At 43.3% G+C, this 72,089-nt stretch overlaps 1 protein-coding gene across 1 annotated transcript; it reads right to left on the reverse strand.

Annotated features, from left to right (window-relative positions):
• Window positions 1–35,206: 35,206 nt before the first annotated feature.
• On the reverse strand, window positions 35,207–38,600 carry CYP26A1 (cytochrome P450 family 26 subfamily A member 1). Its single transcript, XM_069755892.1, has 7 exons — window positions 38,385–38,600; window positions 38,014–38,238; window positions 37,243–37,527; window positions 36,936–37,082; window positions 36,706–36,840; window positions 36,431–36,586; window positions 35,207–35,812 (listed from the first exon to the last, which is right to left on the reverse strand). The coding sequence occupies exons 1-7, from the start codon at window positions 38,571–38,573 to the stop codon at window positions 35,468–35,470; spliced, it is 1,482 nt and encodes a 493-aa protein (XP_069611993.1). The 5' UTR covers window positions 38,574–38,600; the 3' UTR covers window positions 35,207–35,467.
• Between the last annotated feature and the right edge of the window lie 33,489 nt (window positions 38,601–72,089).

Here is a 72,089-nt window from a genome sequence, read left to right on the forward strand (position 1 = left end):
GGGGGGTACTGTTGTGAATTCTGTTGTCAAGCTCCCTCCTGTGGTCATGAATGGTACTTCGGCTGGTTCTGTCCATGGGCTTCCTCTGGTGGTTGTGAGTGGGGCTGCGGCTTCTGAGTTTCCTTCCACAGGTGACGAGGTTAATTCGTTAGCTCGCTGCTCTATTTAACTCCACTTAGATCTTTGCTTCATGCCACCTGTCAATGTTCCAGTATTGGTCTAGTTCGCTCCTGGATCGTTCTTGTGACCTGTCTTTCCAGCAGAAGCTAAGTTCCTGCTTGTTTTTCTCTTGTTTGCTATTTTTCTGTCCAGCTTGCTATTTTGATTTTTGTCTTGCTTGCTGGAAGCTCTGGGACGCAGAGGGAGCGCCTCCGCACCGTGAGTCGGTGCGGAGGGTCTTTTTGCGCCCTCTGCGTGGTCTTTTTGTAGGTTTTTGTGCTGACCGCAAAGTTACCTTTCCTATCCTCAGTCTGTTCAGTAAGTCGGGCCTCACTTTGCTAAATCTATTTCATCTCTGTGTTTGTAATTTTCATCTTTACTCACAGTCATTATATGTGGGGGGCTGCCTTTTCCTTTGGGGAATTTCTCTGAGGCAAGGTAGGCTTTATTTTTCTATCTTTAGGGCTAGCTAGTTCCTTAGGCTGTGACGAGTTGCATAGGGAGCGTTAGGAGCAATCCACGGCTATTTCTAGTGTGTGTGATAGGATTAGGGATTGCGGTCAGCAGAGTTCCCACGTCTCAGAGCTCGTCCTATATTATTAGTAACTATCAGGTCATTCCGTGTGCTCTTAACCACCAGGTCCATTATTGACCTAACCACCAGGTCATAACAGGGACCCCATGGCTTTTTTTGGCGGGGTCCCCCTATCTTTATAGCCAGTAAAGGCTACGCAGACAGATGCGGGCTGATATTCATAGACTAGAGAGGGGCCATGGGTATAACTCCTTCCCAGGATACAAATATTGGCCCCCGGCCATCGGCTTTCCCCCTCTGGCGCAGAAAATTGCGCGTAAGCCCACGCCGTTTTTCCCCCATTTTTTTTTAAATTAAACGCTCATTCATAAACATCGGCCTTGCTATTGCATATCTACTAGATGGTGGTCCAATTCTAACGCATCGGGTATTCTAGAATATGTATGTAGTTTATTTACGAAGTGGTGTTTAAATCCCACTGCAATATGGCTGATTGGTCGCAGCCGGCCAGGCGCGAGCAATCAGCGAAGCGTGGTTTAAATCCGGCGCCAATTCACAGCTGGACTGCACCTGTCGCTGATTGGTCGCGCCAGCCGCCTGCGACCAATCAGTGACGCGGGATTTCCGTTACAGACAAACAAACCCTTAGGCTATGTGCACACGTATTCTGGTCCACTGTGGATTTTTCCGCAGTGGATTTGCTAAATCCGCAGTGCAAAACCGCTGCGGATTTATCACGGATTTACCGGGGATTTATCGCGGTTTTTCTGTGGATGTCACTGCGGTTTTACAACTGCAGATTTCTATTGGAGCAGATGTAAAACCGCTGCGGAATCCGCAGAAAGAAGTGATATGCTGCGGTATGTAAACCGCTGCGTTTCCGCGCATTTTTTTCCACAGCATGTGCACAGCGTTTTTTGTTTCCCATAGGTCTACATTATACTGTAAACTCATGGGAAACTGCTGCGGACCCGCAGCTGCGGAAACGCTGTGGAGCCGCAGCAAAATCCGCATCGTGTGCCAATATCGCTGATTGGTCGCGGCCGGCCGCGTAGTATATAGCACAGCCACGGAGTATATAGCACAGCCACGTAGTATATAGCACAGCCCACATAGTATATAACACAGCCACGTAGTATATAGCACAGCCATGTAGTATATAGCACAGCCCACACAGTAGATAGCACAGCCACGTAGTATATAGCAGCTACGTAGTATATAGCACAGCCACGTAGTATATAGCCCAGCCCACGTAGTATATAGCCCAGCCCACGTAGTATATAGCACAACCACGTAGTATATAGCACAGCCACGTAGTATATAGCACAGCCACGTAGTATATAGCACAGCCCACGTAGTATATAGCACAGCCATGTAGTATATAGCACAGCCACATAGTATATAGCACAGCCACGTAGTATATAGCACAGCCCACGCAGTAGATAGCACAGCCACGTAGTACAGTCATGGCCAAAAGTATTGACACCCCTGCAATTCTGTCAGATAATACTCATTTTCTTCCTGAAAATGATTGCAAACGCAAATTATTTGGTATTATTATGGCACCATTGAAGCTCTAAAAAACTATAGGGAGAAAAATACTTTATCTAAAAAACTAATTAAAGCTGCCAAAAAGGAAACAGAGAAGCACATTGCTAAGGAGAGTAAAACTAATCCCAAACTGTTCTTCAACTATATCAATAGTAAAAGAATAAAAACTGAAAATGTAGGCCCCTTAAAAAATAGTGAGGAAAGAATGGTTGTAGATGACGAGGAAAAAGCTAACATATTAAACACCTTCTTCTCCACGTTATTCACGGTGGAAAATGAAATGCTAGGTGAAATCCCAAGAAACAATGAAAACCCTATATTAAGGGTCACCAATCTAACCCAAGAAGAGGTGCGAAACCGGCTAAATAAGATTAAAATAGATAAATCTCCGGGTCCGGATGGCATACACCCACGAGTACTAAGAGAACTAAGTAATGTAATAGATAAACCATTATTTCTTATTTTTAGTGACTCTATAGCGACAGGGTCTGTTCCGCAGGACTGGCGCATAGCAAATGTGGTGCCAATATTCAAAAAGGGCTCTAAAAGTGAACCTGGAAATTATAGGCCAGTAAGTCTAACCTCTATTGTTGGTAAAATATTTGAAGGGTTTCTGAGGGATGTTATTCTGGATTATCTCAATGAGAATAACTGTTTAACTCCATATCAGCATGGGTTTATGAGAAATCGCTCCTGTCAAACCAATCTAATCAGTTTTTATGAAGAGGTAAGCTATAGACTGGACCACGGTGAGTCATTGGACGTGGTATATCTCGATTTTTCCAAAGCGTTTGATACCGTGCCGCACAAGAGGTTGGTACACAAAATGAGAATGCTTGGTCTGGGGGAAAATGTGTGTAAATGGGTTAGTAACTGGCTTAGTGATAGAAAGCAGAGGGTGGTTATAAATGGTATAGTCTCTAACTGGGTCGCTGTGACCAGTGGGGTACCGCAAGGGTCAGTATTGGGACCTGTTCTCTTCAACATATTCATTAATGATCTGGTAGAAGGTTTACACAGTAAAATATCGATATTTGCAGATGATACAAAACTATGTAAAGCAGTTAATACAAGAGAAGATAGTATTCTGCTACAGATGGATCTGGATAAGTTGGAAACTTGGGCTGAAAGGTGGCAGATGAGGTTTAACAATGATAAATGTAAGGTTATACACATGGGAAGAGGGAATCAATATCACCATTACACACTGAACGGGAAACCACTGGGTAAATCTGACAGGGAGAAGGACTTGGGGATCCTAGTTAATGATAAACTTACCTGGAGCAGCCAGTGCCAGGCAGCAGCTGCCAAGGCAAACAGGATCATGGGGTGCATTAAAAGAGGTCTGGATACACATGATGAGAGCATTATACTGCCTCTGTACAAATCCCTAGTTAGACCGCACATGGAGTACTGTGTCCAGTTTTGGGCACCGGTGCTCAGGAAGGATATAATGGAACCAGAGAGAGTACAAAGGAGGGCAACAAAATTAATAAAGGGGATGGGAGAACTACAATACCCAGATAGATTAGCGAAATTAGGATTATTTAGTCTAGAAAAAAGACGACTGAGGGGCGATCTAATAACCATGTATAAGTATATAAGGGGACAATACAAATATCTCGCTGAGGATCTGTTTATACCAAGGAAGGTGACGGGCACAAGGGGGCATTCTTTGCGTCTGGAGGAGAGAAGGTTTTTCCACCAACATAGAAGAGGATTCTTTACTGTTAGGGCAGTGAGAATCTGGAATTGCTTGCCTGAGGAGGTGGTGATGGCGAACTCAGTCGAGGGGTTCAAGAGAGGCCTGGATGTCTTCCTGGAGCAGAACAATATTGTATCATACAATTATTAGGTTCTGTAGAAGGACGTAGATCTGGGTATTTATTATGATGGAATATAGGCTGAACTGGATGGACAAATGTCTTTTTTCGGCCTTACTAACTATGTTACTATGTTACTATGTATTATCTTCATTTAATTTGTCTTAAATGAAAAAAACACAAAATGAATTGTCCTAAAGCCAAATTGGATATAATTGCACACCAAACATAAAAAATGGGGTGGACAAAAGTATTGGCACTGTTAAAAAAATCATGTGATGGTTCTCTAATTTGTGTAATTAACAGCACCTGTAACTTACCTGTGGCACCTAACAGGTGTTGGCAATAACTAAATCACACTTGCAGCCAGTTGACATGGATTAAAGTTGACTCAACCTCTGTCCTGTGTGTACCACATTGAGCATGGAGAAAAGAAAGAAGACCAAAGAACTGTCTGAAGACTTGAGAAACCAAATTGTGAGGAAGCATGAGCAATCTCAAGGCTACAAGCCCATCTCCAAAGACCTGAATGTTCCTGTGTCTACCGTGCGCAGTGTCATCAAGAAGTTTAAAGCCCATGGCACTGTGGCTAACTTCCCTAGATGTGGACGGAAAAGAAAAATTGACAAGAGATTTCAACGCAAGATTGTGCGGATGTTGGATAAAGAAACTCGACTAAAGGTACCTTCACACATAACAATATTGTTAACGATATCGTTGCTTTTTGTGACGTAGCAATGATATCGTTAATAAAATCGCTATGTGTGACAGCGACCAACGATCAGGCCCCTGCTGGGAGATCGTTGGTCGCTGAAGAAAGTCCAGAACTTTATTTCGTCGCTGGACTCCCTGCTGACATCGCTGGATCGGCGTGTGTGACACCGATCCAGCGATGTCTTCACTGGTAACCAGGGTAAACATTGGGTAACTAAGCGCAGGGCCGCGCTTAGTAACCCGATGTTTACCCTGGTTACCATCCTAAAAGTAAAAAAAACAAACAGTACATACTTACCTACCGCTGTCTGTCCTCCAGCACTGTGCTCTGCACTCCTCCTGTACTGGCTGTGAGCGTCGGTCAGCCGGAAAGCAGAGCGGTGACGTCACCGCTCTGCTTTCCGGCCGCTGTGCTCACAGCCAGTACAGGAGGAGTGCAGATCACAGCGCTGGAGGACAGACAGCGGTAGGTAAGTATGTACTGTTTGTTATTTTTACTTTTAGGATGGTAACCAGGGTAAACATCGGGTTACTAAGCGCGGCCCTGTGCTTAGTTACCCGATGTTTACCCTGGTTACCGGCATCGTTGGTCGCTGGAGAGCGGTCTGTGTGACAGCTCTCCAGCGACCAAACAGCGACGCTGCAGCGATCCGGATCGTTGTCGGTATTGCTGCAGCGTCGCTTAATGTGAAGGGGCCTTTACATCCAAACAAATTCAAGCTGCCCTGCAGTCTGAGGGTACAACAGTGTCAACCGGTACTATCCGTCGGCATTTGAATGAAAAGGGACTGTATGGTAGGAGACCCAGGAAGACCCCACTTCTTACCCGGCCGAGACATAAAAAAGCCAGGCTGGATTTTTCCAAAACTTACCTGAAAAAGCCTAAAACGTTTTGAAAGAATGTTCTCTGGTCAGATGAGACAAAACTAGAGCTTTTTGGGCAAAGGCATCAACATAGAGTTTACAGGAGAAAAAAAGAGGCATTCAAAGAAAAGAACACGGTCCCTACAGTCAAACATGGCGGAGGTTCCCTGATCTTTTGGGGTTGCTTTGCTGCCTCTGGCACTGGACTGCTTGACCGTGTGCATGGCATTATGAAGTCTGAAGACTACCAACAAATTTTGCAGCATAATGTTGGGCCCAGTGTGAGAAAGCTGGGTCTCCCTCAGAGGTCATGGATCTTCCAGCAGGACAATGACCCAAAACAGACTTCAAAAAGCACTAGAAAATGGTTTGAGAGAAAGCACTGGAGACTTCTAAGGTGGCCAGCAATGAGTCCAGACCTGAATCCCATAGAACACCTGTGGAGAGATCTAAAAATGGCAGTTTGGAGAAGGCACCCTTCAAATATCAGGGACCTGGAGCAGTTTGCCAAAGAAGAATGGTCTAAAATTCCAGCAGAGCATTGTAAGAAACTCACTGATGGTTACCGGAAGCGGTTGGTCGCAGTTATTTTGGCAACTTCACAGAAAAAAATCCCCAGTGTAAACTAGATAAAAAATACCTTTATTAATTAATTAAAACCTATAATAATAAGTGCACTTCACATAAACCATCACCATGACAACAACATAAAATAGAAAAGACCAGGATGATGCCTAGCCCTGTACTGCACTACCTGCACCCTACCTACCAGCGGAGGTTGGCACCCTAAAGACCTGCGCAATTGGCGCCCCCGCTCACCGTCGACTATCCCTTCTACCCCTATTGGGCCCTAATAGGACGGGATGAAAATACATACACAGTCATACAGAAGTACTATAATATGATGGAGAAACAGGGGGAGTCTATATTGCTACCTGCTCTTCCCCTACCTATCAGCGGAGGTTGGCACCCTATGATAGTACGTGGCGCCCCCGCTCAACGACGACTGTACACTAAACTGTCCCTTTTTAGATGTTTCGGGAGATAAACTACTGTATGTATAATAAAGTGCTGTAGTGCTTATAAACCATGTCTAAACACACTCCACAGGTTTAATAATAAAGTGCTGTAGTGCTTATAAACCATGTCTAAACACACTCCACAGGTTTAAATATACTTGTATGGATTCTCTTTATATATAACGTTCATTCATAAACCAGGTACTCCAGACAAAGTGAAGTTTGATATACACAAGATGTAAATAATCAGTGTTCATAAAAATAGATCTGATGCACCGATTGGACACCCAAATACCTAGTCCAACCCCACTAGGCTGAGTCCCCAGTCAGGCCACAAACGAAAAAACCACAGTCAGTCGGTACCTTTGTTATAGAGAATCCCTACACAACAACCATTTGGGTCACCCTAATACCCTACTGATGTATATATAAACACAATTAGTATATTCTCAAACAAAGCCTCCCTTGTAGACTCGACGCGTTTCCCCTCACTGTTACATGAGGTTCATCAGGAGTAAAACACGATAATAAGGGGTTACTTAGCTTGTATTAAATGTCAAAACCGAAACCGATACATGGTATAGCATCCCAGGGCTCCAGGGCAGATCCCCTCTTGATATGGTGCCTCGGAAGAAGTGCTAAAGTGTATGCGCTTTATACCTTGCTTTTAGATTGTGCCACCCACCTTGTAGCTCTGCGTACATGCCGGTATAGACTTCCGGTAAACTCTCGGCGTTCCGGATGTGATCACATCACACAAGGGAATCCAGTGTGATGTGCGCATGCGCAGAAATCTCGCGCACGCGCTGACGCTCAAGCGTTCCACAGATGCGTTCCAGTTGCTGCGCTTGCGTAGTAACACGTACCCGCAACTGTGCCAGCGTTACACAAAGGCACTATGGAGACTGCGCATGCGTCCCCCTCAATATGGGCAACGCTTCAAGACCCAGCGATCTGTAGACATATCAAAAGCACTGCGCCGGCTCAACCCACATATGTATGGGAAGCGCTAGCACCGCACTACAAACCAAGAGCTGAGGTACCACAACTGACACAGATGTAGAAGGTACCGTGTTACCAATGCTGCAGACATAGATAATGGTCAAAATATGATTAAACCATTACCCATAGAAATAGCCGATATACCTATTGCAACCATACCTTAATATCACAATTTAGGCTTTTACTACCCATATTTACACTATATATCTCTAAGCGCATATCACTACTAAATCTCATTATGATTCATGTGTCCGGGAATATATTTCCACAACACACACTTAGATGCAGTATCTCAAAATTGAGATCAGTGAATATATATTTATACAAGTTTGTCCCATTAGGAACAATACTGCAGGAGAAAAATCAGGTGACCAATATTTTATCAACAGGGAATAATTTACAGATAACACCCAAAGTTCATCTGCTCATTGAGTCCCCTAGGGAAAACCGTGTCCAACCTATGGATCCATTTCAAATCCTTCTGTAGAATGGTCCTATCCCAATTTCCACCCCGAACTGATGGGGCCACAACCTCCACTGCACAGAAAGAAAAGGAACTGAGGTCACCCTGGTGAACATCACGAATATGTCTAGATACGGGAGTGTCCCTAGCATGCCTGATGTCACCCAGGTGTTCACCTATCCTTCTTCTCAGTTCTCTTTTAGTTTTTCCAACATAGTTCTTTGGGCAGGCACACTTAAAAAGATATATCAAACCACTCGTTTTGCAATTAGCAAAATGTCTGGTCTCAAAAACTCGACCTGTACTAGCACTGGAGAAATGATTACCCGTAGAAATATACCCACAGAAGGAACATCCTCCACATCTAAAGGTACCCATCTGTCTTTTGTCAAGCCAAGTACCACTCTTTCTTGGGGGGGTAAAAGTGCTATGCACCAATTGATCCCTCAATGACCTCCCCCTTTTATAGGTAATGGTCGGTGTTCCTGGTAAAAATTCATGAATGTCAGTGTCTGCCAGCAAGATATCCCAGTGCCTGCCGATAATATCTCTCACCTCCCGGGAACAGTCATCAAAATTACCTATGAGTCTTACAATGGAGTCAGATTCTACCTTGTTCTTAGATTGTAACAGGCTGCTTCTTGGGATTTTTTCTACATACTTAAATGTATCCCGAAGGATATTATTGGGGTAACCCCTTTCACGGAATCTATTTCTCAGGTCTCTCGTTTCAACGTAAAAGGATGAGTCTGTGGAGCAATTTCTCCTTGCCCTCATATATTGACCTTTGGGTATCCCCCTTCTGAGCCCATAGGGATGATGACTGCTCCATCTGAGCAGATTGTTAGTAGAGGTCGGCTTCCTGTATATTGCGGTTTCCAGGCGACCCTCCTTATCCTTACTGATAGTAACATCCAGGAAGTTGATTTTTTCTTTATCAATCTCAGCTGTAAACCTTAGGCCAATATCATTCTTATTCAAACCCTCTATGAAGGTGTTGAAAGAAATGGTGTCGCCTGTCCACAAAATCAGAACATCATCTATATATCGCCCCCAGAATAGTATCTGGGGGCACCACCAAGATGACCTCCCTTCATCAAAAACCACGGTATCCTCCCACCAGCCCAGGAGCAAATTGGCATAGGTAGGGGCACATGAACTACCCATAGCCGTGCCCTCATGTAACAGTGAGGGGAAACGCGTCGAGTCTACAAGGGAGGCTTTGTTTGAGAATATACTAATTGTGTTTATATATACATCAGTAGGGTATTAGGGTGACCCAAATGGTTGTTGTGTAGGGATTCTCTATAACAAAGGTACCGACTGACTGTGGTTTTTTCGTTTGTGGCCTGACTGGGGACTCAGCCTAGTGGGGTTGGACTAGGTATTTGGGTGTCCAATCGGTGCATCAGATCTATTTTTATGAACACTGATTATTTACATCTTGTGTATATCAAACTTCACTTTGTCTGGAGTACCTGGTTTATGAATGAACGTTATATATAAAGAGAATCCATACAAGTATATTTAAACCTGTGGAGTGTGTTTAGACATGGTTTATAAGCACTACAGCACTTTATTATTAAACCTGTGGAGTGTGTTTAGACATGGTTTATAAGCACTACAGCACTTTATTATACATACAGTAGTTTATCTCCCGAAACATCTAAAAAGGGACAGTTTAGTGTACAGTCGTCGTTGAGCGGGGGCGCCACGTACTATCATAGGGTGCCAACCTCCGCTGATAGGTAGGGGAAGAGCAGGTAGCAATATAGACTCCCCCTGTTTCTCCATCATATTATAGTACTTCTGTATGACTGTGTATGTATTTTCATCCCGTCCTATTAGGGCCCAATAGGGGTAGAAGGGATAGTCGACGGTGAGCGGGGGCGCCAATTGCGCAGGTCTTTAGGGTGCCAACCTCCGCTGGTAGGTAGGGTGCAGGTAGTGCAGTACAGGGCTAGGCATCATCCTGGTCTTTTCTATTTTATGTTGTTGTCATGGTGATGGTTTATGTGAAGTGCACTTATTATTATAGGTTTTAATTAATTAATAAAGGTATTTTTTATCTAGTTTACACTGGGGATTTTTTTCTGTGAAGTTGTTAAAAGTAGAGGTCCCCATAGTTCAACTTTTTCTCTGTGAAAGTGTTACAATTAGTCTTATGGCAGGGTTTCTTGCAGGACCAATCAACAGGGAATCATGGGCATGTGACGCCAGGGATGTATATAGTGACCCTAGGGATACCAATGATCCAACCTACTCACCTGATCTAAGGGATCTTTTTCATGAATTAACTGGCTGCTACAGAGATAACATCAGGTCTTGGTGGGAGGTACAGTCACTGGAGAATTATATTAAGACTAAAATTATACCTAAAGGACTGAGACTGAACATTATTCCAGCACGTAGGGCTAGAACACCTGAATTATTGCATAAGTGGCGGAATGAGTTGATTGAGAGCTCGGTGAGACTTATGCAGATTCTTTTACAAGAAGAAAAAAATACTTTTGACAAAACAAGTAAGAGATTGACTGAATTAATAGAGAACATTATTAAACATAAGAGTGATCCAGATTTCAATCGGAGGGAGTCAACCCTTCAAACTAACATAGAAAAATTCCAAACTGATATCAAGGAAAGGAAACACAAACAGTTCAATCGTGATAGTCGTGATTTTAAGGATAATAGGGTGTTTTGTTTTCTGGAAGAAGACCCTCCCCAGAGAAGGGAAGGGGCAAGTGTATCATCATCAGACATTGAGACATCAGATAGTGAAAAAAGTGGGTCCTCTAGGTATCTGGGAAGTAATAATACCAGTCCAGTTTTCAGACCCCGTAGAGAGAGATGGGGAAGGAATACAAAAAAGAGATATGGTGCACCAAGAGGTGGAATGGGCTATCAACCACCTTATCCGGGTCATTCTGGTACATCTGGGTCCTCAACTGTGCCCTCTGCTTCCACTTTTTTAGAGAGACGAGGGCTCCCCTACCAATTAAGGGAGCGACTGGGAACTCCCCGGTACTAAGAAAAGGAAATAATGATAACAGCATTATTAATTTATCATCTTATACCTTGTCGGATGTAGAAAAGAGAGTCCTTGATAAAGGTTTAGGTTTTGTCCCGACTAACAGGTTCGATGAGTTTGAGTGGGTGAAGGATATTAATCTGTTTGCTCGCAAACTAAAGTGGAAAAAATTCTTCAAGAGTCATGATCAAGCTGAGTGCCTAAGTTTGGGTATTGACATAACTGAACTATCTGATGTAAGAATTCTGACAGATATGTTGGAGGAAGGTATGAGACCAATGGGCATGGGTCCTTTTACTAAACTCAAACCTGGAAGCACGAGGATGCCCCCCTTGTCTATGAACACCAGTATAGATATATTTACACAGTTGGTATTAACTGACTTCAAGAGACTAGGTGCCAAAAAGAAGAGCAATATGTCAAACTTAACATCATGTGAAAGGAGAGCCCTTGATGCTCTATCAAAAAAGAAGGAGCTGGTGTTTAAACCTTCGGATAAGGGGGGTAACCTCGTGATCCTGGACTGTGACAACTATAGAGATATGTGTCTTAAAATATTAAAGGACGAGTCAACATATGGACTCTTGAGGAAGGATCCTACTGATAGGTTTAACTCTGAACTTGTCTATTTATTAGATGAGGCTCTGACACAGGGGCTAATATCAAAGAACGAAAGGGACTTTATGGTACAAAAAACACCAACAATACCTGTATTCTATGCCTTGCCAAAGGTACATAAGGGGCTGGTACCTTTGAGGGGACGACCGATAGTTTCGGGTAATGACTCAATCTCACAGAATTGTGGCATCTACATTGATAAAGTCTTACGTGAATTTGTTATTGCTCTGCCTTCATATATACGAGACACTGCTGATCTCTTATTAAAAATAGAGGATATCACTGTTGGGGAGGATACATGGCTAGCATCTATTGATGTGGAAGCCTTATACAGCAGTATCCCTCATGATGCAGGCTTGCAAGCTGTTGATTATTTTCTAAAAACTAAGGGGATTCAGTTTGTGGAGCATAACCGGTTCATAGGTCGCCTATTAAATTTTATGTTGACCCACAATTATTTTCTTTTTGACGGCAAATTTTACCACCAGCTCAGGGGCACGGCTATGGGTAGTTCATGTGCCCCTACCTATGCCAATTTGCTCCTGGGCTGGTGGGAGGATACCGTGGTTTTTGATGAAGGGAGGTCATCTTGGTGGTGCCCCCAGATACTATTCTGGGGGCGATATATAGATGATGTTCTGATTTTGTGGACAGGCGACACCATTTCTTTCAACACCTTCATAGAGGGTTTGAATAAGAATGATATTGGCCTAAGGTTTACAGCTGAGATTGATAAAGAAAAAATCAACTTCCTGGATGTTACTATCAGTAAGGATAAGGAGGGTCGCCTGGAAACCGCAATATACAGGAAGCCGACCTCTACTAACAATCTGCTCAGATGGAGCAGTCATCATCCCTATGGGCTCAGAAGGGGGATACCCAAAGGTCAATATATGAGGGCAAGGAGAAATTGCTCCACGGACTCATCCTTTTACGTTGAAACGAGAGACCTGAGAAATAGATTCCGTGAAAGGGGTTACCCCAATAATATCCTTCGGGATACATTTAAGTATGTAGAAAAAATCCCAAGAAGCAGCCTGTTACAATCTAAGAACAAGGTAGAATCTGACTCCATTGTAAGACTCATAGGTAATTTTGATGACTGTTCCCGGGAGGTGAGAGATATTATCGGCAGGCACTGGGATATCTTGCTGGCAGACACTGACATTCATGAATTTTTACCAGGAACACCGACCATTACCTATAAAAGGGGGAGGTCATTGAGGGATCAATTGGTGCATAGCACTTTTACCCCCCCAAGAAAGAGTGGTACTTGGCTTGACAAAAGACAGATGGGTACCTTTAGATGTGGAGGATGTTCCTTCTGTGGGTATATTTCTACGGGTAATCATTTCTCCAGTGCTAGTACAGGTCGAGTTTTTGAGACCAGACATTTTGCTAATTGCAAAACGAGTGGTTTGATATATCTTTTTAAGTGTGCCTGCCCAAAGAACTATGTTGGAAAAACTAAAAGAGAACTGAGAAGAAGGATAGGTGAACACCTGGGTGACATCAGGCATGCTAGGGACACTCCCGTATCTAGACATATTCGTGATGTTCACCAGGGTGACCTCAGTTCCTTTTCTTTCTGTGCAGTGGAGGTTGTGGCCCCATCAGTTCGGGGTGGAAATTGGGATAGGACCATTCTACAGAAGGAGTTGAAATGGATCCATAGGTTGGACACGGTTTTCCCTAGGGGACTCAATGAGCAGATGAACTTTGGGTGTTATCTGTAAATTATTCCCTGTTGATAAAATATTGGTCACCTGATTTTTCTCCTGCAGTATTGTTCCTAATGGGACAAACTTGTATAAATATATATTCACTGATCTCAATTTTGAGATACTGCATCTAAGTGTGTGTTGTGGAAATATATTCCCGGACACATGAATCATAATGAGATTTAGTAGTGATATGCGCTTAGAGATATATAGTGTAAATATGGGTAGTAAAAGCCTAAATTGTGATATTAAGGTATGGTTGCAATAGGTATATCGGCTATTTCTATGGGTAATGGTTTAATCATATTTTGACCATTATCTATGTCTGCAGCATTGGTAACACGGTACCTTCTACATCTGTGTCAGTTGTGGTACCTCAGCTCTTGGTTTGTAGTGCGGTGCTAGCGCTTCCCATACATATGTGGGTTGAGCCGGCGCAGTGCTTTTGATATGTCTACAGATCGCTGGGTCTTGAAGCGTTGCCCATATTGAGGGGGACGCATGCGCAGTCTCCATAGTGCCTTTGTGTAACGCTGGCACAGTTGCGGGTACGTGTTACTACGCAAGCGCAGCAACTGGAACGCATCTGTGGAACGCTTGAGCGTCAGCGCGTGCGCGAGATTTCTGCGCATGCGCACATCACACTGGATTCCCTTGTGTGATGTGATCACATCCGGAACGCCGAGAGTTTACCGGAAGTCTATACCGGCATGTACGCAGAGCTACAAGGTGGGTGGCACAATCTAAAAGCAAGGTATAAAGCGCATACACTTTAGCACTTCTTCCGAGGCACCATATCAAGAGGGGATCTGCCCTGGAGCCCTGGGATGCTATACCATGTATCGGTTTCGGTTTTGACATTTAATACAAGCTAAGTAACCCCTTATTATCGTGTTTTACTCCTGATGAACCTCATGTAACAGTGAGGGGAAACGCGTCGAGTCTACAAGGGAGGCTTTGTTTGAGAATATACTAATTGTGTTTATATATACATCAGTAGGGTATTAGGGTGACCCAAATGGTTGTTGTGTAGGGATTCTCTATAACAAAGGTACCGACTGACTGTGGTTTTTTCGTTTGTGGCCTGACTGGGGACTCAGCCTAGTGGGGTTGGACTAGGTATTTGGGTGTCCAATCGGTGCATCAGATCTATTTTTATGAACACTGATTATTTACATCTTGTGTATATCAAACTTCACTTTGTCTGGAGTACCTGGTTTATGAATGAACGTTATATATAAAGAGAATCCATACAAGTATATTTAAACCTGTGGAGTGTGTTTAGACATGGTTTATAAGCACTACAGCACTTTATTATTAAACCTGTGGAGTGTGTTTAGACATGGTTTATAAGCACTACAGCACTTTATTATACATACAGTAGTTTATCTCCCGAAACATCTAAAAAGGGACAGTTTAGTGTACAGTCGTCGTTGAGCGGGGGCGCCACGTACTATCATAGGGTGCCAACCTCCGCTGATAGGTAGGGGAAGAGCAGGTAGCAATATAGACTCCCCCTGTTTCTCCATCATATTATAGTACTTCTGTATGACTGTGTATGTATTTTCATCCCGTCCTATTAGGGCCCAATAGGGGTAGAAGGGATAGTCGACGGTGAGCGGGGGCGCCAATTGCGCAGGTCTTTAGGGTGCCAACCTCCGCTGGTAGGTAGGGTGCAGGTAGTGCAGTACAGGGCTAGGCATCATCCTGGTCTTTTCTATTTTATGTTGTTGTCATGGTGATGGTTTATGTGAAGTGCACTTATTATTATAGGTTTTAATTAATTAATAAAGGTATTTTTTATCTAGTTTACACTGGGGATTTTTTTCTGTGAAGTTGTTAAAAGTAGAGGTCCCCATAGTTCAACTTTTTCTCTGTGAAAGTGTCGCAGTTATTTTGGCTAAAGGTTGTGCAACCCAGTATTAGGCTGAGGGTGCCAATACTTTTGTCTAGCCCATTTTTGGAGTTTTGTGTGAAATGATCAATGTTTTGCTTTTTGCTTCATTCTCTTTTGTGTTTTTTTCATTTAAGACAAATTAAATGAAGATAATAATACCAAATAATTTGTGTTTGCAATCATTTTCAGGAAGAAAATGAGTATTATCTGACAGAATTGCAGGGGTGTCAATACTTTTGGCTATGACTGTATATAGCAGCTACGTAGTATATAGCACAGCCCACGTGGTAGATAGCACAGACACGTAGTATATAGCACAGCCACGTAGTATATAGCACAGCCATGTAGTATATAACACAGCCACGTAGTATATAGCACAGCCAACGCAGTAGATAGCGCAGCCACGTAGTATATAGCAGCCACATAGTATATAGCAGCCACGTAGTAAATAACACAGCCCACAAAAAGAATTAAAATAAAAATAGTTATATACTCATCTTCCGTCGTCCACCGAAGCTGTCCCGCTCCTCGCGATGCTCTCGGCAGCTTCCGTTCCCAGATTGCGAAATTACCCAGATGACTTAGCGGTCTTTGCCAGAGACCGCTAAGTCATCTGGGTAATTTTGCAATGCATCTCTGAGAACGGAAACTGCCGAGGGCATCGGGAGTAGCGGGAAAGCTGCGGAGGCAACGGAAGGTCAGAATAGTATGATTTTTTTTTTTATTACTTTTACCATTATATCTTTTTACTATTGATGCTGCATAGCCAGCATCAATAGTAAAAAAGTTGGTCCGGGATGGGGAGTAGGGAGGGACCACATATACACACACAGCTAGATAGATAGATACTATAGATAGATAGATAGATAGATAGATAGATAGATAGATAGATAGATACGGCAATAGATAGATACGATACATATGTATCATATCTGTCTATCTATCGTATCTATCTATCTATCATATCTAGCTATGGATCCGTCTATCGTACTTATCTATGGTATCTTTCTATCGATATATCTATTATCTACCGATATATCTATCTATCGATATATCGATAGCTATATCGATAGATATATTGATAGATAGATTATAATAGATAGATAAATAAAAAAATAGAAAAAACGCAATAGCACTCACCAATCAGTGGCAATTCAAACGTCCTTTATTAGAACATGCAGCAAATCATCTTCACGGTTCAAGGGAGGGAGTGAAAGTAGGAGTGCGACAGGCAAGACGACGACGATCGTTTCGCGCTAATACCTCCCCTGAACCGTGAAAATGATTTGCTGCATGTTCTAATAAAGGACGTTTGAATTGCCACTGATTGGTGAGTGCTATTGCGTTTTTTCTATTTTTTTATTTACATGGACACTTTGTTTCACGCAAGCACCGCCTTTCACCTGATCGGACTACCTTTTGTTGGGAAACTCTCCACATTGAGTTTATAATCTCTGCAAAGTCGAGCTGTGTCGCTCACTTTTTTTCTGTTTCTGGTCTGGATAATAGATAAAGATAAATAGATAATAGATAGATACGATAGATGGATCACACTCGCGAGAAACTCACACAAGTCTCTCGCTTCAATACCCGGCACTGCCGTGGGCACTCGGGACCGGAGTGTGCGGCTGCATGTATTTCTATATAGCTGAACGCTCCGGTCCCGAGTGCCCGCGGCAGTGCCGGGTATTTACCCCGACCTTAAATGCAATATGTTTAATTAAAACATTTTTTTTTTAAATGGTGTGGGCTCCCGCGCAATTTTCTGCGCCAGAGAGGGAAAGCCAGTGACTGAGGGACTGATATTTGAAGCCAGGGAAGGGGTTAATACCCATGGAGCTTCCCAGGCTATGAATATCAGCCCACAGCTGTCTGCGTAGCCTTTACTGGCTATAAAATTAGGGGGACCCCCCAAAAAAATGATGTAGGGTCCCCCTATAATTTATAGCCAGAAAGGCTACGCAGACAGCTGCAGTCTAATATTCATAGCCTAGAGAGGGACCATGGATATTGCCCCCCCCCGCTACAAATACCAGCCCCCAGCCGCCCCAGAATTGGCGCATCTATGAGATGCGCCAATTCCGGCACTTAGCCTCTCTATTCCCACTCCCGTGTAGCCGTAGGATATTGGGTCATAAGGGGTTAATGACACCTTAGGTGACATTAAGCCCGGTTAATAATGGCGAGGTGTCAATAAGACGCCTATCCATTATTAATCCTAGTAAAGTGTAAATCAAACACAGACACTAGAAAAAAGTATTTTAATGAAATGAGTACACACACTTTTTGACCATATCTTTATTGTACGCTCAATCCTCTTGAAGACCCTCGTCCTGCAAAAAAGCAAAAAAAAAACAAACCAAATTCATACTCCCTGTCCGCAGATATCCCATAATGAGTGTCCCACGACGAGTCCAGTTCTGCTACATCTGGATGCCTGACATTCAGACATAGCAAAGCTTGTAGATGATTGCTGGAGATAACTCTCCAGCGATCACCTACATTCTAGCACTCACGGTCAGCTGACCGTGAGAACCAGCCTACTGTGACCGGAGATAGCCCCCGGTCACGTGCACGGCAGTTCTCGCGGTAAGCTAAGTTATCGCGAGAACTTATTATTATTATTTATTGTCATAGCGCCATTTATTCCATGGCGCTTTACATGTAAGGAAGGGTATACATAAAAACAAGTACAATAATCTTAAACAATACAAGTCATAACTGGTACAGGAGGAGAGAGGACCCTGCCCGCGAAGGCTCACAATCTACAAGGGATGGGTGAGAATACAGTAGGCGAGGGTAGAGCTGTTCATGCAGCAGTTTGGTCGATCGGTGGTTACTGCAGGTTGTAGGCTTGTCGGAAGAGGTGGGTCTTCAGGTTCTTTTTGAAGGTTTCGATGGTAGGCGAGAGTCTGATGTGTTGTAGTAGAGAGTTCCAGAGTAGGGATGATACGCGAGAGAAATCTTGTATGCGATTGTGGGAAGAGGAGATAAGAGGGGAGTAGAGAAGGAGATCTTGTGAGGATCGGAGGTTGCGTGCAGGAAAGTACCGGGAGGCGAGGTCACAGATGTATGGAGGAGACAGGTTGTGGATGGCTTTGTACGTCATGGTTAGGGTTTTGTACTGGAGTCTCTGGGCAATGGGGAGCCAGTGAAGGGATTGATAGAGGGGAGAAGCTGGGGAATAGCAGGGGGACAGGTGGATTAGTCGGGCAGCAGAGTTTAGAATAGATTGGAGGGGTGAGAGAGTGTTCGAGGGGAGGCCACAGAGCAGGAGGTTGTAGTAGTCAAGGCGAGAGATGATGTGGGCATGGACTAGGGTTTTTGCAGATTCTTGATTGAGGAATGAACGGATTCATGAAATATTTTTGAGTAGAAGTCGGCAGGAAGTGGAAAGGGCTTGGGTATGTGGTTTGAAGGAGAGATCAGCGTCAAGGATTACCCTGAGGCAGCGAGCTTGTGGGACTGGGGAGAGGGGGCAGCCATTTACTGTAATGTATAGGTTCATTGGGGGGTCACGTGAGATGGGTGAAAGATGATGAATTCTGTTTTGTCCATGTTAAGTTTCAGAAATCTAGCGGAGAAGAAGGATGAAATAGTGGACAGACATTGAGGGATTCTGGTTAGTAGGGAGGTGATATCTGGTCCAGAGATGTAGATCTGTGTGTAATCAGCATAGAGATGATACTGAAAGCCATGAGATTCTATGAGCTGTCCCAGGCCAAAGGTGTAAATGGAGAAGAGCAGGGGCCCTAGTACTGAACCTTGTGGGACTCCGACAGATAGGGGGCGAGGTGAGGAGGTGGTGTGTGAGTTGGAGACGCTGAATGTCTGGTCTGTTAGGTATGATGAGATCCAGGATAGGGCCAAATAAAGAAAAAAAGAGCAGCATCCATACCAGGTGAATCGTGTCCAAATGGCCTTTGTCAAGCATGTCATGCTTGACAAAGGCCATTGTGGCCGAAACGTTGCATCTTTTATATGGCTGAATAAAGACCGTTTTTTGGACACGATTCACCTGGTATGGATGCTGCTCTTTTTTTCTTTATTTGTGACTTTGGGCCCGACTGGATCCTGGGACTCTTGAGCGTGCATCCTGCATCCGAGTGCTGGTGGTTGACTTTTTCTATGTGGCCAGGATAGGGCCAAGTCTGTGATGCCAAAGGATGAAAGGGTCTGTAATAATAGGGAATGGTCCACTGTGTCAAAGGCAGCCGACAGGTCCAGGAGGAGGAGGACAGAGTAGTGTTGCTTGCTCTTGGCGGTTAAGAGGTCATTGGTGACCTTAGTTAGGGCAGTTTCAGTGAAGTGGTGTGACCGGAAGCCAGATTGTAAGCGGTCGAAGAGGGAGGAAGAAGAGAGATGTGAGGACAGTTCAAGGTAGACGTGTTGTTCCAGTAGCTTGGAGGCATAGGGGAGAAGTGATATAGGGCGATAGCTAGATACAGAGGATGGGTCAAGAGAGGGCTTTTTGAGGATAGGTGTGATGGAGACATGTTTAAAGCTTGAGGGGAAAACACCAGTTGTTAGTGATAGGTTGAAGAGATGGGTTAGGGTTGGGATGAAGACTGTGGTGAGGTTTGGGATGAAGTGGGATGGGATCGGGTCAAGTGAACAGGTGGTGAGATGTGATCTTGAGAGTAGAGTGGAGAGTCGATCTTCTGTAATCTTGGAGAAGTTGGTTTTGGAGGTGGAGGGCTGAGAAGTCGGGAGGAAGGGCTCTGGGGGTTGTTGACCAAAACTGTCTCTGATGTTCTCAATCTTCTGCTTGAAAAATGAGGCAAATTCTTCAGCTGAGATGAGTGGGGAGGGAGGAGGTGCTGGGGGACAGAGGAGAGAATTGAAGATGTTGAATAACTGTTTAGGGTTATGAGACAGGGAGGATATGAGAGATGAGAAGTAGGTTTGTTTAGCTGTGGCGAGTGTGGTCTTGAAAGTAGTGAGGGACTGTTTGAATGCGATGAAGTGCTCGTTGGAGTGGGATCTTTTCCATCTGCGCCCAGCAGCCCTAGAAGCTCGCCTCAGTTCTTTGGTCAGGCTGGTGTGCCAGGGCTGTCTGTTGATTTTGCGAGCTTTGGTATGTGTAAGTGGGGCAGCAGATTCCAAAGCTACAGCTATTGTGGTGTTATATAGAGCGGCAGCGTCATCCGCATTGTGTAAGGAACTTATATATGTGAGAGGGAGGAGGGATTCAGAGAATGAGTGTAGGTCAAGGTGTTTAAGATTTCTGCGAGGGTGTGAAAGATTGTGGGGTGGGGATTGTAGACATGGAGTGGAGAGGGAAGAGAATGTGAGAAGGTTGTGGACAGAGAGAGGAAGAGGTGAGTTAGACAGGTTAGATAGGGAGCAGAGGCGGGTGAAGATGAAGTCCAGTGTGTGGCCATCTTTGTGGGTGGCTGTAGAAGACCATTGAGCGAGGCCGAAGGAGGAAGTGAGAGATAGAAGTTTAGTGGCAGCTGAGAGGGAAGTGTCTATGGGGATGTTGAAGTCGCCCATGATGATAGTAGGGATGTCCGCGGAAAGGAATTGAAGTAGCCAGGTGGTGAAGTGGTCAAAGAAAGTGGTGGCTGGCCCTGGGGGCGGTAGATGACAGCCAGTTGGAGGTTGGAGGGGGAGTAGATGCACACAGAGTGCACCTTAAAGGAAGGGAGGGTAACAGAGGTTGGCAGTGGGATTGGGGTGAAGGAGCAGGTATCTGACAGGACAAAACCAACTCCTCCGCCATGTTTGCTGCTGGGGTGGGGGGGAGGGGGGGTGAGAGGGGTGGAAGCCATCATACAAAAGTGCAGCAAGACAGGCTGTGTCAGAAGGGGTGAGCCAGGTTTCGGTGATGGCGAGGAAGGAAAGTTTGGTAGTAACAAAAAGATCATGGATGTAGGAAAGCTTGTTGCAGACAGAGCGAGCGTTCCACAGAGCTCCTGTTAGTGGGACTGGGGAAGCGGGGGCTGGGCGAATAAGGTTAGAGCCGTTATGGAAGGTTGTGGTAGAGCATGGATGGGAGGCAGAAATGACTGTGGGAATGTGCTGAGGAGGACCAGGATTTGGAGAGATATCACCAGCAGTGAGAAAGAGCAGAGAAAGTGTTAGCAGGTGGGAGCAGGAGATGGTATGAGGGGGCTGTCTGTGTTTGGAGACAGAGGATTGTATGTTGAGGAACAGTTCTGAGGAGGAGGTGAGATGGATGGTGAGGATTGAAGAAGAGATGAACAGTTCCTTACTTGGTGTAGGGATCAGGGGTTAGCAGAAAGTGAAGGATTATAGGGGTGAAAGTGAAAACAAACAGAAACATTGTTTTTATTGACTTGCCAGTTCCCTTCAGTTCCCTTCTGGTTGAATTCTGGTTTTAATTCTACATAATCTTCACACTTCTAGGACACACTTATAGGAATTACACTGCAGACTGAAGTCTATGCAGACTTGAGCTATGCAATATATGCACAACTAAGTGCATTCAGGTGTGAAGCAGAGAGGAGTGGTCTCTGTTCATCTTGGTCAGAGAATTAAGAGTGGACCAGATGCATACAATCAAGCCAGAGTAAACAACATCATAAATAACACTGGGGTAGGCTGGGGTTAGTTAAGAGACATACCATGTGAATGCTAGGTGCAGAGGCAAGTCTATGTGCAAAGCTGGGTGATGTACTATGTGCGCTTCATAGACAGACAGCAGGAGAGCTGGGTGGATGAACATACCTGTCGGAAGAATAGAGATGCTTGTTAGAGTGCGATGGTGGCAGGTACAGGGCACAGTCTGTATACATCTATCTGGTTTTAACTCTACATAATCTTCACACTTCTAGGACACACTTATAAGAATCACACTGCACTTAACTTATCTTACCGTGAGAACTGCAGTGGATGCGGGGCTTCCGGCGGCGGGACAGGTATGCCGGCATGTGACATGCGTAGTAAGCTGCTTTAACGCAGTTTTTACGCATTTCACTAATCATTAGATGCGATTTTATCGCATCTAATGATTATCTATGGGAAATTTACAGCGAGGCGACGGAGCGTCGCCGTACTGTAAACAGACATGCTGCCTTCTGAAAAGACGTGCCGCATGTCCGTTTACGCGGGTCTGCCGCCTGGCTTTTTTAACGCATAGTGGAGACGGGATTTCATGAAATCCCCTCCACTATGCTGTAACATCTGGACGCTGCGTGTTTGACGCTGCGGCTCTACGCAGCATCAAACATGCAGCGTTTCCTGAACGTGGACACATACCCTTACCTGGAAACCCCGATGCAAGTGCTCAGTGCATAGCGCAGGATAAATGTGCGCCGAGCCTTACTGCGATCTTTGTGAGGCAGAATGAAAAACAGCAGCTGAAGAATTGGTTTTATGTATTTTTTACGCCGTTCCTCATGCGGTATAAGTGATTAGGCGACTTTATTGTTCGGGTCGGTGCGATTACAGTGATACCAGATTTATATCGGGTTTTTATGTTTGGCAGCTGTCACACACTAAAAGACGCTTTTTACTGCAAAAAATAGTTTTTGCATCACCATATTTTGAGAGCTATAATTTTTAAAAATTTTGGCCGACAGTCATATGAGGAGTTGTCATTTTTATTGGTATCATTTTCAGACACATGATATTTTTTGATCGCTTTCTATTCCGATTTGTGTGAGGCAGAATGAACAAAAACCAGCAATTCAGGATTTTTTTTGAGGGGGGGGGGTAGTTATGCCATTCCGTGTGTGGTAAAATTGATAAGGCAGTTTTATTCTTCGTGTCAGTACAATTACAGTATTACACTTATATTTTTTTTTTATCTTTTGGCTCTTTTACACAATAAAAACTTTTTTTATAGAAAAAAATAATTATTTTTGCATTGCTTTGTTCTGAGAGCTATAACTTTTTTATTTTCTGCTGAAGGAGCTATATGGTGGCTTTATTTTTTTGCGGGACAAGATGGAGTTTTCATTGGTACCATATTTATTTATATCCATCTTCTTTATTGTGTTTTATTCCACTTTTTGTTCAGCAGTTTGATGACAAAGCATTTTTTTGCCTTGTTTTTTATTAATGTTTTTATGGTGTTCACTAAAGGGGTTAACTAATTGGACAGTCTTATAGGTTGGGTCATTCCTGACGTGGCAATACCAAGTATGTGTACTTTTATTGTTTATATTCTTTTTTTCATACAAATATTTATTTATGAATACAATATCTTGTTTTTTCTTTTTAAAAAAATATTTTTACAATTATTTAGAAAAATATTTTTACTTTTTTTAAAACTTTTATAGCTTGTCCCATTATAGGACTATAATTTTTTGCAGGCTTATCGCTTGTATAGCATGGGGATGCAGCAGCTCTGCACTGGCAGAGAAAGTTGCTGATCATGCACTGTGCATGACATGATCAAGCAACTCTCCTAGCTCTCGTGACCCGGATGTCGTCATGATGACATCGGGTCACCATGGCACTAATCGTGACCCTGCGTGACGACACAGAGTCTCTGATCCAAGGACAGATGGGCTGTCATCCCTCTGCCGGCTCCCAGAATGCTGTGATCGAGCTAGAGCACAGTATTTAGGGGAGCGGTGCGGGACTGCTCCTAGCACTTAGTGCTTGTCCGTAATAACTCTTCCAGCGTTAAAAAGTCCACTAAGTTGGAAAGGAGTTAAAGGCTACCAGAGTTCATAGATATGGGGTTTCCTGTTAGCTGCGAGGCCCAGAAACCTTAAGGTAGCCTTTAAGGGAGATTTTAAGGTTACTGGAGTTTCCAGCTGCTGGAACACCTGGAGGCTGTGAACTCTGGTAATTTTAGTTCACAGTCTTCAGGTGTTCAAGCAGCTGTTAACTGCAGTAACCTTAAATTCTCCCTAAAGGCTCCCTTAAGTTTTCCAGGACTCACAGTCACCGGGAGACCTAGTGGCTGTGAACTCTGGTAACATTACCTGTGTTCACAGCCACCGGGTCTCACAGCAGCTCGAATGCCAAACTGATGAGTGCCGGAGTTGCCCAGAATTAGCACATCTAATGGATACACCATTTCAGGGGTGGCTAAGGGCTGGTCATATTAGGCTGGGAAGGGGCCAATATCCATGGCCCCTTCGTGATTTTTTTAGGGTTCCCCCATTTAAAAAAACCAGCAAAGGCAAAGCAGACAGTTGTGAGATGATATATTAATAAGCTGAAAATGTCCAAGGTTATTGGCTGCTTCTTAGCATAATAAGACCAGCTCACAGCTGTCTGCTTTCCTTGGCTGGCTATAAAAATAGCCACATAATTTTATTTATTTATTAATTAACAAGTACAGTAACAAGTACGCAGGACATTGCTCCATTTGGACTTCTGCCTCCTGGTTCAAGATTTTTTTTTTAATTCTGTTATTTTAAGTAATTTTCCTATCCACATTTGTTTGCAGGGCAGTTGTCCTGCTCTTACCATCATTTTGCTGCCTTTTTCTGCCCTCTTCTCTTACTTTGACCATTTTACAGCACCAAAGTTCGGGTCCCCATTGACATATATGGGCTCGGGTCCAGGGTCAAGTTCAAATTTTTCTCAAGTTCGACCTAACTCGTTATACCCGAACTTCCATGGTTCCGCTCATCCCTAATGCTAATGACACCCAATTATACACCTCTTTTCCTGACATCACCCAACCTTAATCCAAAATACCAGGGATTGTCTATGTAATGTCTCTAACACCATGTCCTCCCTCTATTATTATTATACATTTTTATAGCGCCATTTATTCCATGGCGCTTTACATGTGAATACGGGGCAAATATAGACAAATACATTAAACATGAGCAGATAACAAGGCACACGAGTACATAAGGAGGGAGCTATCTCGTGCTTCCTCCCTCTACTTACTCACCTAGCTATTCACAATATTGCAGTTGCCTTGGATGGATCAACAAAAACTCCCAAGTGGCACACTCACTGTCTTGGGGTCATGTTAGACAAAGAACTTTCATTTATTCCTTACATTCAGTCACTCGTTCGCTCATGTTACTTACATCTTAATAACAGCATCTTCAAAATCCAACCTTTTCTTACTTTTGAAACTGCAAAAACTCTTACTGACGCTTTTATTCATTCTCATCTGGACTATCTCAACTCTTTACTGATCGGTCTCCCTCTAACCAAACTTTTTCCTCTGCAATCCATACTGAATGCGGCAGCCAGGGTTGTATTTCTGTCCAGACTTTTGTGTTCTGCAGCGGATGGGTAACCAGTGTAATGACTGGCACAAGGTAGAGACCTTGTGCCAGTCATTACACTGGTTACCCATCCGCTGCAGAAAACAAAACAAACTTATCTCTGTCACCCACAAAGTCCTCCACTGTTCAGCACCACCTTACATCTCCTCTCTCATCTCCGTCTAGCACCTCACCTGTGCTCTCCATTCTGTAACTGATCTAAGACTAACGTTCTCAATAATCCGAAACTCGCATCTCCGTCTCCAAGACTTTTCTCGTACGGCGCCAGTGTTCTGGAATGCATTACCCTAAACGACCCGACTAATATCTAGCTCCCATCTAGCCTCCATGTTTTTAAGTGTGCTTTAAAAACACATATCACACAGACCTGTTCCCTCCATACAAATTTTAATTATAATCTGGCCCCTCCTATTCATCTGTCTCCATATGCTCCATGCACCCTATAGCACACGGATACTGACTGATGACCGGATCATGCAGCTTTATATGAAAACCCTTATTTATTATAATGATGGCTGGACCGCATATAACAAGCACGTTCTACCTATTATGTCCCCTTTATTTCCTTATAGATTGTAACCTCACTCCTGTAACTGTTGAACTATGTGTTACTTTCCATTATTATTGTCTGTACATGTCCACACTTAATTTGTAAAGTGCTGCAGAATATGTTGGTGTTACATACAGTGGCTTGCAAAAGTATTCACCTCTTTTGGATTTTTAACTATTTTGTTATATTTCCACCCGTGGTTAAATATTTTTTTGTAATCCAATTTATGTGTAATACATCAGCACTAAATAGACTAAATTTGTGAAGTGAAAAAAATATAGGCATAACTTAAATTTATGAGATCAAATTTCTAAAAATTGGCATGTGCATACGTATTATCCCCTTTTGCTATTAAAGGGACACTGTCACCTGAATTTGGAGGGAACAATCTTCAGCCATGGAGGCGGGGTTCTGGGGTTTTTGATTCACCCTTTCCTTACCCGCTGGCTGCATGCTGGCTGCAATATTGGATTGAAGTTCATTCTCTGTCCTCCATAGTACACGCCTGCACAACCCAAGATTGCCTTGCGCAGGCGTGTACTACGGAGGACAGAGAATGAACTTCAATCCAATATTGCAGCCAGCATGCAGCCAGCGTGTATTGAAAGGGTGAATCAAAAACCCCAAAACCCCGCCTCCATGGCTGAAGATTGTTCCCTCCAAATTCAGGTGACAGTATCCCTTTAAGCCCCTAAAAAAATTTCTGGTGCAGGCAATTGCCTTCATAAGTCACATGTTTAGTGAAAGCAAGTCCACCTGTGTGCAATCTTAGGCTAAGTACACATTAGGGGGCTTTGTGGAGGGCAGCGTATTTCCTCTGTTAAGCTCCGCCTACTTCTGCATGTGTCCTGAGTACCTATCTTTAACATTGGGTACTCAGGACATGCGGATGTATGCAGATGCGTCGTTTTGATGCGCCCCCGCCGTCCACACAAAACGCAACTTGTTGCGGTCGGCGGGCACGTCAAAACAAAGCATCCGGATGCATCCGCATGTTCTGCATACCCAATGTTAAAGAAAGGTAGTCAGGACACATGCAGAAGTAGGCGGAGCTTAACGGAGGAAGTACGCAGCTCTCCAAAAAAGCCTAAGTGTCACTTGTCTGTCAGTATATACATTTTAATTTTCCTGAAATGCCACAGACGCTGCAACACCATTAACAATAGGCACCACTAACCCAACATAAGCATGAAGACCAAGGAGATCTCCAAACACGTCAGGGACAAATTTGTTGAGAAGTACAAGTCAGGTTTGGGTGATAAAAAAATATCCCAATCTCTGATGATCTCACGGAGCACCTTCAAATCCATTATCATCAAGAAAGCACATGGTACCACAACAAATCTGCCAAGAGAGGGCCGCTCCCCAAAACTCTCAGCCCTGGCAAGTAGGGCATTAATCAGAGAGGCCAAAGGTAACCCTGAAGGAGCTGCAGAGTTCCCAAGTGGAGACTGAAGTATCTGTCCATACGACCACAATAAGCCGTACACTTCATAGAGGTGGCCTTCATGGAAGAGTGATTAGAAAAAAAGTCTTTACTTACACACAAAAATTGTAATGTATGGAGGAAGGTGCTGTGGTTAGATGAGACAAAAATGTTACTTTTTGGCCACCAAGGAAAACGCTTTGTGGCACCTCTATAGTTTGTAAAGTGCTGCGGAATATGTTGGCGCTATATAAAATTATTATCATTATTACCAGATCAACACAGTTCTTCACCCCAAGAACTCCATCCCCACAGTGAAACATGATGGTGGCAGTATCATGCTGTGGGGGCATGTTTTTCGGCTTCAGGGTCAAGTGACATGGTCCGAATCGAGAGTAAGATGGATAGTGTGAATTACAGGGATATTCTCCAGCAAAACCGGCTACAGTCTGTAAGTAATTTGAGTCTGGGACAGAGGTTCATCTTCCAACAAGACAATGACCCAAATATTACTGCTAAAACAACAACTCAAGTGGTTTAAGGGGAAACTCTCTAACTTGAAGTTACAAGAGCAGTTTTGCCTGAGGAATGGGCAAAAATCCCAGTGGCCAGATGTGCGTAGTTCAGAGACCTGTCCAAAGTGACTTACAGCTGTAATTGCCACAAAAGGAGGCTCTACAAAGTACTGACTTTAGGGGGGTGAATAGCTATGCACACTGAAGTATTCAGTTATTTTGTCATATTCGTTGTTAGCTTCACAATAAAAATAAAAACAAATGTTCACAGTTGTGGGCATGTTCTTTACATGAACTGATGCAAACCATCAAAAAAAAACAAACAATGAAATTCCAAGTTCTATTTGACCCACTTATATAGAGCCATTATTGCCACAGCACTTTACCATCATCACTGTCCCCAACGGATTTCTCTATATTCCCTATCAGTATGTCTTTGGAGTGTGGGTGGAAATCGGAGAACCTGGAGGAAACCCACGCAAACACGGGGAGAACATCCAAATTCCTTGCTGATGTTGTCCTTGGTGGGAGTTGATCCAGGACCCCATCGCTGTAAACCCCACACTGAGTCACTGTGCTAACCACTGACCCACCATGCTGCTCACACTTAACATTTATCTAAATCTCTACTGTTTGAAAATAAACTTCATTAAGAAGAAAAAAAGAAAAATCTGGGGGAAAAAATTGCATTGATGACCCAGGTCTAGCATGATTAGGAGCGTTTGTTGCTTTCTAATAATATTAGCAATGTAATATACAGCAGTCTGGTAAACCTGAAGTATGAATTTGTAACTTTCAATGGAAAAAAAGTAGTAACCACACGGAATGAATCAAATCTTTTATTTTTAAGCACTCGTCCACTTATTAACCACGTCCCCAGATCACACAAAGAGATAGCGGATAGGGACCATGCTGCTTTGATGTGGGATATATCACATGTAACCGAGGGGACCTCAATCCATGAATCACATTCTGTGGTCTCCACCAGATTTGACGGATCACTTTTACACAGAGGTCAGCCTCAAGTGTCCAGCTGTACTGACTGATCACTGGTCGACAACATCACTTTCAAATTAATAATGTCAGCCGCCACCTCCTCTGTGAACTCGGAGCTTCATTTGTAAACTAGTGTGATGAAAAGGGGAATTAATTTAAAACAGAGCACCAGTTTTTTTTTTTCTGCTAAGGCGCATAGGGTGACACTTGTGAAAAAGTAGTTTAAAGGACAAAGGTGCTAACGCCCAAGCAGCCAATCAGAGACTATTTCTCATCTAGAGAACATAAGTTAATGACATAATTGAGAATAAACATACATCCCCAAAGTGTCAGTATTTACAGCTGTATTTATAACATGTAAATAAAATAGGTCTAAACTAGCAAGACAAGGAAAAATGAATGATAGTTGCAACAAGTCACAACATGACTATGAATATAGCTGCATGACATCTAGTTGACCATTTAAGCTGGACCCCTGAAGAGCATCGACTTCATCGAAAACTGCTACAGTCAACATTAGGACTCATACCCATCTGATTGAATAAAATAGAGTAATAGATAGATAGATGATAAATATTATATATAATTAGTACAGTGTGTGTAGCTTAAAGTACATTTAATTAATGAATCAATAATTAGAGAAAAAAATGTTGTGGGATCCATTGAAATTTTGTTAACCAGCTGAGGGAAAGCAGACAGCTGTGGGCTGAGGTTTCTAGCCTGGGAAGGGGTAATACCCATGTAGCTTTCCCGGGCAGCACGGTGGCTTAGTGGTTAGCACAGCAGCCTTGCAGCGCTGGAGTCCTGGGTTCTAATCCCACCTTGGACAACATCTGCAAAGAGTTTGTATGTTCTCTCCGTGTTTGCGTGGGTTTCCTCCCACATTCCAAAGACATACTGATAGGGAATTTAGATTGTGAGCCCCATCGGGGACAGCGATGATAATGTGTGCAAACTGTAAAGTGCTGCGTAATATGTTAGAGCTATATAAAGATTATTATTTATTATTATTATTAAAATCAGCTCACAGCTATATACTTAGACTTTACTGATTATTAAAATGGGGGACCTCCCTAAACAATGGGTGTGGGGACCTTCCTATAATTAATAAGCAGCAAAGGCTAGGCAGACAGCTGAATACTGATATTAATAGGCTAGGAAGGGGCCATGCATATTGGTCTCTTACCAGCCTAAAAATATCAGCTCTCTTCCGCCCCAGAAATGGTGCATCCCTAGGATGCGCCAATTCTGGCACTTAGCCTCCACTTTTCTCACTTGCCCTAGTGCTGTGGCAAGTGGGGTAAACGTATTGGGGTTGAGGTCAGTTTTTATTGACAGCTGACTTGAATCTCAAGGGCTTGTTTCCATTTGTGACAAACACGTCCGTGTCTCGCATGTGAAAACCAAGCTCTGGCGCCGGCACTTGGGAGCGGAGTGTGCAGCTCCATGTGTTGCTATGCGGCCGCACGCTCCGCTCTGGAGTGCAGGCGCCAAAGCTTGGTTTTCACATGCGAGACACGGACGTGTTTCTCGCAAATGGAATCAAGCCCCAAGGGTTAGTATTGGAGAGACTTCTATGAGACTAACTCAATAGTCATATTGTAAATAAAAAACACCCGATTATCATCTCGTCAAGTGAGGATTTTGGTGGTTTAGTTTTTTTCTTTTACATGGGACATGAGCTTCAGTGGATTGGGTGTAATGAATATAAATTGTTTTTTTTATTTCAAATAAAGGTGTCCATGTCTTTATTTCAATGAAAGGACTTTATTCTGGGTGTTTTTTTTAGTTACAGTATGATTATGGAGTTAGTAATTAGGGCGTCTTATAGCCACCTCCCCAACACAGGGCTTGATGCCTGCTGCCAATACAAAGCTGACATCAACTCCAAAACTTTTACCCCACTTGCCGTGGCACCAGGGCAGGTGGAAAGAGTGGAGACTAAGCATCAGAATTGGAACATCTTATGGATGCGCCATTTCTGGAGCGGCTGAGAGCTGATGTTTTTATAGTCTGGGCGGATGCTAATATACATGGCCCCTTCCTAGCCAATTAATATCAGCCCATATCTGTCTGCCTAACTTTTGCTGGTTATCAATTATAGGGGATGGATTATCTTCTTCCCAGGCTAGAAACATCTGCCCCCGCTGTCCCCTTTCCCTCGGTTGGCTGACAAAATTTGGGGGAATCACACACCAATTTTTCTTTAAGTTATTTAATTATTAAATTCATGAACATTAAACTACATGTCCTGCAGTAATTATACATGTGACTGACATCTATCTATTCTAACGGGACACCGTGAATTTACTGTACTTGGCTGATGAAATGTCTGTGTGCCGTGCGATTTTTTTCTTGCACCCTTTGACTTGCATTGGCGAGTGTCGTCCGATATACGAGGACAAATGCAGCATGCTGAAATTTTTTTCCTTAGTCCAATCTGAGATGAGAAAAACATTGCATATGGGCAGGGAAACAGAATAAGAGTTCAATCCGATTTTTTTTTATCGGATTGCACTCGTCCGTTATTCTGTATGAATTTTTACACACAGCATGGTCAGCACAAAATCACAGAGAAGTCTATGGGTCCATGAAAAGAAAAATCGGACAGCACTCAGATGCCATCCATGTGCTGCTCATTTTTCAAGGACACTTTGGTTTTGATGGACAGCACTCGTGCCTATGATACTCTATGCAGCTGCTGTGCACATGTCCAACTTTTACCTCGGACCGAGGAAAACAAATCGGTGACATATCCAATTTTGATCTGAGTGTCGGATCAAAAGCAGTAATGCAAGTTTATGTATCTGTGGAAAACATCCGAGTACGGTCCTATTTTCAAGGACTGACTGAATGGAGAAGGCGGAAAAACATTTTTTTCTCCACCTCCGAGAAAAACTGACCTCATTTTGATCAAACTCTAGCATAATGGGACAGTTTTTCTCAGATTTAAACCAAAAAGGGGCGTAAATACAAGCTCCGCCATAAGGAGGTCAAGAAAACCAAAAGAAAACGGACGCTAGAGCGGTGTAAAAGTATTAAATCTTTATTGATAAATATTAAAATGAAAAAACTAGATATAAATGAGACAAAAATAAAATGGAAGACGACACACAAGTGCCACGTGCCTGCCTAGGAAGGACTAAAGGTACCGTCACATTTAGCGACTTTAGAGCGATGATAGCGATCCGTGACGTTGCAGCGTCCTGGATAGCGATATCTTTGTGTTTGACACGCAGCAGCGATCAGGATCCTGCTGTGACACCGTTGGTCGGAGCAGAAAGGCCAGAACTTTATTTTGTCGCTGGATCACCCGCTGACATCGCTGAATCGGCGTGTGTGACGCCGATTCAGCGAGGTCTTCACTGGTAACCAGGGTAAACATCGGGTTACTAAGTGCAGGGCCGCGCTTAGTAACCCGATGTTTACCCTGGTTACCATTGTAAATGTAAAAAAAAAAAAACACTACATACTTACATTCCGGTGTCTGTCGCGTCCCCCGGCGTTCTGCTTCCCGCACGGACTGTGAGCGCCGGCCGGCCGTAAAGCACAGCGGTGACGTCACCGCTCTGCTTTACGGCTGGCGCTCACACAGTGCAGGGAAGCAGAACGCCGGGGGATGCGACAGACACCGGAATGTAAGTATGTAGTGTTTTTTTTTTTTTACATTTACAATGGTAACCAGGGTAAACATCGGGTTACTAAGCGCGGCCCTGCACTTAGTAACCCGATGTTTACCCTGGTTACCCAGGGACTCCGGCATCGTTGGTCGCTGGAGAGCTGTCTGTGTGACATCTGCAAATATCGATATTTGCAGATGATACAAAACTATGTAAAGCAGTTAATACAAGAGAAGATAGTATTCTGCTACAGATGGATCTGGATAAGTTGGAAACTTGGGCTGAAAGGTGGCAGATGAGGTTTAACAATGATAAATGTAAGGTTATACACATGGGAAGAGGGAATCAATATCACCATTACACACTGAACGGGAAACCACTGGGTAAATCTGACAGGGAGAAGGACTTGGGGATCCTAGTTAATGATAAACTTACCTGGAGCAGCCAGTGCCAGGCAGCAGCTGCCAAGGCAAACAGGATCATGGGGTGCATTAAAAGAGGTCTGGATACACATGATGAGAGCATTATACTGCCTCTGTACAAATCCCTAGTTAGACCGCACATGGAGTACTGTGTCCAGTTTTGGGCACCGGTGCTCAGGAAGGATATAATGGAACTAGAGAGAGTACAAAGGAGGGCAACAAAATTAATAAAGGGGATGGGAGAACTACAATACCCAGATAGATTAGCGAAATTAGGATTATTTAGTCTAGAAAAAAGACGACTGAGGGGCGATCTAATAACCATGTATAAGTATATAAGGGGACAATACAAATATCTCGCTGAGGATCTGTTTATACCAAGGAAGGTGACGGGCACAAGGGGGCATTCTTTGCGTCTGGAGGAGAGAAGGTTTTTCCACCAACATAGAAGAGGATTCTTTACTGTTAGGGCAGTGAGAATCTGGAATTGCTTGCCTGAGGAGGTGGTGATGGCGAACTCAGTCGAGGGGTTCAAGAGAGGCCTGGATGTCTTCCTGGAGCAGAACAATATTGTATCATACAATTATTAGGTTCTGTAGAAGGACGTAGATCTGGGTATTTATTATGATGGAATATAGGCTGAACTGGATGGACAAATGTCTTTTTTCGGCCTTACTAACTATGTTACTATGTTACTATGTAATCTCAAGGTGCTCTCAGAATTTACTTAAAGCATCAACTTATCTCTCTTGGTAATAGGAAAATCTGTCTTAATGCAAAAGTTATCAGGGAACTGAGAGCTAAAGATTAGGGATGAGTGGACCCGTGGGAGTTCGGATTCTGGAACCCGACTGAACTTCAGTCCAAAGTTCAGATTCGGGTACCAAAGGTTGAACCTAAACTCCATTGAAATCAATAGGGAACCTAAAATTTGGAGCTCTCCCTCATTAGGAGAAGTGAGTGTTCGCAGTTTACCACCGGACAATTAACTGTTTGGTACGAACCCCAAATAAGTTTGGAGGTGCTCATCTGAAAAGAAATTAATCCAGTAGGGGAAAAGCCAATAAAAAAAAATTAAAAATTTATATATATATATATATATATATACACACACACACACTTTATTTTTTTCCTCGTAGGATATTAAAGTTACTTTATTTTCATGCATACTATTGACTGAAATGTGCTTTATTATTATAACAGTACCCATAAAAATAGTTACTGTACCATGGGATCAAAAGGTTAAGCAATAATCATCTTTATGTAAAATTACTTAATACAGAGATATTATACACTGATCTATGGGTTCAGTCAGGACCAAAAAAAAAAAAAGTGGCACGAGCAAGTTTAACTAGTGAGGTTAATGTCTAGCCTTCACTGCGAGATGTGCTCATAGAGATAGTCGGAGTGACAGCACCAAGCCTTCTCGAAGGTTAACAAAGGTTCAGCAGGTCAGGACAAGGCCATTTTATCAGTCATGTCAGGCTTAGGCCTTGTTGATGCAGATAAGTCATTTTCCTCCCTGGAATTATTCCGGCACATTGATTTGCGGATTACGAGTAAATATGGAGACAGCATTTAGTTTGGATGGAATGGCTTTGTTAGCTGTTAAAAGTTTAGAGTTGGGAGGGATTTATGTAACTTGAGTGGACAAATACCATTTTTGTTTCAAAACTGGTAGTTTGAGAGAATAGAACTCTTATCGGTCAGGTTTACCCCCCCCCCCCCCCATCATAATTTTTTTTTTGGGGGGGGACCCTCAAGGTACTCAGACATGAAAGGTCCAGCTCTAACCACTGATTCAGGGCAGCACGTTGGCTCAGTGGTTAGCACTGTTGCTGGGTTCAAATCCCAACATCTGCAAGGAGTTTGTTCTCCCAGTGTTTGCGTGGGTTTCCTCCAGATTTTCTGGTTTCCTCCCACACTACAAAGACATACTGATAGGGAATGTAGATTGTGAGCCCCAATGGGGACAGTGATTATCATGTCTGTAAAGTGCTGTGGAATAAATGGTGCTTTATAAGTGGAGTAAAATAAATAAAGGGGCATCCATAAAGAGCCATAGATTGATATACTAGATCATGTGTAGAAAAAGGAAACCAATTTTCATGAAGATTGAGGCTTTATTGTAACACATTATGAATTTATATACAGAAATTTACAAAGGTACAATATCGTCCAATGATAAATGCAAGAGAATTTAATACATAAATTGTATCTACATAAAATCATGGGCAAGGACCCGAGTGCTCAGTTTTGTGTTTGTTTATGGCCACAATATAAATACTATGGTACTGTACAAATTAAATATAAAATAAGTGAATTTATAAAAGCATCTATATACATAGTGACGCTCTATAGAGGTCTCCTTAGAGGACTTTGCCTGTAAAGGGTTTGAATTGAGTGGGAAGATTGTCCACTGGGTAGACGATGGGACTGGTCTTCATGGTCGGTGGCCCATTTAGGAGTTCCCAATCGCAGCTTCGGCACAGTTCAATGATAAAAGTCTTTAGGAGGATCTTGGCAAACTCTTTGCCCACACAGCTCCTCGGACCTCCTCCAAATGGTATGAAGCTGAATCGGGAAGAGTCTTCAGGGAACGGAGTTAAGAAACGATCAGGGTTGAACTCTTCCTTGTTGGGGAAAATCTCAGCAAGATTGTGAGTGTCAGCGATGCTGTAGATGACATTCCAACCCTTAGGTATCTGATAGCCCTGAAAAAAAAAAAAAAAAAAAAATTGCATAAATACCAAAGCAAGGTAATACAGGTAATAACACTCCGTAGGTGTGACACCCAGCACTGGCCAGTCTTACAGGATGCTATAAAACCGTAAAAAGGGCTGCAATTATGGTCACGATGAGCCAATTGACAAGCATGAAATTGCCTGCGAGTTGTCAGATGTTCACTTTACTGCTGTAAAAAGGACCTTGTGAACTTACCATGGTTAGATCAAAGAGAAATACACTCTACATTCACAAGAACATACAATAAAATAAAGCCAGCAGCCACCTCCTACGAGAGCTGGAGTAAATACTAGACCTCAAATAAATTCAGGTTCCCTTTGTAGATCTGTCAAAAGGAACAAGTATGTGGGGCGGGTGATACAAGCGCTCTGCAATCATAGAAAGTTTGCATACGGCATTTCTTACTTCCTAGCGGAGTTACTCATTTTGACATTAACGTCTAGTTAAGAAGCTTGGATCGCAGGAATTGAGAAGGTCAAAAACATTCCAAAAGCAGGTCTACGTTTGAGAAGGGACCACAACGGATCTCTACACATTTTACAAGTCTACATAAAACATATGCTTAAACTCAATTCATATAGACTTACATTTAAGACGAAAGTCTTCACAGCAACTCGAAAACCTCCAGGAATTGGTGGGCTGAGCCTTAGGGTCTCCTTTAAGACGCAGCCAGTGTATGTAAGCTGATGTAATATATCAAGGGTTAAAGGTTTCTTTTCTTCAGGAGCAACTGATAAGAGGCCCTAAAATAAAAAAATAAAAAATGAAAGCCAAGTTCAGTAATCATATGGTCATACCCAGTCTCCCCATTGATGGGTCGCTTATGACCACCAACTGTAGAACAAGTTCTCGAAAATCCTACCTTAGAATCAAGCTCTTCACGGACCTTCTGCACAACATCCTTGTGAAGGCCAAGAAACGTTATGAGAGATGTGGCAGCACTAGCTGTGGTCCCGTGGCCACCAAACAGCAACTCCGTCGCAGATTCTTTCAATGCCTAGACAAACAATGGCAACGGTTTAATAGGGGGGACCCTTTAAAATAAGCCACATCAAGTGCACTTATAGAAAAGTCACCAGTGTAGGTACTCACCTGCAAGTTAATGGGTTCTCCATTCCTTCGGCTATGGTCAATCAGCAACTGTAAGGCATCTTGACAAGATCCCTCCGGTTCCTTCTGCAACTTTTCCTTGATGTTTTCATCAATTTTAGCATGAATTATATTTCTTGCCCGCAGACCCTATAACAACGCATGGAAATGAAATTAGGGAAAAAGTTCTAAAAACACTGAAGTTTCACAGAAGACATTCAAGAAAAGAGACATTTAGATCCCTTGTTAAAAAAAAAAAAAATATTAAAAAAAAAAAGTTTAGAGATGATAATGAAATAGAGACACTCACCTTGTAAAGGCCAGTAAATGGGACATCAATAGGAAGGGAGAAGAGATTCCGGGTCATCTCCTCAAAGGCTTCCACCAGAGGCTGCTCATGTGCTGGGTCCATTTGTGTAGGCTCGAAGCCTAGAAGAAGCCTCATGGCGATCCGAAACATGAGACGCTTGACGGCCGGGTACACGAGCACACAGGACTCACTTTGTAGCCACAAGTTAGTGGCATTGCGAATCTCTTCCTCCATGACTGGCACATAGCTCTCCAGGGCTTCCTTGGAGAAAGCCTGCATGATGACCTAAAGAGAAGGGACTTCAATTACCACCATGCATGCCCACTGCTCGACTTCTCTCCAGAAGTTCATAGGACCTTACAATTGGTTAATTAGGTTTCTTTAATAAGGTTAAAAGGTCGCTGCATATCTAAGTAATCCTTGTTGGTAGTCCCCCTGGAAGCTTCACACTGTATAAGGATTAGTGCCCCCTCCCTGTCCAGCCTAATGCATTAAATGGATTAATCAGAACCACCCAGAGAGCAGCACTAAGACTTCATTAATAGGTCAGTTACATCCCCCCCCAAAAAAACAAAAACAAACCTGTAGCACAATTAAAAATGTTGACCCAGAAGCAACAAGTATTTACAGATATCACAGCGTGGACAAGGGATGGCGCTGCTTCCCCACATTCAGGGCCAGGCAGAGAAATAAACTCGGAACGGATCCGTCCGCATCCGCGCCCTCCTGCGCCTTTACGCACGGGATCCGTCCGGCTCCTGCGCCACTCACCTTCTTCATGTGCTTGTGCTGGCTGTCGTGCAGGTTGGAGAGACACTCAGAGCCCAGGATGGTCCGGACAGAAGCCGGCCAGTGCACAGACACCAGCTTGTGCTCCCCGAGGAGAATCTGCCGCACATTCTCTGCCCCCATGATGCGCACGGTCGGGCTTCCAAACAGATGCGTTTTATAGATGTGACCATACTTTCTGCTCTTGAGTTGGAGGAATTTACGTCTCTGGAAAAAAAAAAAAACAAGTTCAAGCACTTGTTCAAAGGGTTAACTAGCCAACCATGCGTTTACACTAAAGCCAGGACCTGAGCGCATGGCGGCCAGCCCCAGTGCAGGTGCATATAATAATCATCACCCATCTGCATCCTTACCTGTAGCACCATCTGCAAGGTTTCTCCAAAAAAGGGCAACCCCATAGTGCCAGGGGGCAGAGGGCTGTCGCAGGTAGAGTCCCTGCAGCTGTAGCAGTACAGTCCCCACAACTTGAGGGCAGTGAGCAGCAGCAGGACTGGCAGCACCAGGGTGCACAGGGCACTGGTGACCAGGGTGTACAGCTCCATGTCAGCGATCAGTGCTAGGCTCCCCGACATACTGCTCTCAGCCCCCAGTGTCACCCTTATATAGCAGCTCCAGGTCTGCCCCCTTTTTTTTTTTTCTCTTACCTTGCTCAGATAAATTAGTTCACACAAAGTTCATCTTTAATTGCAGATTGTAGCATCAGTGCAGGACTCCTCCCCCAGGGACAAGGCTGCCCAAAATCTTTAACCATTTGGATTCGTTTTCCCACCTCCAGAGCTCCACACAATCAGCAGCTTTTACTTTGAAAAGGTGTTAATTTGCCCAACACAATGTCCAGTCCCTTGTAGCCATGCAAGTCAATGGTCCATTTAATAGAAGGGTGTGTGCTATTTACTTTTCTAATGCATCCTGGACTGAGGCAGCAGAGGAGGACATCCAGGCACTGGTCACTATCTGGGCTGAGGTTACATTAGAGCCATCCATTCCTCATAGGATCAATGAATGAAAATGTCTTGCTCAAGGCTTGTTTACGTAAAGCGATTGCCAATAAGTGATCACTAATTTGCCGTATTATTCAATTTCTTAGGACCTGTGCGCACACCTAACGAGCAGGACAATGACCTTCCATAATGCATTGGCGAACGCTCAAACAATCAATTTCAAGAACCATTTTGTCATTTCTCATTGAGTCATTTATTTTTTATCCCACAAAATGATTATTGGGATTGTTGGTCGATTTCATTCAGCTACTTCTAAATGCATCTCATGTAATAAGGACACCTTCTGCTGGCTCAGTGAGGCCAGAGTCTGATACTATAGCTGGTTAATTATTCTGGGGATCCTAAACTTCTAGTTGTTTTGAAAAAAAAAAATATTGCGTGGTCTGACCACTGTTGAATTCATTCCGAGTGTGCAGGGGGCTTGGAGCTCTGCCATAATGCATCTCAACTCGGTAAAGTATAAGGGTATGTTTCCATGGTACGGATTGGCAGCGCTTTGGACGCAGCTGCTGTCCGTTTTTAACATTGTATAGAATAGAAGCTTTGCCAATTATTTTTCTTTCGAGAAAATCACTGACTGCTTAAAGCTGAAACACTTGACAAAAATCGGATCAAAAACACTGATGAAACGCAGACCCCTTTTTCGCGTACCAGAAAAATCACTGACAGTATTTCAAACCGAAGTCAAGAGTGAATTAGAAAGGAATATGAAATATAAAAGAAGTATTATGGGTTTGTTCACACTGAGCAAATAAATGCCGGAAAAGCATTTGCTCCGGAGCAGAAATCCAACGCAGAACCACAAGTTTCAGTAGCAAATTTGGAGCATGAATAGTGGGTTCAAAGCAGAATGGGATATAATCTGTGTGTCACTACCCACCATGGTTTTCAGAAATTAAAAAAAATATATATGTTATATATGAAAGGGGAAAAAAGCAGACCACAAAAAAACGCAAAAGACTTAAAAAAAAAAGGCAGAAAAAACATCGTCTGCGGTTTTCTGTAGTGTCTTCTGCCTCCATAAAGATGCAAGTACTCCGGCACCTAAAAGGCGCATTGTGAAGATACCCTTAGGCTTTGTGCACACACAACTTTTGTTGATACAGTCCAAAGCGACAAGTTTTCTGGTGAATACACGCTTTGGTTCTCCAGCGTCTTGTTAGTTTGTGCCACCGGAGTCTTTCACACTATGAAGTATAGAAAGTATGTAGCCAAGCTGCCCGAAGAATAAAATTATTTCTTTGAACCACTTATGGTTTTCTGAACTCCGATGAAGTTCTAAGAAATGAAGTGAGACAGAACATGCACACTGCAAATTATTTCGACATTGCTGTGCATTATGCTCCTTTTATGGGATGCTTTTGCCTTTTTTTTCAGTAGGAATCTGTCTGAAAAAGACTCAGTGCGCACATAACAAGTTATTCTTTTTCTGAAGCGGTTTTGCAGAGTTTATACTTTTTTTTGCAACCGCTTGATAGGACAGTGCCTATTTGGAGCAGAATTCACTATCAGCCGTTTCAAAAATGTGACACGCACTTTCTTTTTTTATTCCACCAGGCGTTTATAAAAACTTGAAGCTCAAAATATTGAACATATGAACAAAGCAAAGCGATTTAAAATATAAATGAATACAAAGAGTCTTTCAAGCATCTTTGAGGAAATTTCTCGCTTGGTGCCAGAGACCGAGTGACTTCTCATGATGCCATAGACCGAGTGACTTCTCATGGTGCCATAGACTGAGTGACTTCTCATGGTGCCATAGACTGAGAGACTTCTCATTATGCCATAGACTGAGTGACTTCTCATGGTGCCATAGACTGAGTGACTTCTCATGGTGCCGTATACTGAGTGACTTCTCATGGTGCCATAGACTGAGTGACTTCTCACGGTGCCATAGACTGAGTGACATCTCACGGTGCCGTAGACTGAGTGACTTCTCACGGTGCCGTAGACTGAGTGACTTCTCATGGTGCCGTAGACTGAGTGAGTTCTCATGGTGCCGTAGACTGAGTGAGTTCTCATGGTGCCGTAGACTGAGTGACTTCTCATGGTGCCGTAGACTAAGTGACTTCTCATGGTGCCGTATACTGAGTGACTTCTCATGGTGCCATAGACTGAGTGACTTCTCATGGTTCCATAGACTGAGTGACTTCTCATCGTGCCATAGACTGAGTGACTTCTCATCGTGCCATAGACTGAGTGACTTCTCATGGTGCCATAGACTGAGTAACTTCTCATGGTGCCATAGGCTGAGTGATTACTCGGGTGTCACAGACAGTTACTTTCCTGTACATCTCACAACCGTTTTTCTATTAGTGCAGTGAGAAAGTGCTGATAAAAATTGCAGATATTTATTAAACTTTAATAGGAATAATAATAATTGGGCACATTTATTGATGGTTTAACCCCTTAGTGACCGAGCCAAATTTTTGAAATCTGACCAGTGTCACTTTATGTGGTAATAACTCTGCAACGCTTCAACAAATCCCAGTGATTTTGAGATTGTTTTTTCGTGACACATTATACTTTATGATAATGGTAAATTTTGTTCAACATTTTTTGTGTTTATTTATAAAAAATATCAAAAATTTGAGAAAAATGTTAAAAAATTAGCAATTTTCTAAATTTGAATGATTATCCCTTTAATCCAGATGGTCATACCACAGCAAACCATTAATAAATAACATTTCCTACATGTCTGCTTTACATCAGGACCATTTGTAAAATATTATTTTATTTTGTTAGCAGTTTAGGAGGTTTAAAAATGTAGCAGTAATTTTTCATTTTTTCAAAGAAATTTACAAAATTTATTTTTTTAGGGACTTATCCATGTTTGAAGTGACTTTAGGGGTCCCATATATTGGGAAACCCACAAACGTGATACCATTTTAAAAACAGCACCCCCTGACATATCAAAAACTGCGGTCAGGTAGTTTATTAACCCTTCAGGTGCTTTACAGGAATTAATGCAAAGTGGTATGACAGAAATGAAAATGTGTATTTTTACCACCTAAATGTCTCTAACTTCTAAACAGATTACTACAGCCGTCAGACTCTAAGGCCGCTATTTGGCCATGAATTGCCATGGCAAACATCAGGACAACAAAATCATGATATGAGGGTACCAATTGGGACAAAGAAGAAGCCCCCACGCTCTGTTAACCATTTATAATGATGTAGTCACTATTGACAGCAGCATCTAAGGGGTTAAACAGATGTACGGTGCAAATACTGATCGTGGCTGGTACAGCAAGTTGTCAGCTATAGTGTACAACTGACAGATGCTGGATTGTCACCTGTATGGGGAGGCTATTCTCTTATATCTCAGGTCAGTTAAAAGGCGTATTGGCGGTCATTAAGGGGTTAAAGGGGAAAGGGACTTATTTAACACCATATAAAAAGCATGTCTAAATTGAAGTGTCACTGATGGCTTGGACTGTCATTGAGTGCTCTGCAGAAACCTTTGAAATCACCAATATAAGTTTAAATAAAAAGTAACTAAAATATGCACTTACAGTGCAATTAAAACTGAAAAATGGTTTTGAAAAGTTGTAGCCCCTTAAAAGCAGTGTTGATTGTGTGATATGTGGTGGTCTTGGAAGTCGGAACCCAGACACGCACAAACTACATGGCAGGAGCGCTCAACTTAGGCTACTTTCACACTAGCGTCATTCGACGCACTTCACAATGCGTCGTTTTGAAGAAAAAACACATCCTGCAAAGTTGCCTGCAGGATGCGTTTTTTCTCCATAGACTTTCATTAGCGACGCATTGCCACACGTTGCATCCATCGTGCGATGGATGCGACATGTTTTTTTTGTCCGTCGGGTCCGCTTTTTCCGACCGCGCATCGCGGCTGGAACTCTGCCCCCTCCTCCCCGGACCTCACAATGGGGCAGCAGATGCGTTGTAAAACTGCATCCGCTGTCCTGGTTGTGCTTTTACTTCACAGCATGCGTCGGTACGTCGGCCCGACGCACTGCGACGGGCCCGTACCGACGCTAATGTGAAAGTAGCCTTATGCTTGAACATTGTGGTTTGGTGAAGGGGCTCAGAAGAAAGGTTATAGGTCCACTCACCATTGTGCATCCATTCATCATGTATACAAGGTGTTTATTCATAATCATAACATATCATAAAGGCCGGAGTCACACTACAGCGAGATACGGCCGAGTCTCGCTGGTTAAAAACAAGCTCTGGCACCGGCACTCCAGAGCAAAGCGTGCGGCCACATAGCGCACGCTCCGCTCCCAAGTGCCAGAGCCAGAGCTTGTTTTTAACCTGCGAGAGTCGGCCGTATCTCGCTGTGTGTGATCTCGGCCTAAACGACAGGATGGTTTGGGGTCCTAGTGCAGATTTTGCATCAGGTCTGACAGTTCAAGACAATTCGGCTTCATTCACACAGTTTTTTGGTGGCAGACAACTCAAGTGAGTTTTTTTTTGTGAAGTCTTTATAGGAGTTTTTCTTTTCACTCAAGCAGTTTTTAAGAAATTTGATTTTTTTTCCACTTCAAAGAAGTCATATACTTTTTTTTTTATGCCAGGCATTTTTCAAAACATCCTCTGAAAATAAAGGTAAACAAATTACAACAGTGAAGAGGATTTCCCATAGAACAGGATTTTTTTTTTTTTAAGTATTTTAAATGGGTTTTTTTAAGGAGGATTTTAGATGAGATATACTAAAGAAAAAAACAAACAAAAAAAACCTCCATGCCATCAATTGTTGGTATTTATTAATTTAATCACTGTGTTTAGTCTGTGGCTCAGTGGCAACTTATCACATGCGATGTCCTGTGATGTGGATTCCCACTACAAAACCACATTGAATATTTACACAGCAGATAAGGCAATTTTAATCAATTAAAGGCCGTTTGCAGAAGGCTGTAAACGCAGACTCAATTCAGTATTCACATCGAGTCTCAGTTCACATGAATAGTCCAATTTTCATCCAGAAGAAAGACGATTTTTCATCTGTATCCTCATCCATATGGATTATGTATTGCATCAATTTTTATACATCAGCAGCGAAAACAATTTATAAGACCAACAGCAGTTTCCTATGTTGGGTCTTGTGCACACGGTGGCTTTTTCAGGCAAATTCCGCCCAGAATGACATTGCTGTGCGCATGTTCTGTTTTATGGCGCTTCTGTAATCGCTTCAGGGTTTGACATTTCCCTTTAACGGCTTCAGCTGGGAAAAACTCCGCAGGCTGCATAGCCATCTAAAAGAAGCCATAGGCGCTCAGCCTTAGGGCTCATCTCCACTTGTGAGAAAAACGGACGAGTGCAATCCGATAAAAAATCGGATTGCACTCGGACCAATGTTAATCAATAGGTGACATTCCATTTGCGATTTTTTTCCCAGCCGAAATCGGACTGAGAAAAATCTGTGTCGGCTGAGAAAAAAATCGCAGCATGCTGCGTATTGCTGAGATTCTCGGACGAGACTCGCCAATGCAAGTCAATGGGTGCGAGAAAAAAAACGCACAGCACTCGCACCATGCGAGTGCTGTCCGATTTTTACGCACCTGTGTCCTTAGAAAAGCCGGCAATTCAGCGCAGAGTACAGTAAAATCACACTGACATGTTAGGTTAGAGTAGATATATACACATAGAATAGGTATATATACATATATATATGTCAGGGAGACACCTATATATATATATTTATATTTAATGCAGCGCGAGACAGCTTTAAAGCGGGTAATTCAATTACCGGCTTTTGCTTTCTCCTTCCTAAACCCGACATGATATGAGACATGGTTTACATACAGTAAACCATCTCATATCACCATTTTTTTTGCATATTCCACACTACTAATGTCAGTAGTGTGTATATGCAAAATTTGGCTGTTGTAGCTATTATATTTAAGGGTTAAATGGCGGAAAAAATTGGCGTGGGCTCCCGCGCAATTTTCTCAGCCAGAGTAGTAAAGCCAGTGACTGAGGGCAGATATTAATAGCCTGGAGAGGGTCCACGGTTATTGGCCTCCTCCTGGCTAAAAACACCTGCCCCCAGCCACCCCAGAAAAGGCACATCTGGAAGATGCGCCTATTCTGGCACTTGGCCACTCTCTTCCCATTCCCGTGTAGCGGTGGGATATGGGGTAATGAAGGGTTAATGCCACCTTGCTATTGTAAGGCCAAATTAATAACGGAGAGGTGTCAATTATGACACCTATCCATTATTAATCCAATTGTAGTAAAGGGTTAAATAAAACACAAACACATTATTTAAAATTATTTTAATGAAATAAAAACAATGGTTGTTGGAGTATTTTATTCTACGCCCAATCCAGTCACTGAAGACCCTCGTTCTGTAACAAAAAAAACATAATAAACCAACAATATCCTTACCCTCCGCAGATCTGTAACGTCCAACGATGTAAATCCATCTGAAGGGGTTAAAATAATTTGCATCCACGAGCTTTGCTAATGCAATGATGCTCGTGGCTGCAAAAACCCCAGAAAATGAAGGTAAAGTAGGTCAATGACCTATATTTAGCTTCATTTGCGGTGAGGCGCCCTCTGCTGGCTGTTCATAGATCGTGGGAACTTTCCTAGAAGCTCCCAGGCTTTCTAGGAAAGTTCCCACGATCTATGAACAGCCAGCAGAGGGCGCCTCACCGCAAATGCAGGTAAATATAGGTCAGTGACCTACTTTACCTTCATTCCCTGGGGTTTTGCAGCGAGGAGTAGCGCTGCATTAGCAGAACTCCTGGCTGCAAAATATTTTAACCCCTTCAGAAGGATTTACATCGTTGGACTTTACAGATCTGCGGAAGGTATGTATATTGTTGGTTTATTATGTTTTTTTATTTACAGATCGAGGGTCTTCAGTGATTGGATTGGTGCGTTAAATAAAATATTACAACAACCTTTGTTTTTATTTCATTAAAATAATTTTTAATAATGTGTTTGTGTAATTTTTTAACCCTTTACTAGTATTGGATTAATAATGGATAGGTGTCATAATTGACGCCTCTCCATTATTAATTAGGCTTAATGTCACCTTACAATAGCAAGGTGGCATTAACCCTTCATTACCCCATATCCCACCGCTACACGGGAATGGGAAGAGAGTGGCCAAGTGCCAGAATAGGCGCATCTTCCAGATGTGCCTTTTCTGGGGTGGCTGGGGGCAGGTATTTTTAGCCAGGGGGGGGCCCAATAGCCGTGGACCCTCTTCAGGCTATTAATATCTGCCCTCAGTCACTGGCTTTACTACTCTGGCGGAGAAAATTGCGCGGGAGCCCACGACAATTTTTTCCGCCATTTAACCCTTAAATATAATAGCTACAACGGCCAAATTTTGCATATACACACTACTGACATTAGTAGTGTGGAATATGCAAAAAAAAAATGGTGATATGAGATGGTTTACTGTATGTAAACCAGGTCTCATATCATGTCGGGTTTGTGAAGGAGAAAGCAAAAGCCGGTAATTGAATTACCAGCTTTAAAGCTATCTCGCGCTGCATTAAATATAAATATATATATATAGGTGTCTCCCTGACATATATACAGTGGGGCAAAAAAGTATTTAGTCAGTCAGCAATAGTGCAAGTTCCACCACTTAAAAAGATGAGAGGCGTCTGTAATTTACATCATAGGTAGACCTCAACTATGGGAGACAAACTGAGAAAAAAAAATCCAGAAAATCACATTGTCTGTTTTTTTAACATTTTATTTGCATATTATGGTGGAAAATAAGTATTTGGTCAGAAACAAACAATCAAGATTTCTGGCTCTCACAGACCTGTAACTTCTTCTTTAAGAGTCTCCTCTTTCCTCCACTCATTACCTGTAGTAATGGCACCTGTTTAAACTTGTTATCAGTATAAAAAGACACCTGTGCACACCCTCAAACAGTCTGACTCCAAACTCCACTATGGTGAAGACCAAAGAGCTGTCAAAGGACACCAGAAACAAAATTGTAGCCCTGCACCAGGCTGGGAAGACTGAATCTGCAATAGCCAACCAGCTTGGAGTGAAGAAATCAACAGTGGGAGCAATAATTAGAAAATGGAAGACATACAAGACCACTGATAATCTCCCTCGATCTGGGGCTCCACGCAAAATCCCACCCCGTGGGGTCAGAATGATCACAAGAATGGTGAGCAAAAATCCCAGAACCATGCGGGGGGACCTAGTGAATGAACTGCAGAGAGCTGGGACCAATGTAACAAGGCCTACCATAAGTAACACACTACGCCACCATGGACTCAGATCCTGCAGTGCCAGACGTGTCCCACTGCTTAAGCCAGTACATGTCCGGGCCCGTCTGAAGTTTGCTAGAGAGCATTTGGATGATCCAGAGGAGTTTTGGGAGAATGTCCTATGGTCTGATGAAACCAAACTGGAACTGTTTGGTAGAGACACAACTTGTCGTGTTTGGAGGAAAAAGAATACCGAGTTGCATCCATCAAACACCATACCTACTGTAAAGCATGGTGGTGGAAACATCATGCTTTGGGGCTGTTTCTCTGCAAAGGGGCCAGGACGACTGATCCGGGTACATGAAAGAATGAATGGGGCCATGTATCGTGAGATTTTGAATGCAAACCTCCTTCCATCAGCAAGAGCATTGAAGATGAAACGTGGCTGGGTCTTTCAACATAACAATGATCCAAAGCACACCGCCAGGGCAACGAAGGAGTGGCTTCGTAAGAAGCATTTCAAGGTCCTGGAGTGGCCTAGCCAGTCTCCAGATCTCAACCCTATGGAAAACCTTTGGAGGGAGTTGAAAGTCCGTGTTGCCAAGCGAAAAGCCAAAAACATCACTGCTCTAGAGGAGATCTGCATGGAAGAATGGGCCAACATACCAACAACAGTGTGTGGCAACCTTGTGAAGACTTACAGAAAACGTTTGACCTCTGTCATTGCCAACAAAGGATATATTACAAAGTATTGAGATGAAATTTTGTTTCTGACCAAATACTTATTTTCCACCATAATATGCAAATAAAATGTTAATAAAACAGACAATGTGATTTTCTGGATTTTTTTTTCTCCGTTTGTCTCCCATAGTTGAGGTCTACCTATGATGTAAATTACAGACGCCTCTCATCTTTTTAAGTGGTGGAACTTGCACTATTGCTGACTGACTAAATACTTTTTTGCCCCACTGTATATGTATATATACCTATTCTATGTGTATATATCTACTCTCATCTAACATGTCAGTGTGATTTTACTGTACTCTGCGCTGAATTGCCGGCTTTTCTAAGGACACGGGTGCGTAAAAATCGGACAGCAATACGGATGTCATACGGATGTTGCGATAAAAAAAATCGCATGACACTCGCAGACGTTACATCAGTTTTTTCGGTCCGTAAATCGGACCATTTTTTTCTCACACAAGTGGAGATGAGCCCTTAGGGTATGTACATGTGACATGTTTTAAGATGCTGGAGAACCCACTGAGATTTTCCTAGGCGAAACCGCTTCAAGAAAGAGCGGGCGGTCATTTTCCTGAAGTGACTTCACTGGCCATTTTGCCGTTATTTTTGTTGTAGACCTGAAGTAGTTAAAGGGACTCTGTCACCTGAATTTGGAGGGAACAATCTTCAGCCATAGGGGCGGGGTTTTCAGGTGTTTGATTCACCCTTTCCTTACCCGCTGGCTGCATGCTGGCTGCAATATTGGATTGAAGTTCATTCTCTGTCCTCCGTAGTACATGCCTGCACAAGGCAATCTTGCCTTGCACAGGCGTGTACTATGGAGGACAGAGAATGAACTTCAATCCAATATTGCAGCCAGCGGGTAAGGAAAGGGTGAATCAAACACCCGAAAACCCCGCCCCTATGGCTGAATATTGTTCCCTCCAAATTCAGGAGACAGAGTCCCTTTAAAATAAGTGACAAAAGAATGAGGATTTGCACAGCAATGTCGGTTTTTTACACTGCTGTGCATTATGTTCATTTTTTGAGTCGCTTTTTCAGGTGGGTTCCAGGCTATGTTAATTTTTTGGAGTCACTTTTTCAGGCGGGTTCCACGTTATGTTCATTTTGTTGAGTCACTTTTTCAGGCGGGTTCCAGGTTATGTTCATTTTGTTGAGTCGCTTTTTCAGGCAGGTTCCAGGTTATGTTCATTTTTTTGAGTCGCTTTTTCAGGTGGGTTCCAGGTTATGTTCATTTTGTTGAGTCGCTTTTTCAGGCGGGTTCCAGGTTATGTTCATTTTGTTGAGTCGCTTTTTCAGGCGGGTTCCAGGTTATGTTAATTTTTTTTAGTCGCTTTTTCAGATGGGTTCCAGATTATGTTCATTTTTTAGTCGCTTTTTCTAGCGGGTTCCAGGTTATATTCATTTTGTTGAGTCGCTTTTTCAGGCGGGTTCCAGGTTATGTTCATTTTGTTGAGTCGCTTTTTCAGGTGGGTTCCAGGTTATGTTCATTTTGTTGAGTCGCTTTTTCAGGTGGGTTCCAGGTTATGTTCATTTTGTTGAGTCGCTTTTTCAGGCGGGTTCCAGGTTATGTTCATTTTGTTGAGTCGCTTTTTCAGGCGGGTTCCAGGTTATGTTCATTTTGTTGAGTCGCTTTTTCAGGTGGGTTCCAGGTTATGTTCATTTTGTTGAGTCGCTTTTTCAGGCGGGTTCCAGTTATGATAATTTTTTTAGTTGCTTTTTCAGGCGGGTTCCAGGTTATGTTCATTTTGTTGAGTCGCTTTTTCAGGCGGGTTCCAGGTTATGTTCATTTTGTTGAGTCGCTTTTTCAGGCGGGTTCCAGGTTATGTTCATTTTGTTGAGTTGCTTTTTCAGGTGGGTTCCAGGTTATGTTCATTTTTTAGTCGCTTTTTCTAGCGGGTTCCAGGTTATATTCATTTTGTTGAGTCGCTTTTTCAGGTGGGTTCCAGGTTATGTTAATTTTGTTGAGTCACTTTTTCAGGCGGGTTCCACTTATGATAATTTTTTTAGTTGCTTTTTCAGGCGGGTTCCAGGTTATGTTCATTTTGTTGAGTCACTTTTTCAGGCGGGTTCCAGGTCATGTTCATTTTGTTGAGTCACTTTTTCAGGTGGGTTCCAGGTTATGTTAATTTTGTTGAGTCGCTTTTTCAGGTGGGTTCCAGTTATGATAATTTTTTTTTAGTTGCTTTTTCAGGCGGGTTCATGTTGAAATCACCTGAACAAAACATCATGTGCACATACCCTTAATAATGTAGCCGTAAAAATCAGATGCTGTACTCTTAATCCATATGGGATCCAAATTTTTTTTGCGTACCCATAGACCTCAATAATTAAGTCACATTCAAGATGCTAGAGCACGCTGCAATTTTTTACATGTAGACCCAAAGAAGAGCCCAAATTGAATTACATTGGTTGAATTGCTGCCAGCTTTTTTCCACTTGTTCAGAAAATAAGTGTACGTAGCGTCACAGCTGCAATATCCGAACTTACTGCAGTTTTACTGAACCGGACGGACCTAGTTAGCTAAAAGAACCCTACAGTGATATACTCTAATCTTAGCTCAGTACAACGCGGCCATAATACAGACGCTATTGCTCTTACTGAAAATACATTTTCCTATACCTGATTAGTGCTTCTCAGATCAAGGTCGAATATTCCCATCTCTGGCCAGATTTAGGCCAGGTCTTGACCTTCCGTGTAATATTCTGGTTGAACTTTTCATGGTGCCACCAATATGAGGCATCGCTGCTGTCAAGGCATTTAGTATCCTCTTCATTTGATGAATATTATTTCAAGAATAGACCATAACAATAACGATAAAGTTCTATGGAGGTATTGATTGACAGTCCTAGGACCGGGGCAGGATTTGGGCTGATTGCAGGAGCTTATGGAGCATAATGAGGTGCTTAGATGTGGAACATCAAACACTGTGTACAGCCAGAGACATTCTTCCTATGTTATACCATTAGCCTGGCCTGCGGTTCACCCCTGTTCTCAGATTGTATTTACGTTCAGGGTCCTGAGAGGAATAAGCTAGGAAGAGGAGCAAGTTCTTAAACTTATGATGCAGGGCTAATCGCTGGTTCAAACTCAGGTCAGCAGGGAAAGCAAGGTTATATTAATAGGTAAACACCCAGCGATTGCCTCCCACAAATACATCACATCCTCACTGTAATGCTGTGTCCTATGAGGACGGCAGGCGGTCATAGGAGCAGAGAGGAAAGTGCATCACCCCTGGAAATCACCCTGCAATGCATCCATCATCATCATCATCACCACCCATAATGCCGAACATACATCACGTGGCACCCAACAAAGTGCACTGCGCTAACCAAAGTCATCACCTGGTCTGTGAAATAGTGAATGCAGCAAGTAACATTACCATCATACCATACACATGTAGCGTCAGATTCATCATCGTCTTTGCACCTTTTTACTGGAGTAAAATGTTTCCAAGTCTACGTTCACACCTCCATCATATTTTCGGTCCTATTGCTGTCCGGAGAAAAATCTGACCTCATGTAGACCAATGCTACTCAATTAGGCTACAGTATTTTTTTTCCTACGGATCAAATATGGAAAAAATTCCAGCATGCGTTAATCTCTTCTATATTTCGGATGAGAATTTGATTATTCAAATCTATCAGGAACCCCAAAAAAGAAAAAAAAGATCCAATGTCCCATGTAATCTATCAAGAACACCAAAAAAACAATCCAACATCTTATGTAACCTATCAAAAACACCAAAAACGATCCAACATCCCATGTAATCTATCAAGAACCCCAAAAAACGATCCAAAATCCCATGTAATCTATCAAGAACACAAAAAACGATTCATCACCCCATGTAATCCATCAAGAACCCCAAAAAATGATCCAACATCCGATGTAATCTATCAAGAACACAAAAAACGATTTATCATCCCATGTAATCTATCAAGAACCCCAAAAAATGATCCAGCATCCAATGTAATCTATCAAGAACACCAAAAAAGAAAAAGCGATCCAACATCCCATGTAATCTATCAAGAACCCAAAAAACGATCCAACATCCCATGTAATCTATCAAGAACACCATAAAACGATCCAACATCCCATGTAATCTATCAAGAACACCATAAAACGATCCAACATCCCATGTAATCTATCAAGAACACCAACAAAAAGATCCAACATCCCATATAATCTATCAAGAACCCAAAAAACGATCCAACATCCCATGTAATCTATCAAGAACACAAAAAACGATTTATCACCCCATGTAATCTATCAAGAACCCCCAAAAAACGATCCAACATCCCATGTAATCTATCAAGAACCCCCAAAAAACGGTCCAACATCCCATGTAATCTATCAATAACACCCAAAAATGATCCAGCATCCAATGTAATCTATCAAGAATACGAAAAAAGAAAAAGCGATCCAACATCCCATGTAATCTATCAAGAACCCAAAAAACGATCCAACATCCCATGTAATCTATCAAGAACACCATAAAACGATCCAACATCCCATGTAATCTATCAAGAACCCAAAAACGATCCAACATCCCATGTAATCTATCAAGAACACCATAAAACGATCCAACATCCCATGTAATCTATCAAGAACACCAAAAAAAGATCCAACATCCCATGTAATCTATCAAGAACCCAAAAAACGATCCAACATCCCATGTAATCTATCAAGAACACCAAAAAACGATCCAACATCCCAGGTATTACTGTAATATGCAACACTTTATTTAAACCAGATCAGATACAAGGATGGAAGGAATAAAAACATGCACACATGCAAAACTTGGGCACACATCCAAGGATGAAACATTAATTTTACCCACGTTAATGCAGACACAATCTACGTGATTACAGAGACATTGCCACATTATTGCAACATCCCATATGGCCTAGATAGATATCCGTATAATGTAAGCAGAAACCCCAAAATATGGGGGACATAATAATGAATCCCAAAATTACCTTAGTTAATAGAGCCAGATGGGACATGGGGATCCCTGGATGTCTCTGCGCCCACCCCGACGCGCGTTTCGGATGAAGCCTTTGTCAAGGGGGGTTACGTGTGACCCCCCCAAAAATATACGTGTAACATTTTCTAGATGAAAATAGGATTTTTTTTTTTAATGCGAGGCTGAACTCGGCTTAAGGGTATGTGCACAAAATACTTGTTCTCATGGACTTATTGACTTGAATGGCCAAGTGCGATCCAATTTATGGATGCAAATTGTGCATCCTGCGATTTTTTATTTTTTTTGCCTCTGAAAGACCCTGTCCAAGAAAAACGGACTTGTACACAGCCCCTGGTCCGAGTGTGAGCCTATGTTTTGTCAGATCGCACTAGAACCCGAAAATATGGTCGTCTGCACGAGCCCTTAGTGGCAGACAGTGGAGTTACTGACAGTTGTCATAAATATTTTCATATCATGAACTATCCTCACAGTATAGGACTGACATGGCGGATCGGTACCATTGCAGTCAGATTCCTTTGCCATGGAGGAATTTTTCCGGTCATACATATATTGGGCATGGCACCATTATTCCTGGGTAGAGATGAGCGGAGCTGTGGAAGTTTGGGTTCTGGTACATGACCCGCACTTTCTTCCAAAGTTCGGTTACTAGAACTGTACCTCAACGTGAACCAGAACCCGAACCCCTTTGAAAATAATGGGGAACCGAACTTTTGAGCTGTTTCTCTTCTCCCGGAACTCTGAACATTGCAACAGACTCTCAGGATAAGTCAGTGTTTGGCGTTCAGCACCGGTCACTGTCTGGTACAACAAACTTAAAATTTGGGTTTGCTCAGTCATCTCTATTCCTGGGATTTAGGCATTGCCTTATCCATACATGATTAATGGTAAATGTATCCACAACCTTCTCATGCAGTACATTCTGTAGCCCGGGTTCACATATATTCCATAGACCCTAATGTCATCAGAGATATTATGTGTATTGATGGGAATGTGATTACTCTATAGTGACCCTTGTAATAGGACTGGGCTCAGGAATCTCGCTCCATGCGGCTCTCCCTGCAGGGGGTAAGAATAAGCCATATGTATCTCAGTGGCAGCAATTTGGAATTCAGACCTTCTGTTGTGTCCTCATGAATGAAGCCATTTAATACCAACTACCAACCTGTGTTACTCTACCTCCATACCTGCCTATGCAATCCCAGCCATTGTTGTGGAGATGTGCCCCTTACACCTGACTCCAGATGGGACCATTGTCATTTCCATACATGGAGGTGAAAAATACATCCCAAGACTCAATGTACAATTAAAATTCAGCAGTGGGATGATAATACCGGACCCTGTGATCTGCTCATTACTAACCGAGGTCATGTTTTTTTCAAAACAAACTTTATTCTTTCCTTTCAAGTCCGAGGTGTTGTTTCTACTTTTCCATGCAAAGCGTTCACAATTAGTGATGGGCGAGCGTGCTGGGATAATGTGTTATCCATACTTGTGTACTAACCGAATGTCTGTGGCGTGCTCGGAAAATATGTTCTAGTTCCCGCAGCTGAATTTCTTGAGACTGCTCAACAGCTGCAACACATGCAGAGATTGCCCGTTTGTTAGACTATCCTTGCATGTGTTGTGGCTGACGAACAGCCGGGAGACATGCAGCAGCGGGGACTCACACATATTTTTTTTCAAGCACGCCGCAGACACTTGGTTAGCACACAAGCATGCTCGCTCATCACTATTCATTATTAGACTGCCGTCACACGTGCAGTATTTGGTCAGTATTTTACATCAGTATTTGTAAGCTAAAACCAGGAGTGGAACAATTAGAGGAAAAGTATAATAGAAACACGTCACCACTTCTGCATTTATCACCCACTCCTGGTTTTGGCTTACAAATACTGATGTAAAATACTGATCAAATACTGCTAGTGTGACCGCAGCCTTAGTCTGCTTGGACAGTGGTTTCTGGGGAAGAGGCTGAATAAAAGATTGCCAAATGCAGGAAACCAGTTGTGCAGCTTGCATATGGAAACATATAACACGTGAGACAAATACAGTTGTGCTCAAAAGTACCCCGGCAGAATAAAGTGAAGGTTCTGGAGTGGCCATCTCAGTCTCCTGACCTCAATATCATTGAGCCACTCTGGGGAGATCTCAAGCGCTCAGTTCATGCTAGACAGCCCAGGAATTTACAGGAACTGGAGGATTTTTGCCAAGAACAGCGGTCAGCTTTACCATCTGAGAAAATAAAGAACCTCATCCACAACTACCACAAAAGACTTCAAGCTGTCATTGATGTTAGAGGGGGAAATACACAGTATTAAGAAATAGGGTGTGTTAACTTTTGATCAGGGTCAGTTGGATGTTTTGGGTTGTCATTATGATTTAAAAAGAGAAAACACAATAGTTTGACAATAAATGGCTTCACCCAACCACTAACCATGAGTTTTGGTGTTATCATTGGTGTTATCATTCATATTCACTGAAAAAGGCCTAGAAAGCAAATACTCTGCCGGAGTATGTAATCTTTTGGGCACAACCGTATATGCAACACTGAAACATTTCCTGTAAACATGAGTCACCGATGTGTAATATTCTTGGTAAAATTAGGAATAAAACAAATGCAAGTAATGTCAGGCTAAGGTCACATGTCAGATTAAGATCTAATGTGTAGTTTCTGCGGCAGAAATCCATGGCTGATCCCCAAATTTCCACCATGGATTTGCCGTTTATCCGCCCCCCAAAAAGGAGACAATTACTTCTTTGATCTGTGTCGCGGATCAAACTTGTCAATCTATGTCAATTGTTCCGTAAACAAAAATGGATAGAACATGTATATAATCTACTGTAAGTACTGTTTGTATTTTACTATTCAATGGGAGGGAAGATTTTTTTCAGGGAACCCAAAAGGTTATTAAAACCGAAAAATGAGGTTTTGTCTTTCTTAGGAGAATATTTATGTACGCAGAATTATTGGGAAACAATTAGTGTGCAGAATTATTGGGCAAGTAAACAAACATTTTCCCATCTCAGTTGTTTATTTTCATCTGTTAGGCCTGTCCCACACGTCCAGATAAATCCGGTACCGGAAAAATCGGTACTGGAATTATCCGTGTCCGTGTGCTCACGTGGTACATCAGTGTGGCACACGTGCAGCATCCGTGTGCCGACTGGGTACCACACGCACTGTGCAGGAGACAGCGCTACAGTTAAGCGCTGTCCCCTACATCTGGTGCTGAAGCCGCCATTCATTTCTTCTCTCTAGCAGCGTTCGCTGGGAGGTGGAGCCGCATATTCATCACTGTAATGGGCGGCACCACGTGACCGCTCATACAGGAGAAGCTGCGGCGAGGAGAGGAAGCAGCGAGGGAGCCGGGTAAGTATTTTATTAACAGCGGGGGGGCGCACAGGGGGTGGGAGGGGGTTGGGGACAGGGATCTTTTTTTTAAACACCAAAAAAAAAAAAAGATTTTTCATATCTTCTCTCCAGCGAACGCTGCTGGAGAGAAGAAATGAATGGCGGCTTCAGCACCACGGTGGGGGGACAGCGCTTACTGTAGCGCTGTCTCCTGCACAGCACACAGACAGCATCCGTGTGCGGTACGTGTTTTACACGGACCCATTGACTTTAATGTGTCAGTGTAATACGTGCGCTCCCACGAACACTGACATGTCTCCGTGTTTTTCAAACGGACACACGGTCCGTGAAAACACGCTGACGTGCAGAGACACATTGATTTTAATGTGTCTACGTGAGTCAGTGTCTCCGGTACGTGAGGAAACTGTCACCTCACGTACCGGAGCCACTGACATGTGAAACCGGCCTAAAGGTGAGAGTAATAACCAAGCAACGCAAATTGTACAAAAATACAGTCATGGCCAAAAGTGTTGGCACCCTTGAAATTGTCCCAGAAAATGAAGAATTTCTCCAAGAAAATTATTGCAATTACACATGTTTTGTTATACACTTTTATTCCCTTTGTGTGTATTGGAACAACCCCCCCAAAAAACAAAGGAAAAAAAAACAAATTGGTCATAATTTAACACAAAACGCCAGAAATGTGCCAGACAAAATTGTTGGCACCTTTCCAAAATTGTGGATAAACAACTTCATTTCACGCATGTAATCTTCGTTCATACTCGCCTGTGTCAAGTAACAGGTGTGGGCAATATGAAAATCACACCTGAAACTGGATAAAAAGGGGAAAAGTTGACTCAATCTTTGCATTTTGTGTCTGTGTGTGCCACACTAAGCATGGAGAACAGAAAGAGAAGAGAACTCTCTGAGGACTTGAGAACCAAAATTGTTGAATAATATCAACAGTCTCAAGGCTACAAGTCCATCTTCAGAGATCTTGTTGTTCCTTTGTCCATGATGCGCAACATAATCAAGAAGTTTACAGCCCATGGCACTGCAGCTAATCTCCCTGGACATGAACAGCAGATAAAAATTGATGAAAGGCTGCAACGCAGGATAGTCCGGATGGTGGATAAGCAGCCCCAATCAAGTTCCAAAGATATTCAAGCTGTCCTGCAGGCTCAGGGTGCATCAGTGTCAGCGCAAACTATCCGTCAACATTTGAATGAAATTAAACACTATCACAGGAGACCCGGGAGGACCCCATGCATCTTGTGGACAGATGGGACCAGACAGAACTTTTTGGTAAAGGACATCATTCTACTGTTTCCTGAAAAGGAATGAGGCCTACAAAGAATGGAACACAGTGCCTACAGTCAAATATGGCAAAGGTTCAAAGATATTTTGGAGTTGTTTTGCTGTCTCTGGCGCTGAATGCCTTGACTTTGTGCAATAAACGAAAAAAGTTGCACTCGGTAGCATTAAAGCATGTCAATATGAAATATGAATAGCAATATTGCTTCTGGATACTAGGAAAAAAGTGTGACGCTTAGCACATAATTTGGCCAGTTCATGCATGCCCAGCAGCCAACGACAAGGCAGTCTCAGAACTTCTGGGTCTTAACGTGCCTAGCAGGGCCGGACTGGGACTAAAATTCAGCCCTGGCATTTGAAGGTACACAGGCCCATTTGTCACATGGTGACTGTATAATATCTTTGTACACTTGTAGGTTACAAGAAGTGAGGGGAGTGTAACACGACTATATAACATATAATTACAGCTATTTCCAGCATTACAGCTTGGTCCTATTTATTGCTTTTAGTTGCAGTACCAAGAAAAGCCGCTACTTTACCTACATAACTGAATCTCATAGATAATGAAGGGATTGAGACGACCAAAGTCTATGGAACCTCATTCTGATGCTCCGTAAACTTTGCCTACAGCCACTTTTGGTTCCGCTGCACAGCACGAGACCCGGTGACTCTGAAGAGCAGTGACATCAGTAACATCACCGCCCTTCAGATATTCCGGGTCTTGCGCTGAGTTCAGCGACTGTGAAGAGCAGTATTGTTACTACCGTCACTGCTCTTCAGAGTCGCTGGATCTCGCCAGGTCTGGGCTAGTAGTGGGGATGTCTGATAGACACCTCTCCATTACTTACACCAGGGATTGATAGCAGCTGACATTACACAGCTGACATCAACCCTAAAAATCATTACACATACCAGAATTAAATGCTCTGGCGGCTGGGAAAAGCAGTAGAGTTAGCGCTATTCCCAGGAGCCAGGTGCTAACTACAACTATCATCATCCTTGCCTGGTCTCCCTGCGAAGCATTTCTGCTGTATTTACATGCGCTGATCTCAGGCCACTAAACGAGTGTGATCGACAATAATGAAGTCGTTCGCTTGTTTCCCGGCTTCTTTACACCAACTGAGAAAGAATGATGGGGACAGAACAATCACAATTAGATCAATCTCTCTCCATACAGTATCATGTTATCAGTAGCACATCTACAGTTTACACCGGCGATGTGCTGCTGAGAACAAGGATTTCTGTTCCCACATAAACAATCCAATCACTCGATGAATAGGGAGCATTTTGTTTTTTTAGTATAATACACCCCATAGTCCTCCATCTATTATAATGTGCACCTCAGTCCTCCATATAGTATAATACACTCCTCAGTCCTCCATATAGTATAATACACACCTCAGTCCTCCATATAGTATAATACACTCCTCAGTCCTCCATATAGTATAATACACACCTCAGTCCTCCATATAGTATAATACACTCCTCAGTCCTCCATATAGTATAATGCACACCTCAGTCCTCCATATAGTATAATACACTCCTCAGTCCTCCATATAGTATAATACACACCTCAGTCCTCCATATAGTATAATACACTCCTCAGTCCTCCATATAGTATAATACACACCTCAGTCCTCCATATAGTATAATACACTCCTCAGTCCTCCATATAGTATAATGCACACCTCAGTCCTCCATATAGTATAATACACTCCTCAGTCCTCCATATAGTATAATGCACTCCTCATAGACCTCCATATATTAAAATACACTGCAATTCCTCCATATAGTATAATACACTCCTCCGCCCTCCAAATAGTATAATACATTCCTCAGTCCTCCAAATAGTACAATATATTCCTCATAGTGCTCCATATAGTATAATGCCCCGCCATTGTCATCCATGTAGTACAATTAACTTCTTATAGTATAATGCACCCTATAGTTCTTCATATAGTATAATGTATTCTCCATAGTCCTCGATACAGTATAATGCAGCCCACATATAGTATAATGATGCCACCCCAGAGTATAATGCAGCCACCCCACAGAATATATTGTAGCCCCCTGAGTATCATGTAACCCCCCCAGAGAATATAATGCAGCCCCCTCATATAGTATAATGCAGCCCCTGCATATATAATATATGGTAGACCCCTCAGAGCATAATGCAGCCCCCCATAGAACATAATGTAGCCCCTCCATAGAATATAATACAGCACCCCATAGAATATAATACAGCCCTCCCCCATAGAATGTAATGCAGCCAGCCCCCCATAGAATGTAATGCAGCCAGCCACCCATAGAATGTAATGCAGCCGGCCCCCTTAGAATGTAATACAGCACATCCCCCATAGAATGTAATGCAGCACAGCCCCTATAGAATGTAATGCAGCACAGCCCCTATAGAATGTAATGCAGCACAGCCCCTATAGAATGTAATACAGCACAGCCCCATAGAATGTAATGCAGCACAGCCCCCATAGAATGTAATGCAGCACAGCCCCCATAGAATGTAAAGCAGCACAGCCCCCATAGAATGTAAAGCAGCACAGCCCCCATAGAATGTATTGCAGCACAGCCCCCATAGAATGTATTGCAGCACAGCCCCCATAGAATGTAATGCAGCACAGCCCCCATAGAATGTAATGCAGCACAGCCCCATAGAATGTAATGCAGCACAGCCCCCATAGTATGTAATGCAGCACAGCCCCCATAGAATGTAATGCAGCCAACCCCCATAGAATGTAATACAGCACAGCCCCCATAGAATGTAATACAGCACAGCCCCCATAGAATGTAATGCAGCACAGCCCCCATAGAATGTAATGCAGCACAGCCCCCATACAATGTAATACAGCACAGCCCCCATACAATGTAATACAGCACAGCCCCCATAGAATGTAATACAGCACAGCCCCCACAGAATGTAGTACAGCACAGCCAAATAGAATGTAATGCAGCACAGCCTCCATAGAATGTAATACAGCACAGCCCCATAGAATGTAATACAGCACAGCCCCATAGAATGTAATGCAGCCCCCCCAATAGCCCCACAATCCATTTATCACTCAGTGATATATTTAAAAATAAAACACAAAACACTCACCTCTCCTCGTGCCCAGCGCTGCTCCTGGCTCCGGTCTCAGCAGTTGCAGTCTGCCCGGTCACACAGCAGGTGCGCGATGATATGATGTCATCGCACACCCGCAGTGTCAGTGCCAGGCAGAGCGGGGAATGATGGGAGAGGGAGCGTCAGCAGACGCTCTCTCCTCCATCATTGCATTCAACTGTAGCGGCATTCGACTGCCACCGGTCCTTCTGGCATTTGCCAGAAGTGCCCGATGGCCAGTCCGGCCCTGGTGTCTAGCATGAATAAAACTCTAAGGCCGGGATCACACATGCGAGAAATACGGCCGAGTCTGGCATGTTTATACCCGGCATTGCCGCCGTCACTCAGGAGCAGAGCAATACATGCAGCCACACACTCCACTCCTGAGTGACGGCGGCAATGTCGGGTAACATGCCAGACTCGGCTGTATTTCTCGCATGTATGATCCCGGCCTAAGACTGAAGTCTGAATTCCTGGGTAGATGTGAATACCTCCCTTCAAAGTCTGATTTTATGGGTAGGTAGGACCCTGTTGCAATTAAAATCCACCACATGCTGGAGGGCGGAGTGCTCGGTCAATGAGCTAATTTACAAATGACAAAAGACTGACTGGCACTTCCATGCTAGTGTGAACAGGTGCATACTAGGAGCAGCCATCTCCATATATAATAAACAAAAAAGTTGCACTCTGTAGTGCTAAATCATGTCAATATGAAATATATGAAATATGAATAGTAATACTGCTTCTGGATACTAGGAAAAAAGTGAGATACTTAGCACATAATTTGGCCAGTTTATGCATGCCCAGCAGCCAACGACAAGGCGATCTCAAATCTGCTGGGTCTTACATGTCTAGTGTAAATACCTCTCTAAGGCTGGGTGAAACCTAATGTATAAAAATACAGTCCGTTTTTACGGCCGAGATACGCAGAAAAGTTCCTGAACAGTGATCCGTATTCAATGCGAGGATGCGATTTTTTTTCTCCAAAAAGTATCCGTGTGTCATCCATATGGCGAGATTTTCTCGCTGGCTTGCAAAATGGACATAGAATGGACCCACGGGCTCAAATATTCATGAAAACATATATACAGTCTATATATATATATATATATACAGTGGGGCAAAAAAGTATTTAGTCAGTCAGCAATAGTGCAAGTTCCACCACTTAAAAAGATGAGAGGCGTCTGTAATTTACATCATAGGCAGACCTCAACTATGGGAGACAAACTGAGAAAAAAAATCCAGAAAATCACATTGTCTGTTTTTTTAACATTTTATTTGCATATTATGGTGGAAAATAAGTATTTGGTCAGAAACAAACAATCAAGATTTCTGGCTCTCACAGACCTGTAACTTCTTCTTTAAGAGTCTCCTCTTTCCTCCACTCATTACCTGTAGTAATGGCACCTGTTTAAACTTGTTATCAGTATAAAAAGACACCTGTGCACACCCTCAAACAGTCTGACTCCAAACTCCACTATGGTGAAGACCAAAGAGCTGTCAAAGGACACCAGAAACAAAATTGTAGCCCTGCACCAGGCTGGGAAGACTGAATCTGCAATAGCCAACCAGCTTGGAGTGAAGAAATCAACAGTGGGAGCAATAATTAGAAAATGGAAGACATACAAGACCACTGATAATCTCCCTCGATCTGGGGCTCCACGCAAAATCCCACCCCGTGGGGTCAGAATGATCACAAGAACGGTGAGCAAAAATCCCAGAACCACGCGGGGGGACCTATTGAATGAACTGCAGAGAGCTGGGACCAATGTAACAAGGCCTACCATAAGTAACACACTACGCCACCATGGACTCAGATCCTGCAGTGCCAGACGTGTCCCACTGCTTAAGCCAGTACATGTCCGGGTCCGTCTGAAGTTTGCTAGAGAACATTTGGATGATCCAGAGGAGTTTTGGGAGAATGTCCTATGGTCTGATGAAACCAAACTGGAACTGTTTGGTAGAAACACAACTTGTCGTGTTTGGAGGAAAAAGAATACTGAGTTGCATCCATCAAACACCATACCTACTGTAAAGGATGGTGGTGGAAACATCATGCTTTGGGGCTGTTTCTCTGCAGAGGGGCCAGGATGACTGATCCGGGTACATGAAAGAATGAATGGGGCCATGTATCGTGAGATTTTGAGTGCAAACCTCCTTCCATCAGCAAGGGCATTGAAGATGAAACGTGGCTGGGTCTTTCAACATGACAATGATCCAAAGCACACCGCCAGGGCAATGAAGGAGTGGCTTCGTAAGAAGCATTTCAAGGTCCTGGAGTGGCCTAGCCAGTCTCCAGATCTCAACCCTTTAGAAAACCTTTGGAAGGAGTTGAAAGTCCGTGTTGCCAAGCGAAAAGCCAAAAACATCACTGCTCTAGAGGAGATCTGCATGGAGGAATGGGCCAACATACCAACAACAGTGTGTGGCAACCTTGTGAAGACTTACAGAAGACGTTTGACCTCTGTCATTGCCAACAAAGGATATATTACAAAGTATTGAGATGAAATTTTGTTTCTGACCAAATACTTATTTTCCACCATAATATGCAAATAAAATGTTAAAAAAACAGACAAAGTGATTTTCTGGATTTTTTTTTCTCAGTTTGTCTCCCATAGTTGAGGTCTACCTATGATGTAAATTACAGACGCCTCTCATCTTTTTAAGTGGTGGAACTTGCACTATTGCTGACTGACTAAATACTTTTTTGCCCCACTGTGTATATATATATATATATATATGCAGTACAGACCACTTAAAGATTTTTCTGTATTTTCATGACTATAAAAATTGTACATTCACACTGACGGCATCAAAACTATGAATTAACACATGTGGAATTAAATACTTAACAAAAAAGTGTGAAACAACTGAAATACAGTCTTAGGCCGGGGTCACACTACAGAGAAATACGGACATGGGAGAGGCGCAAAAACAACGCATAGCACTCGGACCAATGTTTCTCTATGGGGCAGCTTCCATCAGCCGTATATTTCTCGGCCGTATTTAACCGGCTGAGAAAATCGCAGCATGCTGTGATTGACAGCGTATTCCTCCAAAAATACACCAATGAAAGTCTATGGGGGCGAGAAAAATACAGATTACACATGGACCACACGTCTGCCTTGCAAGAAATACGCACCGGTGTCCTATAGAAAAGTCAGTAATTCAGTGCGGTGTACAGTAAAATCACACTGACAGGTTAAAAATAGAATAGATAAAATAAATGTCTACACATAGAAAAGGTATATATATATATATATATATATATATATACTAGATGGTGGCCCGATTCTAACGCATTGGATATTCTAGAATATGCATGTCCACGTAGTATATTGCCCAGCGACGTAGTATATTGCCCAGCCACGTAGTATATTGCCCAGCCACGTAGTATATTGCCCAGCCACGTAGTATATTGCCCAGCCACGTAGTATATTGCCCAGCCACGTAGTATATTCCCCAACCACGTAGTATATTGCTCAGCCACGTAGTATATTGCCCAGCGACGTAGTATAATGCCCAACCACGTAGTATATTGCCCAGCCACGTAGTATACTGCCCAGTCACGTAGTATATTGCCCAGCCACGTAGTATATTGCCCAGCCACGTAGTATACTGCCCAGCGACGTAGTATATTGCCCAGCCACGTAGTATATTGCCCAGCCACGTAGTATATTGGCCAGCCACGTAGTATATTGCACAGCCACGTAGTATATTGCCCAGCCACGTAGTATATTGCCCAGCCACGTAGTATATTGCCCAGCGACGTAGTATATTCCCCAACCACGTAGTATATTGCTCAGCCACGTAGTATATTGCCCAGCGACGTAGTATAATGCCCAACCACGTAGTATATTGCCCAGCCATGTAGTATACTGCCCAGTCACGTAGTATATTGCCCAGCCACGTAGTATATTGCCCAGGCACGTAGTATACTGCCCAGCGACGTAGTATACTGCCCAGCCACGTAGTATATTGCCCAGCCACATAGTATATTGCCCAGCCACGTAGTATACTGCCCAGCCACGTAGTATATTGCCCAGCCACGTAGTATATTGCCCAGCCACGTAGTATATTGCCCAGCCACGTAGTATACTGCCCAGCCACGTAGTATACTGCCCAGCCACGTAGTATATTGCCCAGCCACGTAGTATATTGCCCAGTCACGTAGTATACTGCCCAGCCACATAGTATACTGCCCAGCCACGTAGTATATTGCCCAGCCACGTAGTATACTGCCCAGACACGTAGTATATTGCCCAGCCACGTAGTATACTGCCCAGCCACGTAGTATATTGCCCAGCCACGTAGTATATTGCCCAGCCACGTAGTATATTGCCCAGCCACGTAGTATATTGCCCAGCCACGTAGTATACTGCCCAGACACGTAGTATATTGCCCATCTCATGGTATATTGCCCAGTCACGTAGTATATTGCCCAGCCATGTAGTATATTGCACAGCCCACGTAGTATACTGCCCAGCCACGTAGTATACTGCCCAGCCACGTAGTATATTGCCCAGTCACGTAGTATACTGCCCAGCCACGTAGTATATTGCCCAGCGACGTAGTATATTGCCCAGCGACGTAGTATATTGCCCAGCCACGTAGTATATTGCCCAGTCACGTAGTATATTGCCCAGCCACGTAGTATATTGCCCAGCCACGTAGTATATTGTCCAGGCACTTAGTATATTGCCCAGCGACGTAGTATATTGCCCAGTCACGTAGTATATTGCCCAGTCACGTAGTATATTGCCCAGCCACGTAGTATATTCCCCAACCACGTAGTATATTGCTCAGCCACGTAGTATATTGCCCAGCGACGTAGTTTATTGCCCAGCCACGTAGTATATTGCCCAGTCACATAGTATATTGCCCAGCCACGTAGTATATTGCCCAGCCATGTAGTATACTGCCCAGCCACGTAGTATATTGCCCAGCCACATAGTATATTGCCCAGCCACGTAGTATATTGCCCAGCCACGTAGTATATTGCCCAGCCACGTAGTATACTGCCCAGACACGTAGTATATTGCCCAGCCACGTAGTATATTGCCCAGCCACGTAGTATATTGGCCAGCCACGTAGTATATTGCACAGTCACGTAGTATATTGCCCAGCCACGTAGTATATTGCCCAGTCACGTAGTATATTGCCCAGCCACGTAGTATATTGCCCAGCCACGTAGTATATTGCCCAGCCACGTAGTATATTGCCCAGTCACGTAGTATATTGCCCAGTCACGTAGTATATTGCCCAGCCACGTAGTATATTGCCCAGCCACGTATTGCCCAGCCACATAGTATATAGCACAGCCCACGTAGTACGGTATATTGCCCAGTCACGTAGTATATTGCCCAGTCACTTAGTATATTGCCCAGCCACGTAGTATATAGCAGAGCCACATAGTATATTGGCCAGCATAGAGCCACGTAGTATAGAGACTTAAAAAAAAATAAACATATACTCACCTATAGTCCGTTAAAGTCCTGCTATACTTACCATCTGCCGCCTTTGCCGCTCCTCGCCACGCTCCTGGGATCGCTCCATTGCAAGCGGCAGCTTGCAGTCCCAGGGCTGATGACGTCGCGGTCATATGACCGTGACGTCACGGCAGGTCCTTGTCGCACACCAGCCCTGGGATGGGACCGGAAGCTGCCGCTTGCAATGGAGCGGTCCCGGGAGCGTGGCGAGGAGCGAGAAAGGCGGCGGAGGGTGAGTATAGCAGGTTTTTATAAATTATTTTTAACATGCATATTTTTACTATTGATGCTGCATAGGCAGGCCGTTACCGCTGCCATTAACCCTGTGTGAGCGGTAAGCGGAGGGGATTATGGAGCGGGCGCCGGGCAGTGAGTGCAGGGGAGTAAGGGAGGGACTAATCGGACTGTGGCCGTCGCTGATTGGTCGCGGCAGCCATGACAGGCAGCTGCCGAGACCAATCAGCGAACGAATAACCGTGACAGAAGGACAGACAAACAGACGGAAGTACCTCTTAGACAATTATGTATATATATATATATATATATATATATATATATATATATATATACTAGATGGTGGCCCGATTCTAACGTATCGGGTATTCTAGAATATGTAGGTAGTATACAGCACAGGCTACGTACTATATTGCACAGTGACGTAGTATATAACACAACCGACGTAGTATATAACATAGCTACGTAGTATATAGCAGAGCTACGTAGTATATAACACAGCCACATAGTATATAACATGACCACGTAGTGTATTGCACAGGTATGTAGTATATTGGTCAGCCACGTAGTATATAGCAGAGCCACGTAGTATATAACATAGCCACGTAGTATATTGTAGAGCCACGTAGTATATTGCACAGGCACGTAGTATATTGCACACCCACGTAGTATATAACAGTCACGTAGTGTATTGCACAGCATAACTGAGCCCACGCAGTATGTAACACAGCCCACGTAGTATATAGCAATGTGGGCACTATATGTGTGGTTAAAAAAGACTTAAAATAAACATTCTCACCTTCCGAAGGCCCGTTGAAGTCCTGGCGCCTGTGTGCGGTGAACGCGGCAGCTTCCGGTCCCAGGGTTGGTATGAGCGCAGGACCTGTGATGACTTCGCGGTCACATGACCGGGACGTCATGGCAGGTCCTTCTCGCATAGCATCCTTAGCACCGGAACCTGCCGCTTGCACTGCCGAGGACAGCGCACCACGTCGGAGGGTGAGAATAACCTTTTTTTTATTATTTGGCACATTAGATCTTTTTACTATTGATGCTGCATACGCCACCTTTTACTTTGATGACTGCTTTGCACACTCTTGGCATTCTCTTGATGAGCTTCAAGAAGTAGTCACCGGGAATGGTCTTCCAACAATCTTGAAGGAGTTCCCAGAGATGCTTAGAACTTGTTGGCCCTTTTACCTTCACTCTGCGGTCCAGCTCAACCAAAACCATCTCTGTTCAGGTCTGGTGACTGTGGAGGCCAGGTCATCTGGCGTAGCACCCCATCACTCTCCTTCTGTGTGTTTGGGGTCATTGTCCTGTTGAAAAATAAATGATAGTCCAACTAAACGCAAACTGGATGGAATAGCATGTCGCTGCAAGATGCTGTGGTAGCCATGCTGGTTCAGTATGCCTTCAATTTTGAATAAATCCCCAACAGTGTCACCAGCAAAGCACCCCCACACCATCAAACCTCCTCCTCCATGTTTCACGGTGGGAACCAGGCATGTACCAGTCCATCCATTCACCTTTTCTGCGTCGCACACGGTGGTTGGAACCAAAAATCTCAAATTTGGACTCATCAGACCAAAGCACAGATTTCCACTCATCTAATGTCGATTCCATAGTAACATAGTTAGTAAGGCCGAAAAAAGACATTTGTCCATCCAGTTCAGCCTATATTCCATTATAATTAATCCCCAGATCTACGTCCTTCTACAGAACCTAATAATTGTATGATACAATACTGTTCTGCTCCAGGAAGACATCCAGGCCTCTCTTGAACCCCTCGACTGAGTTCGCCATCACCACCTCCTCAGGCAAGCAATTCCAGATTCTCACTGCCCTAACAGTAAAGAATCCTCTTCTATGTTGGTGGAAAAACCTTCTCTCCTCCAGACGCAAAGAATGCCCCCTTGTGCCCGTCACCTTCCTTTGTATAAACAGATCCTCAGCGAGATATTTGTATTGTCACCTTATATACTTATACATGGTTATTAGATCGCCCCTCAGTCGTCTTTTTTCGAGACTAAATAATCCTAATTTCGCTAATCTATCTGGGTATTGTAGTTCTCCCATCCCCTTTATTAATTTTGTTGCCCTCCTTTGTACTCTCTCTAGTTCCATTATATCCTTCCTGAGAACCGGTGCCCAAAACTGGACACAGTACTCCATGTGCGGTCAAACTAGGGATTTGTACAGAGGCAGTATAATGCTCTCATCATGTGTATCCAGACCTCTTTTAATGCACCCCATGATCCTGTTTGCCTTGGCAGCTGCTGCCTGGCACTGGCTGCTCCAGGTAAGTTTATCATTAACTAGGATCCCCAAGTCCTTCTCCCTGTCAGATTTACCCAGTGGTTTCCCGTTCAGTGTGTAATGGTGATATTGATTTCTTCTTCCCATGTGTATAACCTTACATTTATCATTGTTAAACCTCATCTGCCACCTTTCAGCCCAAGTTTCCAACTTATCCAGATCCATCTGTAGCAGAATACTATCTTCTCTTGTATTAACTGCTTTACATAGTTTTGTATCATCTGCAAATATCGATATTTTACTGTGTAAACCTTCTACCAGATCATTAATGAATATGTTGAAGAGAACAGGTCCCAATACCGACCCCAGCGGTACCCCACTGGTCACAGCGACCCAGTTAGAGACTATACCATTTATAACCACCCTCTGCTTTCTATCACTAAGCCAGTTACTAACCCATTTACACACATTTTCCCCTAGACCTTGTGTTCTTTAGCCCAAACAAGTCTCTTCTGCTTGTTGCCTGTCCTTAGCAGGTTTCCTAGCAGCTATTTTACCATGAAGGCCTGCTGCACAAAGTCTCCTCTTAACAGTTGTTGTAGAGATGTGTCTGCTGCTAGAACTCTGTGTGGCATTGACCTGGTCTCTAATCTGAGCCGCTGTTAACCTGCGATTTCTCTGAGGCTGGTGACTCGGATACACATATCCTCAGAAGCAGAGGTGACTCTTGGTCTTCCTTTCCTCATGTGAGCCAGTGTCTTTGTAGCGCTTGATGGTTTTTGCCACTGCTCTTGCGGACACTTTCAAAGTTTTCCCAATTTTTCGGACTGACTGACCTTCATTTCTTAAAGTAATGATGCCACTCGTTTTCCTTTACTTAGCTGCTTTTTTCTTGCCATAATACAAATTCTAACAGTCTATTCAGTAGGACTATCAGCTGTGTATCCCCCAGACTTCTGCACAATGGGGTCCCAACCCCATTTATAAGGGAAGAAATCCCACTTATTAAACCTGACAGGGCACACCTGTAAAGTGACAACCATTCCCGGTGACAACCTCTTGAAGCTCATCAAGAGAATGCCAAGAGTGTGCAAAGCAGTCATCAAAGCAAAAGGTGGCTACTTTGAAGAACCTAGAATATAAGACATATTTTCAGTTGTTTCAAACTTTTTTTGTTAAGTATATAATTCCACATGTGTTAATTCATATTTTTGATGCCTTCAGTGTGAATATACAATTTTTAGTCATAAAAATACAGAAAAATCTTTAAATGAGAAGGTGTGTCCAAAATTTTGGTCTGTACTGTGTGTATATATATATATATATATATATATATATATATATATATATATATATATATATATATACACTAGATGGTGGCCCGATTCTAATGCATCGGGTATTCTAGAATATGAATGTCCACATAGTATATTGCCCAGTCACGTTGTATATTGCCAGCGACGTAGTATATAGCCCAGCAATGTAGTATATTGCACAGCCAAGTAGTATATTGCCCAGCGATGTAGCATATTGCACAGCCCACATAGTATATAGCACAGGCCACGGAGTATAGTGCAGAGCCCACGTAGTATGTAGCACAGCCCACGGAGTATATTGCCCAGCAACGTAGTATATAGCACAGGCCATGGAGTATATTGCACAGCTCATGGAGTATATTGCACAGCCACGTAGTATATACTCACCTTCCGTCCGCAGCTGTCACCGCCGCATGTGTTGCGCTGTTTCCTGCTGTCATCAATGACCGCGGCCGTCATCACTGACCGCGGCCGCTAATTTAGTCACCGGCTTTTGGCCGCAGTAGGCCCAACAGCGCCCATGGTGCCAGGCGGCTCCGCCTTCCTCACGGCGACTCCGCCCCCATTGCAGCGCTTCTGGCCGGGCCTGTACGGAATGAGTGAGGGCTCGCTCTGCAGACTTCCTGGCCTCCCCTGCCCTTTTGTCTCTGCTCACTGGCTGGCCGCGACACGCGGCCGCTAATTATGTCCCTGGCTTTTGGCCGTGGTAGGCCCAACAGCGCCCATGGTCCCGGCCGGCTCCGCCCTCCTCATGGTGACTCCGCCCCCTTTGCAGCGCTTCTGGCCGGGCCTGTACGGAGTGGGCGGGGACTCGCTCTGCATACTTCCTGGTCTCCCCTGCCCTTTTGTCTACGCTCACTGGCTGGCCGCTACCAATGAATATCCGCGACAGACAGAAAGAAAGACAGACAGACTGAAAGACGGAAGTGACCCTTAGACAATTATATAGTAGATATATATATATATATATCTATATATATATATATATATATATATATATATATATATATAGACTGTATATATGTTTTCACGAATATTTGAGCCCATGGATCGATTCTATGTCCATTTTGCAAGCCAGCGAGAAAATCTCGCCATACAGATGCCATATGGATAACACACGGATACTTTTTGGAGAAAAAAAAAAAATCGCATCCTCGCATTGAATACGGATCACTGTTCAGGAACTTTTCTGCGTATCTCGGCCGTAAAAAACGGACTGTATTTTTATACATTAGGTTTGACCCCAGCCTTAGAGAGGTATTTACACTAGACATGTAAGACCCAGCAGATTTGAGATCGCCTTGTCGTTGGCTGCTGGGCATGCATGAATTGGCCAAATTATGTGCTAAGTATCTCGCTTTTTTCCTAGTATCCAGAAGCAGTATTACTATTCATATTTCATATTGACATGCTCTAGCACTACAGAGTGCAACCTTTTTGTTTATTATATATGGAGATGGCTGCTCCTAGTATGCACCTGTTCACACTAGCTTGGAAGTGCCAGTCAGTCTTTCGTCATTTGACTGTGTGCAAAGCATCATGAAATCTGAAGATTATTACCACAGGATTTTGGGTCACAATGTAGTACTCAGTGTCAGAAATCTAGATTTGAGTCCTTTGTCTCCCAGCAGGACAATGACCACAAACATACTTCAAGAAGCCCCTAGAAATGGATGGAAATAAAACGCTGGAGAGTCCTGAAGTTGCCAGCAATGAGTCCAGATCTAAATCCCATTGGACGCCTGTGTAGAGATCTTTAAATTGCTGTTGGGAGAAGGCGCCTTCAAATATGAGAGACCTGGAGCAGTTTGCAAAAGAAGAATGGTCCAAAATTCCAGGTGAGAAGTGTAAGAAGCTTGCAGATGGTTATAGTAAGCTATTGATAGCAGTTATTTATTCCAAAGAGCGTGTAACCAAATATTAAGTAGAGGGTGCCAACAATTTTGCCGCCCCAAAGAAAATAAACACGTGCAATCATTTTCTGGGAGAAATACTTACATTTCTGGAGTAATTTAAAGGATGTCAACACTTTTGACTATGACTGTATTTATGTGACATTTCCAGAAAATATCAGTGATCGATATAGCC

Source organism: Ranitomeya imitator, chromosome 2 (assembly GCF_032444005.1).
Source record: "Ranitomeya imitator isolate aRanImi1 chromosome 2, aRanImi1.pri, whole genome shotgun sequence".
NCBI classification, from domain to species: domain Eukaryota; kingdom Metazoa; phylum Chordata; class Amphibia; order Anura; family Dendrobatidae; genus Ranitomeya; species Ranitomeya imitator.

Bases quoted from the DNA above. Each gene is read 5' to 3' on its own strand.
- CYP26A1 (XM_069755892.1), bottom strand. From the start codon at position 38,573: ATGGAGCTGTACACCCTGGTCACCAGTGCCCTGTGCACCCTGGTGCTG. The intron at 37,528-38,013 runs GTGAGTGGCGCA...CCTTCTCTTTAG, and splicing joins AGCACAAGCACATGAAGAAG to GTCATCATGCAGGCTTTCTC. The intron at 36,841-36,935 runs GTGAGTACCTAC...TTGTTTGTCTAG, and splicing joins GAGAACCCATTAACTTGCAG to GCATTGAAAGAATCTGCGAC.